The sequence below is a fragment of the Vipera berus genome, assembly GCF_964194415.1.
Source record: "Vipera berus genome assembly, chromosome: 1".
Taxonomy (NCBI): Eukaryota; Metazoa; Chordata; class Lepidosauria; order Squamata; family Viperidae; genus Vipera; species Vipera berus.
The window spans coordinates 136,395,619-136,467,707 of record NC_138202.1 but is presented as its reverse complement, the minus strand read 5'-3'; the positions used below and the strand labels follow the sequence as shown (position 1 = coordinate 136,467,707).

Sequence of the window (72,089 nt, the reverse complement as noted above, 5' to 3'; positions counted from 1 at the left end):
TCAACCCTTCAACTAACCACTAGTCTGGTTCTGCTCCTGCTGTCTTTCAGCACTATCATCTTTGCACCCATACCTCTGAAACACCAAGAACAGACATCCCCAAGTTGCTATAACCACTGCTAATTAGCTGGAGAACCTGACCCAATCACCCACACTGCTACCATCACCACTTGGACAAAAATTGCAGTCCATCCCGTCACCTTTGCCAACCTAGTTGTCTCAAAGCTTTTTATCAGCTATGTGGTGGCACTTCCAATCTCACACACTTCCTTCAGTTGCCATTGTTCTACCACTTGCTTGTTATACCATGTTTCCCTGAAAATAAGTTCCATCCCCCAAATAAATTTGTGTGCATGTGCCTAATATAAGCCCTACCCCCCAAAATAAGCCCTAGTTAAGAGCCTGTGCAGATAGCCACCAGCCCATTCTGTTTGTGGTGCTGCTGCCACAAGGTGAGGCGAGGGTGGGGAGGGGGTGGAGCTGCCCCACATGCTCTGCACCCACTTACCTTAGGGCCCCTGTAGCCATGCCACCCATGTGCCAACACCTCCCAGGTGCCCTCACCTTTCCTGAAGGCCTCTGCTGGCAAAACAGAAGTTGGGGGTAACACGTGTGTCCTCCTGGAGCTCCGTTCTTGGCTGCAGAGGCCTTTCCTGAAGGTCTCTGCCAGTGAAATGGAGGCTGGGGGCAATGCACGTGAGTGGCAATAAGCAGCCAAAGAAGTGGGCCAGCGGCAGCCACACAGGCTCCTGCTGAACGAGGCTGTTGGTGTCACTGCCATGAGACAAGACAGTGGAAAAAATAATACATCCCCTGAAAATAAGACTTAATGCCTCTTTTGGAGGCAAAGAAAAATATAAGACCGGGACTTATTTTCAGGGAAACACAGTATAGTCCAGATGGATGCACAGCTGGGTTCAATCAAACACTGGCCACTAAGTACATCTTTGGTTGCAGTTGCACAAAGACCCCTCTGGAAGCTTCTCCACAACTCTTACAGCCACCACAAACTGCTGCTGCCCTGATTCAACACCAAAAAGTGTCTGAAGATCTTCACTTTCAGGACCTCGCCATCCCTGCAAACAATTCCACATATTTTTTTTCACCACTCAGCCTAATACATCTGTTTGGCCTTGGTATCTTTATACAAGCTTACACTTCTTGCCGTCAATTGATTTCTCAATATCTTTCACTTTGTTTTCAGACTTCCTGATATAGTCATTGCTTGATCTTTCCTGCTCTGGACAGATAAGTGACTTGGCTTCTCTTCCATATTTGTGTGTGTGTGTGAGAGAGAGAGAGAGAGGGAGAGAGACAGAGTGAGAGAAAGAGAGAATAAAATACTCTTACAATTTATACAAGAAAAGTCTTCGTTAATTTGAGATCGTTGATAGATCGGAATTTTTCCATATTAATATACTGTCAGTACTGAAAAAAGAGTAAATTGCTTAAGTTTATAGGCATTAATTCTGGATTACCTGATTGAAGGATATGATACTGTCAATAAATATATATTTTCCCTTTTCTCCCCAGTTAAACGTATCAACCAGCTTTACTATTAATATATTCAATAAGAAATAAGAAAAGGGAAATTGTTTCATAAAAATGTTTTCAAGATGCATTATTTATGAGCTTTTTCATGTCCTTTAAAAACACTGCATTTATTAGAGGTGACCAACTTTAATCTTTCTGTTTTCAAACATGCAATTCCATTATCAGTAAACCAGTCTCCAATATTAAGTAATCAAAGATTTCCACACTACCACATCAAGAAAAGAGAGAAAAGTCAGTTTATAAAAGACTGCCTATAGTGTAAAAACCTATTTATTTTTGCTTTGACAGTAAGCCACTGTTTGCAATATGGAAGCACATGTCACTACCACATCAACCAGTACCCACCCACCCTTCCTTCCTTCCTTCCTTCCTTCCTTCCTTCCTTCCTTCCTTCCTTCCTTCCTTCCTTCCTTCCTTCCTTCCTTCCTTCCTTCCTTCCTTCCTGTAATCAATCAGCCAACCCTACATCTCAAATCTTCTAGTGCCTTACAGTCAGGTGTACCAGTACATCAGGAGCACCAATATAGTGTTTATATTCTTGCTGGTCACACCCTCTTCCCTCCATGCACCAATCAGGAGGCAGGAGAGGCAAATACTGTTACCCAGAGCTACCCCCTTCCTTCTGAATTCTGCCATCTAGTTCTACACATCCTTGCTGTCAGCAAAAGTGTCCAGAATCTCCAGAATCTTCAGGATAATTTGGTGCAGAGCTAGGGTGAAAAGAGGATGAGCTTGAGAAGATCTAGAAGTATAGTAACGCTAAAACTAAGCTCTAATTCTTTTATGAAATCAATGAATAATTTCTCTCACTTTTCTTCCCAGAAAAACTATTAATAAAATGTTTTTTATTAATGCTTTTCCCCTTTAATACCATTTTCCTCTATTTTGTTGTTAGTTGCGAAGTCGTGTCCGACCCATCGCGACCCTATGGACAATGTTCCTCCAGGCCTTCCTGTCCTCTACCATCTTCTGGAGTCCATTTAAGCTCACACCTACTGCTTCAGTGACTCCATCCAGCCACCTCATTCTCTGTCGTCCCCTTCTTCTATTGCCCTCAATCTTTCCCAGCATTAGGCTCTTCTCCAGTGAGTCCTTCCTTCTCATTAGGTGGCCAAAGTATTTGAGTTTTAGCTTCAGGATCTGGCCTTCTAAAGAGCAGTCAGGGTTGATCTCCTCTAGGACTGACCGGTTTGATCGCCTTGCAGCCCAAGGGACTCGCAGGAGTCTTCTCCAGCACCATAGTTAAAAGGCTTCAATTCTTTGGCGCTCAGCCTTTCTTATGGTCCAGCTTTCACTGCCATACATTGCAACTGGGAAGACCATAGCCTTGACTATACGCACTTTTGTTGACAGGGTGATGTCTCTGCTTTTTAGTGTGCTGTCTAGATTTGCCATGGCTTTCCTCCCCAGGAGCAAGCGTCTTTTAATTTCTTGGCTACAGTCCCCATCTGCAGTGATCTTGGAGCCCAGGAAAATAAAATCTGTCACTACCTCCATTTCTTCCCCATCTATTTGCCAGGAATTGAGAGGGCCAGATGCCATGATCTTGGTTTTCTTAATGTTTAGTTTCAACCCAACTTTTGCACTCTCCTTCTTCACTCGCAACAAGAGGCTCTTTAGTTCCTCTTCACTTTCTGCCATTAGAGTGGTATCATCTGCATATCTTAGGTTGTTGATGTTTCTTCCGGCAATCTTAATTCCAACTTTTGATTCATCTAGCCCTGCCTTTCTCATGATGTGCTCTGCATATAAGTTAAATAGGCAAGGCGACAGTATACAGCCTTGCCGGACTCCTTTCCCAATTTAGAACCAATCGGTGGTTCCGTGTCCAGTTCTCATTGTTGCTTCTTGGCCCGCATATAGGTTTCTCAAGAGACAAATAAGATGGTCTGGTATGCCCATCTCTTTAAGGACTTGCCACAGTTTGTTATGATCCACACAATCAAAGGCTTTAGCATAGTCAATGAAGCAGAAGTAGATGTTTTTCTGGAACTCTCTAGCTTTCTCCATGATCCAGCGTATGTTAGCAATTTGATCTCTAGTTCCTCTGCCTCTTCGAAATCCTGCCTGTACTTCTGGTAGTTCTCGATCCACATACTGCTGGAGTCTAGCTTGCAGAATTTTAAGCATAACTTTACTAGCATGAGAAATGAGTGCAATGGTGTGATAGTTTGAACATTCTTTGGCACTGCCTTTCTTTGGAATTGGAATGTAAACTGATCTTTTCCAATCCTGTGGCCACTGTTGAGTTTTCCAAATTTGCTGGCAAATTGAGTGTAGCACTTTTACTGCATCGTCTTTTAAGATTTTGAATAGCTCAGCTGGAATACTGTCACCTCCACTAGCTTTGTTGTTGCTCAGCTTTTCTAAGGCCCACTTCACTTCACATTCTAGGATGTCTGGCTCGAGGTCAGTGACCAACTCATGGTGATTATCAGGGACATTAAGCTCATTCTTGTATAGTTCTTCTGTGTAATTTTGCCACCTCTTCTTAATCTCTTCTGCCTCTGTTAGGTCCCTGCCATTTTGGTCCTTTATCATGCCCATTTTTGCATGAAACGTTCCCTTCATCTCTCCAATTTTCTTGAAAAGATCTCTGGTCCTCCCTATTCTATTGTTTTCTTCTATTTCTTTGCATTGTTCATTTAAGAAGGCATTCTTATCTCTTCTAGCTATTCTTTGGAATTCTGCATTTAATTGGGCATATCTTTCTTTTTCTCCCTTGCCTTTCGCTTCCCTCCTTTCCTCAGCTATTTGCAAAGCTTCCTCAGACAGCCATTTTGCTTTCTTGCATTTCTTTTTCTTTGGGATGGTTTTGGTTGCTACCTGTTGTACAATGTTGCGAACCTCTGCCCATAGTTCTTCAGGCACTCTGTCTATCAGATCTAATTCCTTAAATCTATTTGTCACCTCTACTGTATATTGAACAGGGATATGATTTAATTCATACCTGACTGGCCTAGCGCTTTTCCCTACTTTCTTTAATTTAAGCCTAAACTTTGCAACAAGAAGCTCATGGTCTGAGCCACAGTCAGCTCCTGGTCTTGTTTTTACTGACTGTATAGAGCTTCTCCATCTTTGGCTGCAGAGCATATAGTCAATCTGATTTCTGTGTTGACCGTCTGGTGATGTCCATGTGTAAAGCCGTCTCTTGGGTTGTTGGAAAAGAGTGTTTGCTATCACCATCGTATTCTCTTGACAAAATTCTATCAGCCTGTGCCCTGCTTCATTTTGTACTCCAAGGCCAAACTTGCCTGTTATTCCGGTTATCTTTTGGCTTCCTACTTTAGCATTCCAATCTCCCATGATGATAAGGACATCATTTTTGGGTGTTAGTTCTATAAGGTGCTGTAGGGCTTCATAGAACCGGTCAATTTCATCCTCTTCAGCACCGGTGGTTGGGACATAGACTTGGACTACTGTGATATTGAATGGTTTGCCTTGGATTCGAACTGAGATCATTCTGTCATTTTGAGGATTGTATCCCAGTATTGCTTTTCCTACTTTTTTATTGACTATGAAGGCTACTCCATTTCTTCTGAGGGATTCTTGCCCGCAGTAGTATACCTGATGGTCATCTGAATTAAATTCACCCATTCCTGTCCATTTTAGTTCACTGATACCTAAGATGTCGATGTTTAGTCTTGTCATCTCTTGTTTGACCACGTCCAGCTTGCCTTGATTCATGGATCTTACATTCCAGGTTCCTATGGAGAAAGAATCTTTACAGCATCGGACTTTCCTTTCACCACCAGACATATCCACAGCTGAGCGTCCTTTCGGCTTTGGCCCAGTCGCTTCATTCTTTCTGGCGCTACTAGTACTAGCCCTCTGCTCTTCCCCAGTAGCATATTGGACGCCTTCCGACCTGAGGGGCTCATCTTCCAGCGTCATATCGTTTTGCCTTTTGGTACTGTCCATAGGGTTTTCATGGCAAAGATACTGGAGTGGTTTGCCATTTCCTTCTCCAGTGGATCACGTTTTGTCAGAACTCTCTGCTATGACCTTTCCGTCTTGGGTGGCCCTGCACGGCATAGCTCATAGCTTCATTGAATTACGCAAGCCCCTTCGCCACAACAAGGCAGTAATCCATGAGGGGTTTTCCTCTATAAACAAGATAATTAGAAACAGGTAGAAACAGAATCCTTAGGTGTATTCATTTAACCATAGATATCTTCTCTACTAGATTGCTCAGAAAATCTTTAATTTAAACCTACCCTATAGTGTTTGATAATTTAGTTGCAATTGTTGCTTTCAGGTTTCATATCTAAGATATTTAATTTCTGAAGACTTCATGAAATAACTTGTATTTGCCCTTTGTTTGCCTTTCCATATTTAATCTCATTAATACACCAATTATATTAAACACTGCTTATAAATATGCATCTAAGCATTCTTTAAGTAAACAAATTTCTCTGGGTCCATAAAGGTTATTAGCATATCGTATGCATCCCTAATTACTGTGGAGGATTTCTGATTAATCTGCTCATCTGTAATTGATGCTAATTCTTTCCAAACTACCACCAATGGTATTATGTGACAGTCCTGAAACTTCACCTCAGAATATTTGGGATTGTTTGATATTTCTACCCCAAACAATGTTGTTCTTCTATCCAATTAGCATGCTAAAATCTATACATAGCAGCCCTTCCTCTTCAAATATATTCATACTGAAAGCGGACTCTACTTGTTAGAACTACACCAGAATGAAACTAGCCTCAAATATGCAAGTCTAAATCTTCAAAGAATTGGGCTGAATTGTAATTCCATTCTGAGTTCCTGAATGCTTTTATTCTTGTACCAAATGCTACTTTACAAGGTTACTTCATTTTTTATGAATTGAAGAAAAATTGTAAATGAACTGTTGAAAGAAGGTATAATTTAAATGTCTGATTAAATTCTTGCCAGTGGAAAAATGCATGGCAAAAAACCCACAAAAAAACAGACTCTCCATGGAAGTCCTTAGTTAACACTATAATAAGCAAAAAAACTTCCCTTAAAAATCTGCATTTTTAAAATAATTCTGATATTAGAATGAATAGGTGGACAGCACCTGTTTACCTATTAAAATGTTTCTGATCTCTTGCTTGAACATCCTTTTCCATATATAAGTTCTTCTGGATTAATGTAAAAGGCTCTTAAGTGCTAAAACAGAAACTGTTCTTAAGCAGCAAGCTTTCTATCAACTTAATCAGATGTCACAGAAGCCATATTCCAGATGTGTCTGCTAATTTATTAAACACTGATCTTAATTTCCATTATTTCAAATGAAGTGAACTCCCATAATGACTGTCTCATTATAAGTAAAACTCATTTAAAAATAATCTAAATTCTGAAGTATTCAGCTGAAGGCTTGCTTATAGAACAAGAAATTCAATGCAAATTTCATTGACAGTAGCTATTGGAAGATATGTCTTAAATGATATAAATTTCCCACAGAAAATTCTGTATTAGATTACCAAAGTGTTCCCATTTTATTGCATGCACAACATTAGGCCTGTTTGCCTAAGTCAGGGGTGTCAAACTCAATTTCATTGAGGGCCGCATCAGCATTGCGGTTGTCCTCAAGGGGCCGGGTGGGTGTGGCCTGGGTGGGCGTGACCTACTGGGTGGGCATGGCTAGAGTGCATATGGCCTACTGGGTGGGCGTGGCCAGCTCTCCATTGTTCGCATCGAGGGTGCCTATGGGGGCCTGGGCAGGAGTGGGACAGATCTGAGGGTCTCTGGCGGAAGGAGGGTCTCTGGGCCAGGGCCAAGGCAGTGCAGGCCGTTCCCTCACTGTTTCCAGGATGGCTTCGCAGGCCGCATGAAACCACTTCGCGGGCTGGATCCGGCCCCCGGGCCTTGTGTTTGACATGTCTGGCCTAAGTGATGTTTGAATTGTCCTACAGAGGAACAATATATTCCACGCAATCCTCTGTCACAAAAACCTTTGGCCGTGAAACAAGCTAATTCCTCTCCTTTCACTAGTGTTTGAAATGATATGCTAAGAGATCAGCTGTACATGGAACCGAACAAAAAAAACCCCAATGTATTCCATTTTGCAAATTGCTTTCCATAGAATCAGTGGTGTCACTGTGTGTTTGCTGAGAACTGTTGTAGCCTTTGTGAAAGTCAGAGCAACTCCAATGCTGCTAATTTATTGGAGAGTAAGTGAAGGTGCCATCTCTTCCAAAGATTTCCCACAGGTAACAAATTATCTCGAGTCGCATATCCACCGTTAATAGTTTTGCGATCTAGGATGGCAACTGGAGGGTAGGGTGAAAGAAGGTTCTGCTCTTATGCTTGGGGGAATCTCCAGCTGTTGCAGCTAATTTCAGAGCCCACGGACAGGCGGAAGGAAGCAGCTGTGAAACTAAACCTAGGGCCAGAGTAGGACAAATTCTGATTGAAGCCAGTTTTTCTCACAACCTGCAACTAATTATTTAGTCTTCTCTCACAATCAAGGGCCTTTTTCAAAGGAAAGGAAAACCCACTGCAAATATTCAACTTTCCTTTGCCAAAGTTTGGAAAATATGGCCTCTATCCTTCTACTTTTGCCTTAATTGTTGGTTTGCCCACATACCAGTGTTGTCATTTCCTCACCTGGACACTGCTTATGAATGTCAAGCCCACATTTTGATTGTCTCCACCTACAGCTTACAGGCAAGCAGCCAATTCTTACACACACACACACACACACACACACACACACACACACACACACACACACACACACATATATATATATATATATATATATATATATATATATATATATATATATATATATATATATATATATATATATATATATATATATATATATATTATTTTCTCTTTCTCCTGCTTCTGAGAAAGTCCATGAGTCCAAATAGCTGGAAAATGTACCTGTTTTGAGACTGCAAATTGTTGCTTATCTCCATCGTTGCCACCAGAGGCACATCTGTAATAAAGTCTGTGGTCCGCCTAAGCAGCATTGATACATTAGTTTTGGCAACACCAATGGGAACTTGTTAAAAATTGAGAGAAGCAGAAGGCAACATGCTTGAGAAGTGGGGATGGGGGTGAAGTGAGGAGAGCAGAGCCACAGAATACAAATAAGGGAGGATGGGAGTGAATGCTGTGGCAGAAGGCCTTGTGGAACCCATTTTGACCAGAAAGCCACCACCATACTTCACAAAGGACCGACGAATACATAATAATTGTCAGTTTTGCTTTTCCTCATATACAACACTTCAAGAAAACTGCTGTCCCTATGTCCAAAGTTGTCTCCCTGTTGAGTTGGACAATAATATGTTTCAGGTGCATCATCTAGTCAAAAGTCCATCTGGTATAATTAGAATTCAGGAGAAGCTGATGTCTAAAATACTAGACTTATATACTAATGAGGAAAACTTGCTTCTGACTGTGTAACTTGGAGAGGCTGTTCACTAAAGAGTCAGTATGATGACACAGTTCTGGATTGGTCATCCCATTCCCTGGCATTTTTATACTTCAGTGTCCACATTGCATTGGGACAGTAGCTTACATGTATTATTCTGCATTATTCCTATACTCAAATTCTATTGAACAGATTAAAATATCTTAAATGAATCTGTGAGTGACCACAGAGACCATCACCCCCTACTCTAGTCAGCCTTGTCTTGTCAAATCTAGTACAACCTAGTCTAAATTTTATAATATAGGTAGTCTTCAACTTATGACAATTGAGCGCCAAATTTCTGTTAAGTGAAACAGTTGTTGAGTTTTGCCCCATTTAATGACCTTTCTTGCCACAGTTGTTAAGTGAATCTGGCTTCCCCATTCTCTTTGCTTGTCAGAAGGTTGCAAGAGGGGATCACATGTTCTTGGGACATAGCAACTGTCATAAATATGACAGTTGCCAAGAGTCTGAATTTTGATCGCATTACCATGAGGATGCTCCAATGGTCATATGTGTGAAAAATGGTCATAAGTAATTTTTTCATTGTCATTGTAACTTTGGTCACTAAATAAACTGTTGTAAATTGAGGACTACCTGTATTTTGTTTGTAGTGTGTATAGGCTTTCTATATATTGTAATCTGCCCAGAATTGTCCTAGGGTAAAATGGGACGCCAACAAATTTAATGAATTAAATTCCTTATTTGAGAACCGGCAAAATTGACTGGCATTTTTGTTTGAGCTCAGGATGACATGTGTAATGAAATAAACCATATCAGAACCATTGATTTTTGTTTGCTTTGTCATAGCTATGGCAAAAATATAGCATATCTGGATCATCTCCTTCCTACTTTCTTCCATAGATTTTACAGGTACATAATAGTCTGGTGGCAGGCCACAACAAATTAGATTGAACTGAAGGAGGAAGCAAGTAGTTGATTGCAAACTTTTACAAAGAAACATGACTCTAAAGCTAGAAAAAAATTGCTCAAGCAGAAGGATATAATTCTCAAATGGGAAGTCAAAAAATAGCCTCATATGTGGAACAGTAGAAAACCAGTAACAATAACAGGTCTGAAATGAGATCTTACTAACTGAATTAAAAAGGGTTAAACACCAGGAAAGAAAGTGAAAAGCAGTCCTGTTGCAATTAGCATACTTCTAGCATGGGCCCACTTGGAGGAAATAAATGGATGAAGACTAAATTGATGCAGGCTAGTAGGAAGGAGGTATTTCTGGAGACTGAGAAGCCTAGTTGTTAAAACTGAGTTGCTCCAAGGGGCAGTTTCATAGTATGGTTTACTGGCACACATCAATGATAATTATTTGTATCTTATCAAAGGGATCCCCAGGGTACAACCTTCTGTGAAAGTACTTAATTGTGAGAAGACATTCCCAGAACTTAGAATTGATTGAAAAGGTTGTCTAGAGGATTGGATGACTGACAGTCCCATAGGTATGGTGTGAACGAAGAGCAATTGCATTAAAGCACACTCCCGTTCTGAGTTCAGCAGGATAATTTTCACTTCGTATTGATATGCAAACTCCTGGAGTCTGTCATATAATATCTACCCAAGTTGAAAACAGTTATTGACATTATGGCTCCTCACCCTATATGTTGATGCAAAGGAGCCAAAATATTAATTGGTTTTTGGAACCTCTTCAGATGACAGATACAGTACAGGTCCCATAAGGCTCAAAGAAAATGTGAACACAAGCATTGTGCTGTCCCTCCTACATCACAGTGAGGGATACAAAAAAGACTCATACTGCCTCTCCCATTGCATTTTTAGAGTGGAGGTGATGAAAGAGCCGTAAGTGAAATATCAGGAGGCATTTTATTGTGGCCATTGCTTTATAAAAAAAATAAAAAAGCATTTTTTATTTAGTTTTATTATCTACATTTAAAATGTTAACTTAAGAAGCTTATGGGTTACAACTGGTCTATGAACTCTAGGATAGAGGACACACTGTGAATATTTTAATAATAACCTGACAAATAAAACATGGTAGACCCTCTGACTTTCAAATTTATAGGAATATTCAAAACCATGCATAGAGAAAGACTAGAAAGGTGGTTTGCATATGTGTTTGGCCTTCACCCTTTTTCTTGCTTTAGAAGAATAATGCCCTTTTTTTGGGGGGGAAAGCCATTTTAATGAGTCTCTAGTACTTATTAGATACATTGTGCTACACACACATTATTCATTCGTTCATTAGATCTATACGGCCACCCATCTTACGAAATACAACTCTGGGTGGCTCACAGCAATAATAAAAACCAAATTGTTTAATAATCAATAGCTGTGAATCAGCTGTTAGCAAATTTCAATACGTCTTGATTAAAGCTAGACTATGGGTCTTCCTTGACTGGGGGCTCAATTCAATTTCTCCACTTGCTACTAGGCCACAGAATGGTTTCCTGTGATGCATCAGTGGCAGGACTCAAAAAAATGTCAGTTTGTTGGGTTTTTTTACTACATTTTGAAGTTTTGAGATGGGAGTTTATGGGTGGGAATGGGAGAATTTTCTCTCCCTAAAACTGCCTACCACTCCTAAACATTTGGAACATTATTTTTTATTGAACATTAGCAATTTTGATCCTGGGGTGCTTTGGAGGCTGCAAATCAGGTGTGGGAGATCATATCTAACTACAGGTAGTCGTTGACTTATGATCACAACTGAGCCAAACATTTCTGTTGCTAAGTGAGACAGTTGTTAAGTGAGTGTTGCCCCAATTTACAATTTTTCGTGCCACAGTTGTTAAGTGAATCATTACAATTGTTAAGTTAGTAACACAGCTGTTAAGTGAATCCGGCTCCCCCATTGACTTTGCTTGTCAGAAGGTTGCAAATGGTGATCACATGACCCTGGGGACACTGCAACCGTCATAAATATGAGTCAAAATACACGCTGGTTGCCACATGTCTGAATTTTGATCACATGGTCATGGGGCTGCTGCAATGATTGTAAGTGTGAAAAACAGCCATAGGTCACTTTTTTCAGAGCTGTTTTAACTTCGAATGATCACTAAATGAATGGTTGCATGCAGTTACATACAATGCAGCAGTGCTAAATTATGGCTGAAAAGAACTACTTGTCATTTCATTTCATCAAGTGTAGAACTCCTTGATAGTCATTAAAAAAAATTAAACTAATTCCTTTGCTCCATAATGAATGGAGCCTTGCAAATAAACTCTGAGAAATGGTGCACCTTGGGAGAGGAAGATATAAAAATAACTTTTCTTTTGAGACCTAGAGCTGAGCTTTCTTTGGAATAGAATAGAGCTGGAAGGGACCTTGGAGGTCTTCTAGTCCAGCCCCCTGCTCAAGCAGGAGAACCTATACCATTTCAGACAAATGTCTGTCTAGACTCTAGTCTCTTCTTAAAAACCTCCAGTAATGGAGTGCCCACAATTTCTGAAGGCAAGCTGTTCCACTGGTTAATTGTCCTCACTGTCAGAAAGTTTCTCCTTAATTCCAGGTTGCTTCTCTCTTTGATTCAGCTTCCAATCATTGTTTCTTGTCCTGCCCTCTGGTGCTTTCGAGAATAGTTTGACCCCCTCTTCTTTATGGCACCCCTCAAATACTGGAACACTGCTATCATGTCAGCCCTGTTTCTTCTTTTCTTTAGACTAGCCAAACCCAGGTCCTGCACCTGTTCTTCATATGTTTTAGCCTCCAGGCCTTTGATCATTTTAGTTGCTCTTCTCTGAACTTTTTCCAAAGTCTCAACATCTTTTTTATGATACGGTGACCAAAATTGGATGCAGTATTCCAGGTGTGGTCTCACTAGGTTTTTTTTTTATAAAGCTGTACTAGTACTTTCTTTGAGCAATGGCTTGATATTCCAGCAGAACTTCCACTAGTAAAAAGTTTCCTTTACCATGGTAAAACAATTTTCCTACATTACTTTCTTCATTGTTTACCCTTTGTTTGTGACAATTAAGTTAAATATTCACAAATAATGTGGCATCCACGGGGATGTGAAGAACACGGCTCTTCATCATCAGTTTAAGTAATTAGTCAGTTTTTATGAAAGGGTCACCTTTATGGCCCAGGAAAATAGTTATCCACCAACACTATTGTGGGAATAAAGGAAATGCCACCTATTTTCCTCTAGTTATTTTCTTTAAAAGCTATTTGCAGCTGTCTTTGCAAGACAAATCCCATCTCGTTTTCTGTAATTTGTAGCAGTTCAACAATTCTATGCCATCACAGTGATTTAAATTAATACCAACAATGTGTCCTTTTATACTTTAGGTATTCTGATTCTTGAAATGATGGATCCGTTTTCCCTTCTTTTACGATGAACTGAAAATAGTCCAGAAATAAACCCCCTGTTGTGCAGTGGATCAAGGGGTTATAGGAATGAGATGTTTGGATTTTAAAATTATTATTATTCCAAGGACAATTATAGCATCTGCCTTCTGCATCACCTGTAATATTTCCTTGTTCTTTCTGAGTTTAACAGCAATCCTCCCAATAGTTGTTTTTTTTTTGAGAAGGGGGGGCGAGGGAGGTGGATCTTCGTACAAATATCTTTGTCTCATCTGTTCCTATTGTAATGAAATTTAATTTTAATTGTGAAGGTCTTGATTAATTAATTGAGAATTATTACTACTTCAAGAGTCTTAGTGAAGGCTAAAAGTGCTAGAACTCCTTGAGACCATTTGGGTGGGTGATACTTTCAAGTCAGTCTTGACTCCTGGCAAATGCCTAAACACGTCTGCAGTTTTGTTGTTAAGATTTTTGGAAGTGGCTTTCCACTGCCTGCTGAGAGTGACCGGTCCAAGCTCATCCAACTAGCTTTGTGCCCAAGACAGGACTAGAACTCACAGTCTCCTAGTTTCTAACCTGGTGCCTGAACTTCTACATCAAGCTGGATGAAGTTGAAGATAGTTTATGCTCAAGAGTTTCAGAAACATTCTTTAAAAGCACATGGCGAAAAGATGGATTTTGTAAGAAGATGGCAATGGCTGGATATTGAATGCTCCAATGTTCATAGAAATCAGAAAGTCCACACTACGGTACTAAAGTGAAAGAAATCTAAAATATATGAGACTTTTTGGAGGAGTTATATAAATTCACTAGCACATTTCCAAGACTATGTGCTAATTTCACACCTCTAGCCCATTAATTTCACTGTCATGACCATTCAGGGAGCTATAAGACATAGCCAGTTTCTATTGCTTCCATTTTTTGTGTGTATTCTCAAATAGAATAGAGCTGGAAGGGACCTTGGAGGACTTCTAGTCCAGCCCTCTTCTCAAGCAGGAGAACCTGTACCATCTCAGACAAGTGACTGTCTAGTCTCTTCTTAAAAATGTCCAGTGATGGAGTGCCCACAATTTCTGGGGGTAAGCTGTTCCACTGGTTAATTGTCCTCACTGTCAGGAAGTTTCTCCTTAATTCCAGGTTGCTTCTCTCTTTGATCAGTTTCCAAACATTGTTTCTCTTCCTTCCCTCTGGTGCTTTGGTGAACCACCTGGCCCCCTCTGCCTTGTGGCAGCCCCTCAGATTCTGGAATAGTGCTATCATGTCTCCCCGATTTCTTCTTTTTTTTTAGACCAGTCAAACCCAGGTCCCACAGCTGTTTTTCCTATGTTTTAGTCTCCAGGCCTTTGAGCATCTTAGTTGCTCTTCTCTGATTTTTTTCCCCAAACTCTCAACATCTTTTTTGTGATATGGTGACCAAAACTGGCTGCAGTATTCCAGGTGTGGTCTTATTAGGGTTTTATAAAGTGATCTTGATTCTTTGCCTCTGTTTATACAACCCAGGATTATTATCAGTGTATTAGATGTTATTTAACAGTGACTTAACTTATAACATCACTCATATATTAGATTCTGTGGAAAGAAAGAGCTTTTCCCTGCAGCTTTGCACTCTGATATGGAAGAGAAGGTGCACATGGCCTTCAGTCATTGCATGCCCCTTCCAACCTAGAGACATGGACACCTATAACCAGAAATGAACTTAATACAGAAGAATGGACAAGTTAGCAGAGTGTGCGAGGAACATTCTAATACAAGTAGTCCTCGACTTATGACCACAATTGAACCCAACATTTCTGTTGCAAAGTGAGATAGTCGAGTTTTCCCCCATGTTACGACCTTTCTTGCCACAGTTGTTAAGTGAATCTGGTGTTATTAGTATTATTGTTAGGCGAATCTGACTCACCCATTGACTATGCTTGTCAGAAGGTTGCAAAAGGGGATCACGTGACCCCTGGAGACACCGCTAGCATCGTAAACATGAGCCAGTGGCCAAGCACCTGAATTTTGATCACATCAACGTGGGGATGCTGCAACGGTCATGAGTGTGAAAAACGGTCATAAGTCACTTTTTTCGGTGCCAACATAACTTTGAAGAGTCACTAAACGAAAAGGTTGCAAGTAGAGAACTATCTGTATGCCACTTTTAAAAAGTCATGGGTTTCCTAACCTTGGGAGGCCAAGCTAATGATGTTCAAGGGTGTGTTGTAGTATTCAAGGCTCTAAAAAGAACATCCTGTGGTTTGTGATCTTTGGAAAGACATGGGGGGGCAGTGGTAGGAAGACTTCTCTCATTTCAGTCTGAGATGTAAATTAGCACAATTCTTTCTGTTTCCTATCCTTTTCAACAATCCTCCCCGGAGGCTGCTGTTCAACTAACGGGAAATAAATCACTGCAGCATGCTTCCACAACACTCTTCAACATAAATTTTATTTTCCACTATGCTTGGTCGTATGGACATCTTGTTCTGACAACTGCTTTCTCTTCACAAAACCCTGCAATCTACAAAATAATTGAACAAATCATTTCAGTCATAGTGAACGTGGAGGCGCAATCCCAAGGTTAAGCCACAGTGCTGATTAACTCTAAAACCGCAGTCAAGGACTGATGAAGCAGTTTTTTGAAGACTGGTATTAATTTAAGAAAAGCTGAACAGCAGTAACAGAGACACGTACCTAACTACACTACAGTAGCTCCCTCTGCTGGCCAAATCAAGAGGAAAGCACCTCCTGCAGGAAAATGGGCAATCCTATCTAGATTTAAAATGAGGTCCTATCTCATTTCATGGAGCTGACTTGCCTATTTTTAAGATCTCTCTGGTTTTTATGTTCCCTGAATATTTAATCTGTTATGTGTGTCCAATCAGCCTGGGTAAAAAGTCTCTTACCCCAAACAAAACTGCATTATTTGTTGGTATACCTTTGCATGAAGGGACTTGCCGTATGGGGATTTCTTTAAATCGAACAGAAGTGCCTCGTAAATGGAAAAAGATGGCTTCAGGTTTACTTTCCTATTCTTAAACTTTGAGAAGCTGTTTGGTAGCAAAATATTTCTATTTAATGGTGGTAAAATATTTATATTTCAACGAGGAAGAATACAGGAAGCATAACCAAGAGCTGGAAGGGATCATTTATTTTTTAGTGTTGGCTGCAACTGAAATCCACACATCTTAAAATCACTGAGGTTGAGAAGCATTGAATTTTAGGTTCCTGAGTCCAGTTCCCTGCTCAGTGTAGAAATACAGTTAAAATGGGCCAGACAAATAAATAGTTGTTCAGTTTTGGCTTAAATAGAAGCTGAGTCAATGATGCTATTGCTGACTTGCTGATCTGGACCCCCTGAACTAGAAACTACTTTTTGCAACTTAAGGTCATCCTGAAACAACAGAAAACAGGTCCTGTTTTTCTTCTGTGTAACACTCGCTCAGGTATTTATTTGATTGGCCTTTTTTAAGGGTTATCCGATCCAGTTCTTTTTAATCTTAGCTTACGTTTGAGCTTCCAATCCTGTGATTTGACCACCTTCTCTACGTCACTTCCAATTTCTCCAAATGTTCCTTCAAACATGTATTTGCCATTTTTAAAACCAGCTGAGTGTACAGCAGCACAGAGAACTAATGCAAGTGCCAAATCCAATGACGGACTTGTAAACAATCCAAAACCAGGAATACAAAGCAAGAAGCAAAAATGTTCTTTGAGATATGTATGTATGTCTTTGTCTGCCTGAGAGAGAACAAGAGAGCGAGACAGCCAGAAAAAGTATAAATCTGGTTGTGCATTAAAACAAAACTAAAATAATTAACGTGTCCTTGTTGCTGTGAACCAAAGTATTCTTAGGTTCTTTTCTGAACTCTCCATCAGTTAAAGAAAGGTGGTACCGAGCAATCTTCTCGTGTTAAAGTCAGTGCTATTTTATGATCCAGCTCTTTATTTCAAAGAACCTATATCAAAGGAATGAAATGAACAAAATAGGTTGGGGGTGTGGAGCAAGGAGTGGGAGGATGTAGAGAGAAGGCCAGCGTGGTTCCCAAGGAGACAAGTGCATTTAGTTCCAGATTACAAAATCTATCCTGCTGATTCCTTGTTTCCAAATATTGTTTCATTTGCAGAATACCATGATTAGCATGTTACTCTCTGTATGCACGTCTTCATTAAACTATGGAAATTAGAAAACGACACGACATTTTTCCTGTGGGAATGGTTCGCCAAGCCTTTGCTGACAAGGCTCATATGAATTAGGTTGCATCCTGCATGTGGCGTACAATAATATAAAGATTAGTTTTTTTCAAAGTCCAAATAGCAAAAAGCTACAGATGTGATACCTGGCAGGTGCATGCACTTTTGAACCCTGAATTTAGAAATGAGCCCAATCATTCGTGGACTAAATATATCGATCATCTTGATTCTGCATCTGGTTTGCTTACATTTTTAGACGATATTTTGGTCAAACTGGAACAAGTGTAAAGGTGATAAAGACTGAAAACTCGCACGAGAGATTAAAGGAACTGAATATGTTTAGCCTTGATTAAAGATGGAGTAAGGATAGGAAAAAAAAATCTCAAGTAGCTGAAAGTTTTATTGAATCCTGAAAGGTTTTGAGGCTAAGGTGATATCTCAGATTTCTTATAGATATCTGGTCATTTCTGATAAAGATGGTTTGGTAATAATCCAATTGAATTTTTTTTTGAGCTATTTTCACTATATGGCCGTATATCCAACACTATCTTCTATTTGGATGTGAGGATTACATCAATTCAAGCAAGATCCCAGATTTATGAAACTAATTATTGGTTCAAATCAATCTTTCCTCAGGAATTGCTGGAGCTTTTACCTCTTCTCAATAACTTACAATATGTACAGAAATTTCTAGATGAAGATGATTTAGTTTAATGTAGGTTTTCCAGTCAGCCCTTTCTTAGGTGCGGTTGATAGGTCTAAATCTTGTTTGTGCCATGATTTGGAGCTATAAAAAGATTGCTGTCTGGCTCTTGTTCTCCCCATCCGTCCTTAACTTTACTCAAATTAACTACTGTATAGCAGAATATTTATCTTTAGCCACCTTATTTCTGAAATGTATTTGTGTTGTTGCTGCTTATGGTTTTAGATTTTCCTTCTCTAGGATGAACTTAATCAAATGTTATTTTATCAATGAATCTTTATCAATCCTATGCAGGATAGGAAGCAAAGATTTTGTTTTATAGGGAGGCAGATTCTGTCTCAGTGTTAAGAAAGCTTCCTTAACGACATGGGCAGTTCAAGAGTGGAACTAATTATTAAAGAAGGTGATCAGCTCTCCTTTGATGAAGCTGTCCAGAGAAAAGTTGAACAGTCTTTTGAACCCATTAAAAATGCTTTAATCTGGATTCCTGAACTGAGAAAAGGATAGCATAAATAGCTTCTTCCTACTGGGTTTATGATAAATATAACATTAAACGTAAAACTTTGACTTCATTTCATTGCTCAGAGACATGGCATTGGGCTAGCTGAAACTTTGCAAAATGGATCATACCGGATATTGTAATACTAATGAGGGTTCTGTTATTTTTTTGAATGACTATCTGCCTAATGTGATCATCCCTATTTCAGACATTATTTTGAAGTTTAGTCATACAGTTATGAGGGGTGTTTGTTTATCACCTTGAAGGGTGGGGATTATATGAATGCAAATCTTTCCATCTGACCTTGAGTGCAAAATTATCTTTTTCCAGATCAGCAGTGCAGGAACACTGCTCATTTAATGCAATTAAAATATACAGTAAAATTGTGAGAGATTAGAATTAATAGAGTATATCAGTACCAAGCTGAGAGTTGGATTATGTTTTCAAATTTTCAAAAACATAAAGGATTGGGGAAAATGTCCATTAATATAATGAAATAGACTATAAAAGCCCCGTATTGAGTTGAATGTTTAAGCGCAATGGCAGGTGGCTGGCAATTAATCTTGGGATCATACTCCTGAACCTAATTGATAAACTCATCATATTATATGAGTCCATCCAACCTAACAAATTAAATCTCAAAGTCAGTATTAATGACACATTAGTAGGAAGAAACATTCCATGAATAGAAGCTTTTAACATAGATTTCAATGATCTGAATAAGAAAGTTATATCTATAAAAAAAATCATAACACAGTCCTGTACCCATTTAATAGGAAGCAAATTTAAGTTCTATGGTACTCACACCGGTAAAAATAATGGAACAAAAGTTAATAAAACAAAACCAAATGCTACAAAAGTCTTATCAAAAGCCCTTGACTAGAATGTTTTTACATAAAAAATCCAAAATATATTTTGTAATAAATCAATAAGTATTAATAATTTTCATTCACTTAACCGTGCTTCAGTTAACCCCTATAGTTGTTAAATAGCTTACGAGAACCCACTTTGGAATTGATATCATACACCAATGATTTGTAAATATTCATAGTAATTATTTAACATACTCTTAAGCTTAATAAAATTGTCCTAGGATTGTCTTCACTGACCATCTATCAGTAGATAGAACTTCAAGGAAATGGATTCCATTGATGGATCCTCCAGGTATGTACGGTGTTGGACATGGTGTCTACAAGGGAAAGCAAGCAAGAGTAAAATCCTGTTCTGGGGAGTTAACTCAAACAACATTGCACTGTGCTCAGGACCTGAAGTCTTTACACACTTCCATTTCCTTCTAATGTCAGAAGAATCCCTAATAGAAAGCTGTAATTGGCAGATAAAATATCTGATGAAATGGAGTTTAATTAATTAACATTTATGGCAATATAAATTTGTCCTTAGGATGCTGCAGTATCTCTTACCCTGCTGCACTTTTATGGGAACTGAAAACATTGGGTAATTTCCTTCTATTTAGTGCTACTTCATACTTCCTCTCTTCTTGTCCACGTGTTGACTTTTGCTTGAGGGCTTCTCAGGCCATGGGCCACTCCCTTTGTACTCTGTAAAATTCTGCATGCATGGAGTTGCTGTTAAGAAGAGTGCAACATTTGGCGTATGGTTTACTTGCAGCAAAACTGTATTTCATGTAGAGTGGCATAAAATGGCAAAAACATAGTTTTTTTTCTTTGACCTATTTTGCAAACTTTGCTTTTCAGGTCTATCATCAACATCATCATCATCCCACATTAATCCACTGCAAGTTATGGATCACAATCTACTAGTCCAGTGCAGGCTGGTAGAATGAAATATTTCACCTTCTGAGTCAAGAACTAAGACTGAGTGAAAGGCCCAAAATTACCCAGTAAGCCACAAATAATAATAATAAAGTTGGAAGGGATCTTGGAGGTCATCTAGTCCAACCCCCTGCTCAGGCAGGAAGCTTCAGTGCCTAAGGGAGGATAAGAGCTTGGGCCTCCCCACTCCCAGTATGGCAGCTTAAGAACAACTACTGGGTCTCATATGTATGTATGTATAAATATGTGGACACATGCACACAAACTCTTCCCCACAAAGTGTATTTGTTATAGGTACTGTATATACTGTATATGTGTGGGTGTGTCTCTACCTCTACCTCTACCTCTATCATCTATCTATCTATCTATCTATCTATCTATCTATCTATCTATCTATCTATCTATCATCTATCTATCATCTATCTATCTATCTATCATATATCTTCTAAGCATCCTTTAACTAAGGTCAGTCTTTAATCGTTTTTGAAAGATATCATTGGTTTAAGGAAGAGAGTGAGGAACTGGCCCAAAGTCACATAGCTGGCTTCTGTGTCTATGGGAGGACTAGAATTTGGGTCTCTTACTTCTAGTTAATGGATGATACATCTAATATATATACAGTACATTAGGTATATCAATTCCTTTTTCAAATGATTCCAAGTCATAAAAAAAACAAGGAATCTTCTCTCTTTAGGCTAGCAGTCAAAGGTTGGTATTTGCTCATCTTTATAAATATGTATCTAACTTTTAGTACTTTGTTTTTGTTCATTACCGTATTTTAATATTATATTTACAAATTGATGTTCAGAACAGAACTTCCTATTTTGTTATCTTTATAATTTAAATAATTACTGGCAGAAGGATCCATGGAGAGAGGTCAAAAACAGCAAAGTGATGGATGGAGTGCCGCACTGCAACTTTTGTATATGTAAGTTAATATCATGAATATTCAAAAGGGCAAGCATGCATTGCAGGATTCTGTCTGCTCTTTTGCAGATTTTGATCCTCTCCCCAAAAACACTACTGACTATAGACTGGTAATTATATCTTCTAAATAAAGAAGAATCCTATAGCAACTATTTGCTAAAAAGATTCGACCAATTTTTTTCCTTAAAAAACCCTAAGAAAAGAACAGTACCATTCTGCATACTCAAAGATAACATAGGATTAAAGTACCTGAAATATAATTTTGCTTTGTATTTCTAATCCCACCATTCCTGGCTAAATATGGTATTTGAAGGAACTATTACAGCAGTATTGCTGCTGTCCTGATGCTTATTGTAGCATTCTTGAAAAATTTAGAAAATAAACTTCTTTGTTGGGATAACTTTTGAATTTTTTTTCTATTGGAGGGGAGACAGTTCCGTTCCTTTGCTTTGTACTAATCTGTCAATGTCTTTATTAAATATTGCTTCCCTGAAATGACAAAAAGGTCATTTAGGATTTTTTTTTCTGTAAATACAAAAATTGCACAATGTGAGCACCAGTTTTTCCTAGCCACATTCTCTGAAAATGCCACAAGGTTTTTTCCCCCCTCAAACTGTGCTAGTTTCCAAAGCCTTTCAGCAATTAGGCAATCACACTTAAAAGTTGAGTTTCTCTTTTGATTCCAGTATTGTTGCTAATGCAAATCACAACTGTTTGCCAATCTCTGGCCTGGGAAAAAGCAAGCATCTTAATCAAAAATGCAAACCCAGAGACAGCAGTGTGTATTGTAACCAAGGTTATAGTCTAGGGACACAGTCAAGAGTAAGAAAGCATGAATAAAACAAGGCAAAATACAGATGAAGCAATGCACATGAAATAACCTAGCTAGGAATATTTTTTAAAAGACAGCAGTAATGTGAAATGAATAAACAATTAGAGGAGCAAGCTCATTTATTACCCAGTCAGAGAAAAGAAAAATTAAATTATCTTCTGAAATATGTGGGTCAGGAAATACTAGCTCCAGAACCAACAAGATCACTAAGCTAATTTTCCATAATTTTCAATTCTCATACTCTACTTTTTTTAAAAAGCACTATTTATCCTAAATTTACACTGTGGGATGGACTGACTTATATTAGGATGGGCTATCACCTAAAATGCTAGGCTACACAATGTATTTATTATCTCTTCTCCCCCACTCCCAGTTTAGAAGACTTTGCTAAATTACTTGCTTCTATACTTTATCCAAAATAAGGAAACAAAACTCATTCCTCATTTTCACTCATAGCAGTGTTTCTCAACCCTGGCCATTTTATGACGTGTGGACTCCAACTGCCAGTATTCCTCAGCCAGCAAGACCAGCTGGGGAATTTTCGGAGTTGAAATCCACACATGTTAAAGTTGCCATGGTTGAGAAACATTGATCTGAATATTAATTTCATTGTGCACATCGATTTCAGTTCAAATTGAAGTCTTCTTGTACAAGGGGAAAGACTTTTTTCAGTTGGGTATGGGGTTCTTGGATAAGAGAAAATTGAATGAAGTTCAAGAAGTTGCCAGAAATGTTGACTTTACTTGATGCAAATGGTATAGAAATTGAGGCTAAATATGCTTCAAGATCTTCAATTGTAGCTGCTTCAGATGTGGTGTACCAAAAAAAGCACTATGAATTATTTGAGGAAGTGTACGAATAAGGTTTGTTGAAAGAAAGTGTTGTGTAATCTTTTCCAAGTTTCAATATATTTGCTTGTTGTAAATGGGGAAATAAGAGCTTGAAATGAGATAAGGTTAAGAAGTTGTTTCTGTATGAAAATACAAATGAATCTGTTTGTTGATTTATAGTTTTATATAGTTTCTCTCTGTAATGTATTGGGATCTACTTCAACTGCTTTCACGTGTCTTTTGAAAGCTGCTTAAGGTTGTTCAATTGGTGGATCTGTGTAACGGTCACTGACTCGCCAGACTTCATTATGAAATTACTTTAAATATTAAGTGGGCCTAATTTGATCCTTAACAAAATGTGTAACAAAAAAGCTCCCATGTTAACATTTGACCTGGAAGGCTAAGATATAAAGATTCCTTTTATTCTAAAAAGTTTAGAACAGCTACATCAGATGCAGATCCATATTATTTAACATTAAGTTCAGTTATAAATATACTAACATGTGTTTAAAAATATTTGGGGGAGATTTTTTTTAACTTGGAATGTATTGCTAAAGCATGGTAAAAACAATATTCTGAAAACATATTTTATTGAGCAGATATAGAAAAAATCACAATACGAGTGAAAATCAGACCTGTCAATGCTTAGTCTACTATGTATTGTTTTAGTGTCATTGAGGAAATAAATCAAGCATGTGTTTGAAGCTTTTCCTACCCACAATTCTGCTATGGAAAAGGCACAAAATCATAGAGTTGGAAAGGACCATCACTATGTTTTTATAAAAATAAACAGAATGAGAAAAATAGAATAAGGTTTTACAAAATGTAAAAATTGTATTAAATATCCCAAAATATTAAATGAAACCATTCGTTCCACATGTTGCGCTCTTTTCTTCTATATAACAACTGTTTCAGCATTTGACAAGTGCTATCATATCTTTCCTCAGGTGTCTTTTTTTTAGACTAAACCTACTAGCTATTTCTATCTGTATTTATAGAATTTAGTCTCTCTGATCACATTTGTGCCCTTTTCTGATCCGTTTCAATTTCTGTAATCCTCATTAAAACGTATTGCCCATAATGGACATAGTGTCTGAAGTGGGTTTTGATTAAAACAGAATAGAGTGGAATGATCCTGTGATCAGTCAGTTTTGGAATACATATATTCAGAAGCCAAAAATCAAATTTGCCTTCTTTGCAACCATATTGTGCTGCAGTCAATTTGTAATCAACAACTCTTCCAAAATTGTGATTGTAGGTACTATTACTTAAACCAGGTGCTTAGCAACCTGTAGCTCTGTTTTTAATTTCTGTTCTCTAACTGAATAATTTTGCACTTCTCTATGTTAAACTTCATTTATTTACTTTCAGTCCTTTTATCACAATTGTCATGATTTGTATTTGTCTTATGTGGTATTATTGTCCTATCTTATCCACTTGTTTATTGTCTACGCCAGAGGTCCTCAACCTTTTGGGCACCAGGGACTAGTTATGTGGAAAGAGGTTTTTCTGCGGACCGGAGGGGGTGTGGTTTTGTGTGCTGCTTGCATACCATGGATGGGGCTTTGCTTGTCTCTGCAGCCTGGTTGCTGGCGTGTCACGGCCCCGTACTGCTCCATGGACTGGGGGTTGGGGACCCCTGGTCTACGCATTCACAAAATATTCCCTCCACTTATTAATTCAAAACAGTAAGAAAAATATTGTAGAGAACCTCAGAGAAAGTCTTGTGAGATACCCACTCAAACATCATCAATTTGATGGGGAGCCACCATCAAAGATTTTTCAGCCACCATAATTGGTGTAGCATTGAGCCTATCTTAACTAACTTCTTAAACAGCATTCCCACTGTCTATTAGATACTTACAAATTATCTATTTACTGTATACTCTGTTCTAGGATCTTCCAGTATTGATGTCAAGTCTGTTGCTGGAACTTTGTTTTTCTCATTTTTGAAGGCAACAACATTTACTATGAAGACATAATTTAGTCAGGAGCTATCATTTAACCATGTCTGAGTACCATTCCAAATGAAACAGTAACGTATTAATCATTACTGTGTACTTGTTTTTACTGGATGAGGCATGTGTAATACTGTTGTTTCAACTATAAGGGCAAGTCCCCATAGTTGCATTGCTGGAATTTCCTCCCATGCCAAAGCCAGTAGGATATCAACCCATTCTAAATCTTGCTGCCCTCACAACAGGGTATGTACCTGGAACAGATCTGCATGGTGCTGCTATTCATAGCTTTAGTACATGCTATTCCCAGGACTCAGAAAGGCTATAAAAGCCATAACAATTAGCAGGGCAAACCAGCTGATTATAAATGATCCAAAATCTAAAGTGCTGGTGTTTTCAAGGAAAGCAAAGCAATTTATTTGTTTAATAAATGGAAATAAAATCGAGGTGCTCCTTTTAAATATCTGAGAGTGGTTTTGCATTCGCAGGGAACTTGGAAAACCTGTGACAAATATGTAGCCTCAAAGTCTACCACAGTTATCAAGAAATTGTCTTACTCCAAAGAAGAATTAATGGAATGGAATTAAAACTGTCCAAAGCCAAAATCCTTATCCAAGCTTGATTTGGAGCCCAAATAAGACTCTATATTTTATTTAAAAAGTGAATTTAGGCAAGCAAAAAAATTAGGGTCCTGTCATGCTATGTGGGGATGACCTTGGAGACACAAGGAAGAGCTGTAGGCTAGGCAATGATCAGAGAAGAGAAAGCTAAGCCCATAGAAAGAATGGGAGAGTGACAGATGTCTTAGGATGGACCCTCCCCAGTTTCTTGGATTGTAAAAGTGATGGGGGGACAGATGTACTTTTTGACTTGCAAGATTCTATTGATGTAACTTTACAATAAAGATAGAACTAATACTCCTGAGCCTGCTTCTTGTCTAGACTGACTGGTCTTTAGATGCAGCCCCAAAGAATGCACCCCTCAGGCTTGAAATGGGAATGTCTAAATTAGAAGCAAGGGCATGGAATTTAGTCTTGATAGACTGGAAGATGATTACACTCTTCCTTATTAGTTATGCAAATATGCTTGGATGGCTACCCATCCACATGGTTTTCAGCAGTGAACCAGAAACAGGTTAAGAAAGACAGTTCTCCAAAGATTGAATGGTATCAGGTATCAAAATGAAGGTAGGTAAGGTAGCACCTTCTCCTAGGATATAAGAACTCTGATATGTAAGAGCACTTTGCCAATTGCAAGTTTGTATTCTCCTTCCTCAGACTGAGAATGAAATTTTTTTCAGAACCAGACATAATGTCTATTACTATAGCATTTCTACAGGCAGATTCCAGTGTGGCAAGGATTAGGGCTCTCTCCCGATGCCCGCTTGCACAGGCCTACCCTGTAGAGGCCAGTTCCCTGATCCAACTTCTGCATAGCCAGAGGGGGATGGAAAATGAAATGTCAAGTTTCCTTCAGTTGCCCCAGGTTTCCTTCCAAATTATCTAATGTAATTATTCCCAAATCCAAGTACAAGCATGAATACTATCTCTTCCTACTGGATGAATGGATGGATGGAGATAGACAGAAAGTCAGATGGACGGACGGACGGACAGGCAGATAGATAGAGTGGAACCCCCAATAGCAGCAGCATTGTACCCTGACTGCAAAATGAAACAAGGAAAGGAAAATGCAGAGGAAGCACAACACTTTACACTTTCCATTGTGTGAAGAAGTGGGGCAAGATTGTTAATTTTAGAACCGTGTGGTGTTTATGTGAACAAGCTGTCTGCTTTAACCGAAATGCAATTGCTATAAATGCGGTTTAAAATAGAAAGTGAAAGTACACATAGTCCAGAGTTGCCGAAGGGAAAGGCCCTTTCTCAGAGAGGAAAGTGACAAAAGAAATTGAGAATCTTTGGTCTGCAGGAAGAGCAAATATACCCTAGTAGTTCACAGGGCATATCTAACAGTTATGCAGATACAGTAAGTGCTTTAGTCTGGCAAGATTTCTGTCTATGGGTGAGCAGCAGTAAAGGACTACTCTGAAGTAACTCTTCATGTCATTCTTGGTTGTTTGGGCCTGACATCAAAGGAGCTTGGGATCTCACTCCACAGCCAAAAGAGGAAGACGGAATGGGGGGAAAATGTCCAGGATCAGAAAGACACAATCCACAGAACCAACTGGAGCCACATGATTGACATGGAACACAGCCTTTCAAGTCATTTTTTCAAAATGTGCCAGCATTTACTCTACCTGCAGGGAGAATCTTGAGGCAGGATAATAGGGAAAATACATATCAGATGCACAAGAAACTGTCTTTGAACTGCTCAGTATCGGTTGCCTTTGAAACCCAGGTGGGGCCATGGAATCAGCGGGTGGGTCATGCTTGCGTTGGCTAAGTGAAGTTTGTCCGAGAGCAGGTTGAGCAAATTCATCTTTCTCAAGCAATTTAATCATTTTATTGGAGAAAAATCTGTGCCTGTGAACGGCTGCAGTCTTATCAAGAGGCAATTATAAATCAGTTTGAAAGGAATCAAAGGCACAGCACTTGCCATGAAACCTTCTATCAGTTTTAAACAAAGTAACACCTATTTCTTTTTAAAGCTTGTTTGAAATCTGAAAAAAAATTGTATGAGTAAGACATACACACACACATATTGATTCTGAAAAATAATTGAAATAGAGGAAACAAGATACAATCAAAAGGCTTCTTGAATTAACCTTTACTTGATTTTGGTTTATGCCCAAATGTTTCACTGTAAAGGCATTATCAGTCTCCACCTCAGATATTTTTCCAATAAAACTGCTGGCTTTGATCTTAAAATATCTAGAATAATTCCATCCACAGGAAGATTCCACTGGCAAAAGGATGGGATAATTTTAGATTTCCCCCTTTACCCTAAAATATGTCTAGACTGTGTAATTGCAGTAATTTTTGGACAGTGAAGACAGTACTGACAACTCTGGCAGAAATAATATTTTATTTCTGTTGATAAGTTTATCCAGCAGAGAGGATTCCTTTACACTTGAATCTAACAAATTTTAAGTTAAAGATATCCACTTCTGGTTTCTAAAATATGAAGGGAGACTGTCCTTGTGTCTCCAGCATTAACTCGGTGTAAATAAATTCAGGTAGGGGCCAGAATTTCCATCACTAAGAGATGCAGCCATAAAGCGTGATGTCATGTTACTTATTAGCAATGGCAATCCTGGCACTACTTGTTGTCATTGTTAACCGAATTTCACTGGTTGTTAAATGAGGATCCACCCAGATTCAAGCCATTCTCAGCTTGATACCTCCCAGCCTTGAGCTTCTCTAAGGTAAGTCACTGGCTTCTCTTCAACTCTTCCCCTCTCTGCCCTTTGGCCACTTTGCGCTCCACTGCTTCTGCCAGTCTTACTGCCCTGCGCAGTGGTCGCCAAGTAAATGGTCATAACTTGAGGACTACCTGTAAACGATTCCACAGGATATAGTGAAAGTTCTTCCTGAGAAGGTCAACGTTGTTTTAGCACCGTCCTCTTACATATGTAGAGAATCTTGTGCAGGTGAGCCCTTGACGTTCCACCCCCACCGGGAGCAGAATTTCTGTTGTTAAGTTGTGCTTGTAAGTCAAGTCAGGCCTGTTTTTATGACAATTTTTACAATGGTAATTAATTAATGGCAATTAAGCAAGGTCAGCCTCCCCAATGGGTAATTTTTGCCAGAAATCAGAAATAGAGGTCACAAATGGTAATCACATGACCACAGGATGCTGCAACCAGTCACAAATGTAAGCTGGTTGCCAAGTGCCTGAATTGCAATCCCGTGACCACAGAGGTGGTGTGATGGTCATAAATGCGAGTCATTCCCTCCCCCCCAAGGATGGCATAATTTTGAACCATTGTTTGAAGAAAAGTGGTAGGTTGAGGACTAGCTGTATTCAGAAGTTGACCTACAGTCAGCAGAAGTCATTTAAAAGTTTGATCCCTATGGATGTGATCTTTTGGCAAGTTGGAGGGCTCTTTGGTATCCAAGAGTACTGCTTGGGAATCACAGGAAATCCATAGGTGTGCTTCCATTTCCAGCATTCATTTCCATAATGATATGCAGAATGTTGTGCATCATTGTGTAATGTAAAAGTTATGGCTGATCAAATCAAAACCTCTCCTAACCCAACATATTATTTTTCCAGTTTCTTTTGTATTCAGAATGTAAAGAAAATAGCTCTATTAGGCTTTGTGAACTGCCTTGGTCCGGTTCAATGCAAATATCTGTAATACAGGTAACCCATATTTAGCTGCTTCCTTCTTTAGCAAGGGTTCACTTATGACAGTGATGAAAAAAGTAGTTTTTATGACCATTCCTCGTATTTATGACCCTTGCAAATCTGTAAAATAAAGCAGATTTGCAGTTTCAACTTAGTGACCACTTTGCTTAATGACCATGTTGTCAGTCCCAGTTGTGGTTGCTAAGCGAGAACTACTTTTATGCAGATAAAATTCCATTGACTTTTGCAACATGTTCCAATTGAATAGTCTGTACGTATTTTCCATTTTAAAACAATCACATTTATTCGGGGGGGGGGGGGAAAGCTCCTATAGTTAAGGAATAGTTTTGTTCTTTCCCTGTTTCAATCAGCATGCTATAATAGGGTAATCCTCGAGTTACATCTATTTGTTAAGCAACCATTCAAAATTACAGTGGCACTGAAAAAATGGAATTATGACCAGTCTTCCAAGTTCTGGCCATCACAGGACACCTTAAGTCATGTGAACACAATTTGGGCTGGTTCACATTTGCAACCACCCCTGCTGCCTGCCCCTATTCCAGACATGTCAAATTCACGACATCACGTGACGTCACGCAACGTATCAGAACTTTTTTCCCATTGCTGGCAATGGGGTGGGCGTGGTTTCCTGGTGACGCGTCCGGCCCGTGGGCTGGCAGTTTGGCACCTGTGCCTTATTCCTTCAGCTGCCTTGCCATGTAAGAAGCCCTTGGCTGAGGAGCTGTTAGGAATCACCAACAGGTGTCCTCACCATGCCTGAAGGAAGCCCCATAGAAACATCCCCACCTCGCTGTCCAGTGGAAGGATAGCCCTGGCCAGTAGTGATACATGACACAGAGGACTTGCCGCTTCGGCCACCTCCTTTCTCAGTGGGGCCCCAGCATCCTGCCTGGCCACACTCCTTCGCACCTCCCCGTTGCACTGGCCTGCCTGCCCTCCTTAGTGCACTCCCTTCAGCCCACCTGCCTGGGACTCCCATCTTTTGCCATTTCGTGGTTACATGAATCCCTCACTTTAATGATCGGAACAGTCCTAGGATTGCAATGGCATTTTGGACAGCCAGGACTGCTGTCGTTAAGCAATGCAGTCGTGTGACATTACAATTGATGACTGCATCATGTAGCAATGGAAATTCTGGTTCCATCATAACTCAAGGTCACTACCTGTATTTTCTGTTTTGTTAAACTGTTTCCTAAAAGCAATAAAGCTGATTTACAAACTGCCTCAGTTCAAAATGTTTCTATCATTACATCATGGAATCTTGATATATCCAATGTGTAAGAAAATCAATATGTAAGAACCTGGTTCTAGATTTCACCACTTTGCTTTGAATCACAGAGTTTTCAGCCACACATCATTAGCCCATATTCCACAGGTGCAAAACTGATCTATTTTGCATTCTACCCAAAAATCTTTTGGTTTCAATGGAATGTGGAAAGATTTGATTTGAAAATGTGTAAAAAGTCTATGAAGCAAATAGTAACATATTATGAAGAAATTTTATCTACAAAAGTGAGACAGTACTTGTAACTATCTTTGTACATTTTTTTTTAAATCTTAAATTTATTATGACATAATAGATATCACAAGGCACCCAAATGATTACCAACGCTTTCATATATATGAAGATATGTATAGTATTTGAAAGCCACAATAACTTCTGCAATAATAAAGTTATTCAATAAATTGTTTTTTTTTCATTATTCAAGTAGAGTTTATACATCACAAAATGATAAGTCGTACCTATTACAGGTAAACTGGTGTTTTATCTTTCCATTTGAAATTTTTTACAAAATTATGACTTTTTACAGAAGATGAAAAGTATTTGTAAAAATATCCAGCACTCAACAAAAATATGTTTTCTTTTTTAAAAAAGAAAATCATTAGAACAGCATTCTCTTTGATTTGTCAAGTAGTGTCACCAGCTGAGTTCTATAAGGCAAGCTGGTTTTCGTAAAGGATTGGCATTTCCTCTAACTGGTTAAATACTGGAAACTGAAAAAGAATCTGTAAATTTTTAAGTTTCAAAAGAACTGAAACATTTAAAGATCCAGAAGAGGTACTGAAACATGATTCCATTAGGACTTTCCAAGTGATTGTCTCTTCGCTGAGTTTTCATGACATTTTATGCTATAAAAAAATGGGAAAACATATCATTAATGCTCTTATATCACGGTATACATTTCTTTGATAAGATAGTCTAATCTATAATAATTAAACTTGTTACTAATGATTAACTGATTCCCAGGATGCAAGCTTGTACCATCCTGCTCAGTATTTTAGTCCGTGTCTTGAAAATGGAAGGCACTTTTTCAGTATACGACTTGACTTGCACCATGGAAATTAAAATATTTGGCATGGTTGCTTAGTGTTGTAATAAGCAATTATTTCCTTTTATTTAATTTAATTATAAAGCTATTTTGTAATAAGATTCTCATCAAGATTAAAGATATTGTTTATGAGTCCTCTAAAATGGGGCTGGGAAGGACTGTCCTACACCTAGGCTTGAAATCAAGGGAGGGACTCATTCTAGGTCAATATATTAGCATGTTTCTCTGTTAGCCCAGGATGAAGTTAATTTACAATTACGTACCTGTTGCCTAAGAACAACCACATTCTCCATCTTCTTGGGAAACATTATGAACTGCAATGAGACTTTCACACTGTTCGCTTTCTTCAGATGTTCTATAAGACGTTACAGACTTGTGAGACTTTTAAAATTTATCCGTAATATTATGTTGTAAAGAACACATCTATATCAATGGGATAAATATTACTTTACATCTCCCATAAGAAATTGTTAAGCACAAACAATACTGGATTTAAAATTTTGTAACAATCGGAGTAATACTGAGAGCTTCTCTTATCTGTTATTCAAGTGAGTTCATTTAAACGACTAAAAACAGAACTCTCTAGAGCAGGCATGTCAAACTCGCGACATCACATGACGTCACACGACGTATCGCAACTTTTTCCCTATTGCCGGCAATGGGGTGGGCGTGGTTTCGGCATGACGCATCCGGCCCATGGGCCAGGAGTTTGACATGCCTGCTCTAGAGTATAGAATGATGTCAAGAAAAGAATGTTTCTTATAATAACACATCAAAATACTACTGAAAATAAATTATAATAATAAGATATTCAATCTTCAAATATTTAGGTCAAGGTAGAAGGAAAGCATATCATTCAGAGAGTTTTAAAACCAGATCCTACAAAGGTCAGAAAGATCTTTATAAGTTTCATTTTGAAATGATTTGTGGTAGAAACTAAGATACAGTAAAGACGTAAGTTGAAAAATTAAGGGAAGAAAGATGAACTGGATGAGAAAGAAGCAAATAAATCTCCCTACCTCTGAATACGATGTTTTCGGCAGATAAATACAAAAACTCTTCTAATTCCCACCATTACTGGATCCCAGTTGTTGTAGTGACATAAAAGTGTTGCAATGAAAAAGGAAAAAAATACAGGGATTGCCCCTGCAAAAAATAACCAAGAAAACTGGACCTGAAATTAAAAGGATCAATTTGATATTTTATTAAGAGTAAAAGTAGACAAATATCCCACAGATTTGGGTCAGGATAGACACATTTAGAGGGCAATAGGGAGCTGAAAAGGAAAGGGAACATGAGAGGAATATTTAGCCAGAATCTTAAGTAAATCTTGATTACAGTAATGTCTATCCAATCTGGAGTCTTAAGCTCCATCATGACATCAACCTTGGCTATGGTTGATGCTTGTAGTCACATGCTTCCCACTCCTCATGCCCTACCTTTAAGCAGAGAGTGGAAACATTTTTCATTGTGTGTTTAATTTGAATTCAACCAATAATGGGTTTCTCTCAGCTCTCTGCAGTTGTATCAGAAGAAAGAAAGAGTATAGAAGCATATGGTTCTCTGGGGTGTTTCTCTAATGATGAAATATGGTGTTCATTCAAATGCAATCAAATGCGGAAAAGGATGAGGCTGCTTTCCACAAAAGGGGGTCATACTTCTTTGATGGTTCTTCTAAATTAGTTACAAATTTCAAGTTTCTGAAACAGCTACGCAGATGTTTACAGTAGAAATGTTTGATCTGTTTTGGCAATGGATGAACTTTACAGTTTGGATGGGTAAAGTGGTAGAAATGAATAAAGCCTGCAAGATAAAATAATCTCATACTTGGGATGAGAACCATTTCAGGAAAGGACACCAGATAAAGTGTGAATCCTTTAATTTAAGAGGCAGAACTGTAACTTAGACATCAACCAAGGCTACAGCTGACAGTTAAAACTGACAGCTGCATTAAATGCTAATTTCACACTATCTGTGAAATATCTCACTCTAGAGTGAAAGTGTCACAGTGAGGGCAAATTTTACCAACATTAGAAATAAATATGGAGAACAGATGATATTTCTATTGTTGCTAGTAAGATATTTCAGTGATTCAGTAACTGAGGCTTTTGCTTCTTTGTTTTCCTGGAAATTTCCTGTTGAAATTTTATTTTTAAAAATACATTCCTATCTAATAACTTTTACATGAAAATAACAGTCTAAATTCAGTAAAATCCCTCCTCTCTATAAGTATATTTTAAATTTATGTTCATGATGTAACAATTACTGGCTTAAATGAAAGCCAGGTGAGTGGCTTTGGGCCAATCACACTCTCTCTCAGCCCAACCCACCTCACAGGGTTGTTGTAGGAAAAATAGGAGGGAGGAGGTGTGTTTGATATGCTTGCCACCTTGAGTTATTTATATAAATAATATGTAGGATAAAAATAAAATAAATAGTTAATAAATGAATGAATCAGCACAGCGGTCCCCAACCTTTGCAGCTTGGTGGCCCAGCTGGGGGGGAGGGAGAGGGGAACCGGACCCCATGAGTGGTGTGTTGGCACATGTGAATGTGCAGTTCTACATGAGAGAAGCTTTGAGGTGCCACTCATACAAGTAGGGATGCACATGCACCAGCACACCACTCATGTGGCCCGATTGCTAATAGCCTACAGTATGGTAGTGGCCACAGCCCACAGGTTGGGTATCCCTGAATTAGGACACAACTGACTGCAGGTAGCATTACATCCTGCCTTATTCTGATTCCTGAAGCAAAACACCACAAGGGAGAGATAACACTATTTAGTAAAGTAATTCATTTGGAGAACGTACAATGAACACCATGGGCATCTATCTGAGGCTTTCTGAAAACAGTGGGTTTGTGTTGTAGTGTTTTTGTTGCTTGCAAACACCTGTGCTTTATGAATGGAGAGTCAATTTGGTGTAGTAGTTAATATGCCAGTCTGGAAAATGGGAGACTTCTTTTAAGCATGAAAACTGACAAGGTCACTTCAGGCCAGTCACTCACTCACAGCCCAAATCACTTTACAGGACTATTGCGAGGGAAAATAGGAGGCAGGATTATTAAATATGTTCACTGCCTCAAACTAAATATAAAAAATAGAATAAAATAATAACAAGAACAGCAACAACAGCATTAAAAGCTTTTGATGGGCAAGCAGATCCTATTGTCTACAATTAAATACATTTATTTTTGCAACAGCATTAGAACTCTTTTATTCATGAAGATTCCATTAGGAATTTTTAAGATTTTCTTAAATTTAAAATATAAGAAAGTTAATTTGGTTTTTAATTTTTTAAAAAATTGAATTTTAAAAATTTCTATTGGAATTTTCTGTAATATTTACCACTGCCTTTAATACAATTTGCATTACCTTTTGCATGCATATGTCAGCAATTATGGACAGAGGTATTGTAAGGCTCAGGGCAAGTGTTCCTATCAATGATGAGGTAAGAAAGCAGCCCCTGGAAAAAATGTTAAAATACAAAGACTTTAAAAAAAATAGAGGCACAGAAACAAATTTCACAAGTGTGTACCAGAGTTTTGCAGAATTTTTAAGTACTTCGGCCTAGTTATACTTAGGAAACTAATAATTTTCATCTTAATTTATTGATTAGATCTTTCTAGTCTTACCATGTATTTCTGTTTAATACCTTTATCTGCATATCATATATGCTAATTTGCCACACATGTCAGGGCTTAGAGCAGGGGTCTTCAAACTTGGCCCTTTTATGACTTGTGGACTTCAACTCCCAGAATTCCTCAGCCAGCAAAGCTGGCTGAGGAATTCTGGGAGTTGAAGTCCACAAGTCATAAAAGGGCCAAGTTTGAAGACCCCTGGCTTAGAGCAACCTGTCAAAGAAGTCAAAGGGCAACTACCTCCTCCGCTAAACCTCAAGATTTTCAGATGCAGTTAATGAAGTCTAATGTTACGCATCTAGAATAACTGATTCCAAAAGGTGTACTTGCTATCTGTAACTGCTGCTAACATACACTGACATGTTTCAAAGAGGCATTCCACATTTAGCAACCACAATTGGGACCAGCAACTTAGTTGTTAAGTAAAGTGGAAGTGAAACAGCAACTGTGCTTATGACCTTATTTCAGCTTTCCTTTGATTTACAGATCTGCAAGGGTCATAAATGAGAGGACTGGCCACAAAGTTATTTTTTCAAAACCACGAGTGGTTGCTAAATGAGGCAGTTGTTAAACAAGAACTACATCTGTCTTGTCTCTGTCTGTCTGTCTGTCTATTTCATTTGGCTCTGAAAAAATTCTTCAGATTCAGGCTAAGGTATTATGCCAAGATATATTGTTCTTATCTTTATAGCAATTCATATACCGGTATGAAGATTTTCACCGTTTACTGATTAAATGACAATCTGGTGAAAGACTAAGTTATCTACATACAGAGATAGCAACACTTACACAGCCTTATACTCCAAATGTGAATATCCATAATTTGATTTTAAGGAATCAATTCACACTAATTAGAAAATGTTTGTAAGATATGTCTAGACATAATGGTTCTGTTTAAAAAACATGCACATGCAGATAGAACTTTGCTCTTTTAATTATGGATAAACTTCTCCTTCTCTTCTGTTGCCATTCATCTATGGCCAGCTATCTTCTCCAAGCAAAGAATTGGCAATAAAGTTGCACCTGCTATTATTAAGTTGATGTAATTTGGCTTCATTTGTGGTGTCCCTATAGCTTTAGGTTTGTTGGCAAATGCACAAATTTCAAAATTGTACACTAGCATTCTAGGGTCAATCCCAAACAATCACCTGAAATTAATATCCACTAAGTCTGGACAAGCAGCCACATGTCATATCATGTCTTCTGGTGATGGCTACTGAAACCATTACAATACACATTGTGTTAAGCAGTACATTAATATAATTTGATGTGTTAACTCAGCCTTAATTTCTTGTTAACCAAACTGTGGCCATCATTTGTGGGTCCAACTGTAAAGGCTTTTTCAAACATGATTTACGTACCATGATATGTAAAACCAAATTCTAGCTTTTAATATTTAATAAGCAACATTGGTCTGGGGGGATAGCAACAGAGGATGAAGGGAATGATGCTCTTCAGTAGACAGTATTGTGTCATAATCAATACTTGGTAAAGACAGCAGTCTCCAAAACATACATTATGGGGGAAAAAACAATTTCGTCTGTTGGTCCTACAGTATATATAGATTGTTGTTAAGAAACCTAATAATCAAAGCAGCAAACATACCACAACCAGAGGAATTCAGACAGGACAGTTCCAACAAGGCCATTAATGACTATGCACATTAGGGTTAATTTATTGGGAAATTCAAAGACCTCAAATCCAGTATAATGGAGTAGGAAGAAGCCGGGCCAAAGCAACAGCAAGTTAAACAAGCCAACAAAACCTGCAGGAACAGAATAAACAAACAGATCACATAACAAAGGGTTAGTCTTACATCGCAAAGTATACTTTGCAGAACCTAAATTATCAAGTTCAAGATTCAGTCCTAAATTGAAAAAAGATGTCTTAAAATTCGTTCTTACCAAAAAACATTGGAATATCGAGTTTATCTTCTCTGTCAACTTTTCGTTTTATCATAACTATATAGATTGCATACAGCATAGCTCCCATCAGAGACCAGAGAGATCCTGTAAATAAGAAAGCAAGGCATTGCCACTAGATTAATTAAATGTAATCTATTTGTTTAACAGGCTATTAAAGGTGTTTTTAATTCAAATAAATAATTTATGCAAATTAGAAAAATGGTAGGATCTTGCAGCAAATTATTTCTTTTTTTTAAAAAAAAACATGATTCTTTCAAAATGAATACTCTTCTATATACATTTATTTATTCAGAGGCATTTTTGCCTCTTACTCCTCATAGTGGCATACAAATATCACTATAGATTCAGCTATTAAAATTAACTTTCTACTCTTTATGTATTTTTGTCATTTTTTTGAATAAAAATATAAAGCAACATTCCTCAAGCACTTCAAGTTATTGTGAAGAATTAAAAAAATACCTATTGTATCTCTTCCTGCAGATTTCTCAGATCCAGACAAATTCACAAGAACAACACCTCCAATGCTATTTTAGAAATAAAGCATTATATTCTAGTTAATTTAGTCAAACAGTTTGTATGAAAAGAGTTAACAATAAAGAGTGTTTATAACTGCCTTAATACTACGTATTGTTGTATTTCAATGGCCCTCGAAATTATATACAATTTATATGGATTAAATAGCAAATTTTTTCAAAATTACAGAAAAAAAAGTATCTTAAAGGAAAAAGAACAACATTTCTTTGCAAGTATAATGACCTGGGGAAGTAGAAAGGAAGATTACAGATTAGTAGAAGCCATCCCAAGCGCAGCACATCAAGACAAGAAGAAGAAAAATTGGGGGTGGGGCGGGGGGCTGGCTTATGAGATGAATATTTCCCTATAAATAACAAACTGGACTTGGGAATAGCCACTTCTCAGGGGATGAGTTCATACACCATGTGAAATTAATTATGGCTTATTTGAATAGACCATTAATCCATATACCATCAGTGATAAACCATGGTTTACAAACCAAAATGACTATACATTTAAGAGTTGACGGCTGAGCTTGGTTGCTTTGGTTCTGTTTCCATGTGCCACAGGGGACATGACACTAGTATTTATATTGGGAAAGGTTTTTCCCCCTGGTTTTGGGAAGAATTAAAGTAGAAAATAGAAACCCTACAGAAGCACAATGGGTGCACCTCATTATTAAGGCAATCGCTTTTTTCCATAGCACTCTATAGGAGAAGTCAAGCACACACAAAGCAAACTGTGCAAACTTTTGAGGGAGTGTTTCCCTTCCATGAAGGTCCAAGCACCACACCCCCAACCAGGACCCACTTTACAAATCAATGTGCCCCTAAAAGGCAAGTTAAAAAAAACACTACCATGTCGCTTCCCTCTGCTAGGCTTTACGGATTTGCCTCACTGTAGTATTTGCAGAGGTGACTCCTCTAGCTTTGATCAGCCTTTGCAAAGCTGCAAGAGTCATATTGCAAAGAGGAAAACACCCAGGTCACACAAAGTGCCTCACTGAAGCAAATGGCACAGACATTTTGCTTCCATGAAGAGAATCACATCACCTGCATGGCAGGAAGCTCTTCACAGAACTTTGCCCAGCGTGATCCAGAATAAAAGGTAGCAGATATATCTTTTCCCTCACCACTTCTGATAGGTGCCCATCAGGAGGTTTAGTGCAAATATGGGTGAAACGGAGTAAGGTGGAGCATTCACGTTTGCAAAGTTTCAAATTCCTGTACGATTTCAGCTCTTTTGATTTGCTAGAGATTACTGCCCACAATAAATGAATGGCCTGGGATGATTTGTGGGAGGGGATTACATTAAGCAATGTGAACGTGTATGCTGCGCAAACAAGCCTAGGATTAAGAACTTTGCTCTTCTACATTCCTCTTCTGGTGAGATCACATCACTTTTGCTCCCTGGGACTGCATTCACAGCCCATTTTAAATCAATCCCATGATTTAACACAGCTTAGTTGTACAGAGTAAATCAATGTATTACATGATTAAATGTAATCATTACATTAAATCAATGTAGCCCTCCACTTACAAATACAACTATGACCAACATTTCCACTGTTAAGCAAGGCAGTTGTTAAGTGAGCTTTGCCCCATTTTAGGTCCTTCTTTGCCACAGTTGTTAAGTGAACCACTGCAGTTGGTAAGTGAATCATGTGGTCGTTAAGCTTCCTCCATTTGCTTTGCTTGTCAGAAGCCAGCTGGAAAGGTTGCAAATGGCGATCACATGACTCTGGCATGCTGCAACCATCGTAAACACATGCCGGTTGCCAAGGACCTGAATTCTGATCACATGACCAGGGGATGTTGCAACAGTTGTATGCGTGAGAACCAGTCATGAGTCACTATTTCAGTGCTGTTGTAACTTCAAACAATCAATAAATAAATGGTTCTAAGTGGAGGTCTACCTCTATATTTATCATTGTTGAAATTAGGTCACTGTTGTTTGTCCAACAAGTCACAGTTTTTTTCATTTTAAACCAAAATTGATGAGCAAGATGTGAGATCCTAGCCCAGGGTAGGCAACCTTGGCTCTTTTATGACTCGTGGACTTCAACTCCCAGAATTCCTGAGCCAGCTATGCTACCTACCCCTACCCCTGTCCTAGCCAGTATAGCTAGCTTAAAATAAACCATGCTTAAGAGTGATGTGCATGAATATGATTCCAACCAACAAAAACATTACATAGGTATCCAAATCATGGCCTTGTTTGCATAGGATGGTTTACAGATAGTCCTTGCTTACTGTTCACTCATTCAATGACTATTCAAAGTTATGACAGCACTGAAAAAGATTTATAACAGGTCCTTGAAGTTGTGGCAAATCACAGTATCCCCATAATTACAAGACTCCAAGTCAGGCCCTTGGCAATGGGTGTGCATTTACAACTATCAGTCTCCCATGGTCATATATCACCATTGGTAGCCTTCAAGGCCAGCATCTGACAAGCAAAATCAGTGGGGAAGACGGTAGGAAGTCACAAGTCATGGTCATGTGACATCATTCTGTGGGTGACTTGCTTAACAGCCACAGCTGGAGCTAACATAAATTGGCATGGTCACTTGATCTTTCACTTTGCATCCATGTTGCTTAGCAACAGAGTTGTCCGTCACAATTGCAGTTAGTAAGTGAAGACTACTTGTATTTGGTTTTAATTTGTGTATGGTATGAATCCAGCCACCAGTTTATTCCATAAAACATGGTTAGTAAATGTGAAACCACAGTTTAATATCACATGCGAACTTAATCTTCACAAAATTATCTGCTTTAAGAAGCTCACTTGGCGATGTTAAACAAAACTCAGATGGTTCATAATGCAGCTGAGACACAGCCCCTTTAGCAGGGCAGTGGCAACACAGAAGCAGTATTTCTAGCACATTCTGTAAATTACTTTCAATAATTTTTCATGTAGCTGTATACAACTAGCTGCATCTAAATCTAAAAATAGTAACAAAATCTCCACTAGTAAATCCAACTATCTAGAAGAATATAAGAAAACTCAAGTCTGTTGGGAAGAAAAAAATTGAAGATTAAGGAGTCTATATTCCTACCTTAAAATGACAGCTAACAATTTTGAGAGGGTAAATCTATCTCCACTATTACTTGGAAACACTGCAGCAAAGATTAAGGTAAATAATCCTGCGAAAACAACAAAAGAATACTGTGTGCATGATCAAATAAAAACGTAAGACTGAAACATAATAATCAAAAGATAATAGTTAGATCCACATTAAGTTAATCTTGGGCCTAAACAAAATTACAATGTAAAATCCGTTACAACAAACATATTATATTGGATTTAGACATTTTATTTTATTAAAACAAAATACTGGTAACATTTCTTTAAGTAAAGTTAAAATAATAATCCTTTTTTAAAAATAGAATGTCTTCGATTCATATATATTTGTTGCAGAAAGAAATGAAATGAAGTTAACTTTTATTTAACAAAGCTTTTATTATTATTTTTATTTATCTCATTTACAAATGGATGGTGTTGGCTTTTGGAAAAGTATGAAGATTTTTACAATACTTTTTGGAGACTGAGTGACACCTGGAACTGGATTTGATTTGTTAATTGTTTAACTACTAACTCTGAACACTTTAATTGTTAATTATTTAAATGCTTCCTATTTACTTACTTTATTTTGATCTGCTGATTTTGTACAGCTTTGGCTTTATTTTTTTGTATACCACCAGGAGGTGATTACAGTTTAGCAGCATATAAATCTTACACTGTGGTAAGATGGGCAGCCAATAAGTTTGATAAACAAACAAACAAGATACTAATACATTCAAATTTATGCAAAAATGTTTTCTTAGTACTGTATGTTGCCCTGTTCATTTTTCTCATGTCCCAATGCTTATTCAGCAAAAGCAAATATTGCAGAAATTGTAATAATCACATAGACACACACTTTTATCATTGCTGCCGTCACAATGTGGGAATCACTGCTCAGTAATAATCAGTGTGGCTTTTAAACAATACCACTGATGAGCTGCTGAAAAAACCTCTAGACCAGGAGTGTCAAACTCACAACGTCACATGACATGTTGCAACATATTGCAACTTTTTTTTTTCAATTGCCGGCAATGGGGTGGGCACGGTTTCGGCATGACACATCCAGCCCGCGGGCCAGCAGTTTGACACCCATGCTCTACAGGGCTGCTTGTTGAACCTGAACTCTAAACGATGACATGGGCTACCTCACTCCATGGCTGCCTTTTTTCAAAAAAAAAAAAAACACCCTTCAACATCATTCTCTCTCTCTCTCTCTCTCTCTCTCTCTTTCACTCTCTCTCTCATTAGAAGTGATGCAGAACAGATAACTGTATTTTTCTTAAATATGCAAAGAGGCCATTTGAATGAAGGATGACAACCGTTTTAGAATATATCTTCATTTCTTACCAGAGGTTGATGACAGAATGTTAACTATTGCCACTTGAGTGTCTGAAAGTGCTTCTTGATAAGAGAAATTTGCCAAGAACCACTAGAACATGAAACAGTAGATGTTAGCATAACATTCAATTTCTTGTTTGAGTAACTGCTTTGAAAGTCGGGGAAAAAAAGCCTTGTAAAACATTAAAAAAAGACTGCTTAAATGGTCTACATTCAGAGCATAGCAAGAGCTTACACACAATAAAACTGACCTGCATTAAGGAAAAGGAGAAGCTGAATTTACTGTAAACTACTCTTCTGATCCCAGAATAAAACCCTACAGACAGGTTAAGTCTACCTATTCTGATAGGAGTTCTTCCTGTTCCAAGAAGGAAACCCTCCTTCACTGACTTTAAAGCACTAGCTTCAATTGTTTGTAATAAAACTTTTTTTTTAAAAAAAAACTACATAATCCTTGCAAGTGCTTGCGACTGACCAGAGGAATGTAGAAATGTAGGGAAGGGCCCTATCCATCAGTTATCACTTACTGATAGTAAACAGTAGACTGAGGAATCTGACTTCCATTTGCTTATACTGATTCCTGTCCCTGATTGCAAGGTGGGAAGGCTGAATCCATCTTTTAGGAATCTGAAGAATAATTTGCAGTGAAGCTCCACAACACTTTCCTCACCAAAAAACGGAGTGGAGAACAAAAGTATATACTGCAGCAGTATTCTTAGGGAGGGAGAGTAAAAATTAAAGCACCTTCTTTAAAGCAATGTGACCCAAAGTAGCATTTGCTGAGGCAAACCGGTCTGTCTGGTAATGTCTAATGAATGTAGACAATTTCATGCATGCAGTTTGCTTACAGATGTCTATTAGCAGGACTACTTTGATGTATAGTTGCAATGCTAGAAGAAAGCTGTTTCGTACTGTCAGAATATTTCAACATAATGCATTCAACTAACCCCTTCAGTTGACAGTGAATTGCGCAATTCTCAAATTCTCTCTTTTGTAAGAAAGGAAAAGATTACTGGCCTCCTGAACCACACGGGAGCATTTCAAATATATTATTAGGACTCTTGACTGATCATGTGCTATCAAGTTGTGTCAATTTATAGTGACTGCATTGGTTAGGTTTTCTACAAGAAATGTTCTCAACATTTTGGGACTCTTGATAATCAAGTCCATCACTTTGCTGCTGTCATCCTCTTCTTCTCTTTTCTTCCAATTTCTCCAGCATTACAGACTTATCAAAAGAAACAATAACAATTCCCATAAACATCCCAATAGAGCAAGGTTGTAAAACTGCAGGCCCAGACCAAAACTGTGCCCACCCCATTGCCGGCAATGGGAAAAAAGTCACGATACGTCGCCACACGTCACGTGACGTCACGAGTTTGACACCTGTGCAATAGAGGATAAACACAGGGTAGGCTTGGATCTCTGAAGAAGTGGGGTATCTGAATGTGGCAAGACAGAGATGTCATTTGCTGAACAGAACATAAGGCAAATTACTTGTCTACACCAGAGGCCCCCAACCTTTTGGGCACCAGGGACCGGTTCCGTGGAGAGAGGGTTTTTTGTGGACCAAAGGGGCCGTGGTTTTGTGTGCTGCCTGCATCCCGTGGATGAGGCTTTGCTTGCTTGTGCAGACTGGTTGCTGGCATGGCGTGGCCCGGTACTGATCCATGGACCGGGGGTTGGGGACCCTTGGTCTATACAATACATTTGTACCTTTCTGCTAGAAACTCCAGAATCTCATCATTAGTATCCAGATGCCTGAGCATCTGGATATTAAGATGGATTCCACTGCCAAACCTGAAAAGCTGGAGCTCAGATCTTCCCACTCAATTTCCAGGTATAAAATCCAGATAATGAATTGGGCCTTGACACATCTGGCATCCTTTGTATTTCTAAGAAAAGATCTGTCATCCATATATCCAGTCCTTTGCTTTCTTTTAATGTTGTGTACTTTCTGTGTTCTGTAGAATCCATGAGTGCTTCATTTTCCTCTTGGGAAAAGAATAATAGAAAACATTTGATGATCTTGTGGAATTCAGGTTGCCAAGCTTCCCTTTCTTCCAGCTTCTCTGAAGAGATGTCATGAGCATATTTAGTGCTGTGTAAAATTCATGAAAATTACCCTTGGGAATGTTGGTGTTGGCCATTTCTACATAGATATATTGGACCCAACAGAAATCTGTCTTCAGGGTCCTAAGCATTACTGACCCTAAAAACTGGTTTGTTTCTCCTTTGATCTATCAGGGTTTACTTCCTATTCCTCTGACACACTGTCTAAAGATTCTCAATTCTTCTGTCGCTATCTTAACAATGTTACAAGGAATATTGAATCAAGTGTTTTTACTGCTGCTGCCAGCTTTTCTTGGTGTTATGAGGCTTCTAGGTACCATCGAGGTCACTGCTGCTGGTACCTAGTCCAGGTCCATCTGCCAAAAAAAAATCATCTTTGTAAGTGTCTTCTGGTGACATTTAAAAATGCTGCAATTGATGCTGCCCAATTCCTTGTTTGATGGAAGAGGGTCACTGCAATTGGTGTTATCTGGTTCTTCAGGCTGTGCTTACTTCTGCTCCTCTTTGTTCACAATGCTGCAGGAGTTTGGAGAGGGGCTGAAAACCTCTTTGCTTCTTTCATTTTCCTAAGTATTCAAGGCCTGCCTGTTGTTTGCCTTAAAGAACATGGGAGAGATCTTTCACATCACCCCAGAGCTCTGTATTTTCCTGGATGCCATCACTACTGGTATGCTTCCTGCACTTAGCTAGCAGGCCAATTAGGTACCCGCATGATTATACTGCCATGCACTCAGTTGCAGTGATCCTCACCACCTCTTATAGCAGCTTCAAAGACTGCCTTCCTTTCTTCCTCTTCCCCCCCCCCCCCACAGATTGAAACTGAGAGGAAAAGGCATTTGCTTCTTCTAAGCCAGGGATCTTCAGACTTGGCCCTTTTAGGACTTGTGGACTTCAACTCCCAGAATTCCTCAGCCAGCGTACCTGGCTGAGGAATTCTGGGAGTTGAAGTCCACAGGTCGTAAAAAGGCCAAGTTTGAAGACCCCTGTTCTAAGCATTTGCTAGAAAAATGAAAAGGGGTTCTTTTATGGGTTTTTTTTAACTAGAAAAGTTAGAATAAAGCCTTTTTGATCAACTGCCTCTTCAATGACTTAGAAGGAAAGGATTAGGCAATTATAACACAAACAGAAATATCTGGCTAAGCTTCCTTGCCTCGAGTATATCTATTGACACCAGTCTTGGAACCTCTAGTCTCTCTTCCCTTTTGTAACTTGCTTTGAAATACATTTTTTTAGTAAAAAATAATAATAATAGGAAACTAGCACGTGATTAGCAAAACACCAGTCTCCAACATCATATCCACTTGCATGTATACTTATTAGCCCTAAAGGGTCCTGAGAAAATAGCCATCCTTTGAAAATAATAATAAGTAGCTGGCTACAGCCCATTGTTTTATTCGCTAGTGTGCTGACCTGCTCAGAAAAAAATGACAAAGAGAAGAACTAGCAATAAAAGAGAATATATGTAGCTCAGGAAGTAATCCTGAGCTTAAGGGTTCCTTGGTGCTGAGTTTGGTTGTTTGCTTGGAGCTACTAGGTAACATCATCAGTGCTAGTAAATGAGGGTTTGCTCCATATATATATGGAGCCCAAGAAGTAAAAACCAGGACTCATCTACAACATACAGTATAATGATTGTAACAGCCACTATGTAGGATAGTTAGGCAGAAAACTAACAGAACAGAGCCATGAACCCCAACTAGAAGCCAGAAGATATGATGAAAACGCCTTAATCTCCCAACCCATGGATAGATTCAACTGTACTTTCAACTTGGAAACTGTGAGCATCCTAGACCAAGATAAATTCATAAATATTACAGAATCCCTGGAAACTTGGCATCAAACAAATCAACCAACAACAGACACATAGAGGTAAACCACGTTTATACATCATCAAAAACAGAGAATAAAAAAGCTAAGAAGAAACCGCTCCAGCAACCAACACCCAAGGAGGGATTAAATCGGACAAACAATCATGCAGAAAACAATACCCTAGTCAAGGAAATACCAAGAAGTAAACAACACCCTCACCAACGTTGACAGGGCAAGCTACTGTATATGAACAGGGAGAAAATCCCATATTCACTAACACCAATAATGTCATTAGTCTACAAGCAAACAACCAAACTCAGAGAACATTACGGAAAGGTGATAATTAGGAGGTACAGAAGCTAGAAGTGGGTGGCAAGTAGCTTTATGCTACATCACTATGTTATTTTTTTCCTCATTTGTGAATGGGGAAAACTTCCTCCTGCCTCCCGATAGTTTATGAAAATACTAACAATATGTATTATACATGGCTGTGAATGCCTGCTGAGAAATAATAGTAATTGTAAATATACATCTAGATTAGACAGCTATTTTTTGTGAAATGCTCTGAATGATAGCAATCATAAACTGACTGGAACATGAAAATACCAACATGTTGACTTCAAATCAGACAAAGTTAATTACATATTCATACAACTGTTCAGTTAAATGGAGTTCAAACCTTTATAACAAATAGGACAAGTTAATCATGGCTAATTTGATAGAAATTAACTTGTTTCCTGGAGTAAAGCCACTAAAAGAGGAAATGTAACTGCTGGAAAGCTTAATTTTTCAAGAACTGGGGAAAAAACACATTTCCTTTTTCTAAATTGCTGAACAAATTTTCTGACATCAGACTGAATTTACAGGCAACTTAAATTTGCAGATATATATCTCAATGCTAGAATATAATTATATACATTTTGTGACGACTGAAATTAATGGAATGTACGTACATATCAATAACAAATACATTCTAAGATCTATAAATGCACTACTTCCCAACTCAAAATGCCATGTGAGGATTAATGAATCTAGATCAGTTTCAGAAAATTAATCATGGAATTTTGTCACTTTTATACTAATGGAGGCAAGGAAAATATATCTCCAAGTTTTGATGTCTGATGGATGATAGGAAATTTGAAGCAACATAATTACAAGTAAATAACAAATAAATACTCATTAGTTAAAGTGTTGGTTTGAGGGAATTACTGCAAGAGGAGTGAAAACATAAAATATAGATATCTTTTCCCACAATGAATAGAAGCTTTTGCTCATTAAAATTGTCTGATCCATTGTCTTTAAATCAATTAGGGGATAACTCAAAATTATGCAGTTCCCTTAATGATATGAACAAGGTTAAACAGTTGATACCCCAAATGATTTATCTTCTATTAAGGAAATATACCAGAGTTAAAAGACTCAATAATTTATACCCTGCAATAATTAAAAATAGATGACGTACCACAAAGCAAAAGAAAAAGCTGATTTTGGCTACTTGAGGTGCAGTAAGCTTTCCTACAGCTTTTAATATTGAATCCTGCTCTTTAACTGTTGGGTAAGACATACGAGACAGCTTTGCTTCCAGTGCATGATTTGCTGGGAGTTGTCGAATCTCCATAATGTTACTGAATCTTACACGTGGTTTTTTGGGAGCTTTAGGTAGGGAAAAAAATGGTGCAGGTCATTTTGTGTATTAGACTGGAACAGAAAAACAATCAGCAAGATAAGGTTCCTCCCCATGTTAAAGGTTTACATCAGCAGCATGAATTATTATACAGAAAAGAGAAGCTGGGACTGCAGATTTTACTCTAAGAGATTTTAAATGATTTATACCAATTGTATTTATTTAAAGAACAAGTCAGAATTCCTCAATTTAGAATAACTGATTTGCTTTCAACAAGAATGTATTTTTCATGAATTTGGTATTTAAAATCTGATTCATGCATTTAAGATTATACCTTTGGTTTTAAGCATGGCATGGTTTTTACACCATCTTGTGGTTAATTCAACCAAAGACCTACAAAACTCACTAAGTATACCAAATGTGAAAAATGCTGTTTCTAGTTCTAGATTCTTATTTTCTAAAGAAATAGGAATAGGACAACTAAGCATCTTTTAATTTCATGTACAGTATATATTCAAATTTAATTCCTCTAAGACAGATAAATAAAAATAACACCAAAGGTGTCTAATCCATATTGCACATGTGCTGTTATTTAATGGCGCTAATGTGTTATGTTTGCATAAACAAAGTATTATTTGTGTAATAAATACAAATTGAATTGTATAAATCTATAGCTTGCTTTTCCATCGAAAGTATTTTGAATGGCTAGCATTGTAAGATAGTAAACAATGGTATTCTCAGTGCTAAGTCATTTTATGCAAAATATTCTGAATTCAAACCATTTCAAATTAGAAATGTTTCATTTGAAATCAAAATACGTTGTCTTGCGTAGGAGGCCATCATTTGCAACAGGCACTGCAGATTATTCTAGAAATAAATACTTAATATTTAAATACTTTAAATCTTGTATCCTGTATTCTTATTTTTGTTGCCCTGTACACCGCCCTGAGTCCTTCGGGAGAAGGGCGGTATATAAATCAAATAAATAAATAAATAAATAAATAAATAAATAAATAAATAAATAAAATGTTTCAACCTCAGAATAATTGCTTTGTATTCAAAATAATTTGTGAAGGCAAACATTGCCAAAATGTTGAAAATTTCTCATTTGACCTTTAACCTGAAATGGATTATTTCAATTCAACATGGTTTGATTTTAAATCTTTTATATACTCTAGTCCTAAACAACTTCAGAATTACTGTTTCTTCTTACGATTTCACTAACATTTCATTGAAACTTAAGATGTTCCATTTAGGAATTATTTTGCATATTTCCTATTTCATGAATGGGATTATCAATCACAATTTCATCATTTGCCTTGTGCAAAAATTAATGTGATTTGACTGTTTCATTAATACATCTATTTTTGGTTAAAGCCATCATTTTATTTTTGAATTTATAAAAGCTTTTTAAGTTTACATTTACTACACGCACACATACACACACACACACACAAATATTTATCTAAAAGACAAAAGCCATCAACTCTGAATTTTCATATTTCTAGCATTACATGGACATGGGTGATATAAAACATTTTGAAATATGTACTTACTTTTTTCAGCATCACTGTTAATGCTGCTACTTTTTTCACTTGGCAAATCATGAAACTTTACAGGAACGTACAAAGGTTCACTCTGAAATGCAACATAACCAATTCCCAGTCATGTAACACAGTTATCAAAACAAAATCAAGAGCTCTGGGCAATGCGATGAACAAAAAGGTACTCAACACTATACAGAACTAAATAGAATTAAAATCCCACTGCTTAGACCAGCTGTATATTTGGCATACCCAGAATTTCAAGCACAACCTTCTCATTTCTATAGGAGGCCCCTAGGCAATCCTCCTCCAAGCAAAAATATAACCTCATGTTCTTCATGTAAATTGATAAACTTCCCGGCATGCACAATTCCATTTTATGACCGCGCAACTGACTATTTAATCCTGACATGAATTTATATTTTTAGAAATAAGAGAAATTTATTTTGGTACAATAACAAATTGGTCCTTAATTATAAAGACTGTAGTCACATGTGCATAGGCCACCTAGTATACAATGTGTCCCTCAGTTTCCAATTGGCTTTGCATCCCTGCAAATATATCCCCTTTCTGGATTTTTCAGACATATTTCCACAAGAATGTGATAATTAGCATGGATTTCAGTGCACAACAATCCAAAAACAAACTAACAAAAAAGAAAACAAAACCCTCCCTATTAAATTAATTTTCACTTTGATGGTGTTGGTTGAGAGAGGAACAGCTAACTATATAAAAACTTCTACTTTGCATTATAAGATGGCACTTCAGCCCATCACATTTTTTCTGCCATTCAGTAAAAGGCCCTGTAATCTTCCCAGCCAAGTTTTTCAGAAGTGGTTTGGCATTGCCTCCTTCCTAGAGCCGAGACAAAATGACTGGCCCAAGGTCACCCCGCTGACTTTGTGCCCCAGGTGGAAATAGAACTCACAAAGTCTTGGTTTCTGGCCTGATGTCTTAACCACTACACAACCAAAATAGCTTTATGCAAACAAATAACTGAGGAAATCTTGAACTATTAAGACTTATTTCCCAAAGTCAAATATAAAATACCTTTACAAATCAGACATATTTATTACTATGGTTCTATTTATCATGTTTAATCAGCTTTTGTTCAAACCTACAAAATATATTTTTGGGATCTATTTTTATTTTAGTATTAATTTGAAAAAATATGAATAAATATTGCCATACTGCAATACAATGCTTAAATGAGAAAACTTACCAAAGCACTATTCACAGTATTGTCAGTTGTACAAGTGGCAAAATAACTTTCAGCATCTGCAAACTAAGCAGAAATTTGACACCTCAGATTCTGTTAATATATACCTAGTGCTCTGATTTTAAAAAGTATGTTTAAGTTAGAGAATATTATTATCATAAATAGTTTTGACTGAGATACAGATTGAGGAAAAATGGCCCATTGACAGCCACATTCTGATTCTTCCTCCATCTTGATCCTGAACTGACATGTTTCAAAGCCAAAACTTACCATGGCATAAAAAGCTATTCCAAGAGAAGAATAAGAGATGATAAACAGTGTCACTGCAATAAAACCAAATGTGATCAGGGGCATATGGCAAGCTGACTATAAAGTTTGGATGTTTTTCCCAATTATCTAGTTGTTAGTAAGTAAGCTGAACACTAGTCTAGAAGCCAGTCAAAAATAAACAAAAAGCAGGCTATGATGTATTGTTCATAACACATTTTATCGAATAGTTTAACATTTTTTTTCTTCCATAAGAAATCATATAAATGGTTTTCAAATCAACATTTACTAACCCTGAATTCCCACATCTGGCTTGCAAGTTTCATTAGCAATAATCACTGCCTCTGCCATTTGGGCATTATAATTGTTGTCCATTCTCCAGCTAGAAACTTAAGTTAAAAATGCTTATCTAAGCATTCAACCTTCCATATTATCATTTGCAAGTAACCACAGATCTCAAAAGGGACATTTGGTAACTATAAACAAGAGCTCAGAATCATTTTTAAGCCCTTATTAAGCTATAAAATATTCTATTATTTGGGCTGTTTGGTGCTTGGATTCTAATCTTAAAAAAAAGCACCTCTTTAAGGCATCTACACTTCTTCTCAGGATCATGCAGCCTCTGCAGAGGGCACTTTTGTGATTCCAGCAAAAGCCATGGCTGCTTTAAAGAGATAGAGACAAAGGCCCATGCATGCTCCAAAGTACCACTAGGAACCAATTTTTAGTTTTGTATAGCCTTCTTGCTTATCTCCAGCTATTTGGATGCCAGGACACTTCATGGCAAATGATAATCTGAATAAAATAAACATGTATTTAAGATGCAAAATAAAGAGACTAAGAAGGAAGTGAAATTGCCATAAAATTCTATGTAATACGCTGAAATCTAACTAGTCTTCTGATTGAGTTCATGAGCTAATAGTTAATTCACCAGCCTAGAAGCCAGGAGACAGTGAGTTCTAGTTCCGTTTTAGGCATGAAAACCAGCTAGGTAATTGTGGTCCAGTCACTCTTTCTCAACCCACCTGTTACAGTTGTTACTATGGGAAAAATAGGAGGAGAAAAGAATAGTGTGTGTGTTCACCACCTTAAATTATTTATAAAAATAATAAAGGTGAGATATAAATAAACAAATAGATGAATATAATTATAGAGCCCTTCATTTTCATATATAGCAAGATGTGTCAAGAATCTAGCTATGAGAGTTCAGAGGGGAAAAAAACTGAATTAGCTCTCATTTTCTCATGGGATATTGTAAGTAGCACAATGACTGGGTTTATTGCATTTTATCAATAGAAAAACTACAGATATCTTAATAAAGAAATAAACTTTCACAAAACAATTTTTCTTAAGACAACATTTAGTGTGACATCTTTGCAATGGACTAATATCACTTCAGCTAGAGGCAGAGTATCAGAAGCAATATAAACCACATGCTAACTACTGATTCCAAAGACAAGCTAGATGTTCATATTAATTTCCCTAAGTAGCATTACTGTTTTTGTTTATGCAAAGATTCATTTTGAAATGCTAGACTTATGAAAGTATTATTGTACAGACTGAATATTTGGAAATGACTTTATGTGGATTTTTGTCTCTATTTTACACTTTGATCTTGCGCATAAATCCCCCACAATATTGATAAAAATCAATAAATAGAACAACACTTACAAAAGCTGCATGCCTTCCACGAAACCCACGTGTGCACTGTTGCCTCCATGGTTTCCAGATGATGAATCCCAAGAGGTAAAGAACAAACATGGATGTTTTCGCAAACGTACTGAAGAATGGTTTTTTATACATAGTGAAAACATACTGCAGAGAAAAGGAGAAAAAGGCCATCACTCATAAACTCATTAAGATACATGGACCTTCAAACATGGAAAAGTGATTTTAGAAATACAGCATTCCTAGATTCGTATTCAATCTCAGTCAAGAGCAGGATTTGTATTAGGTTACTGTTCTCCATACCATAAATTATTAGCATATTTCTTGGCTAGCAAAAATAAATGTACTGATTTATTAAATATTCTAACATATGATGGTATGCAATTTTGCTACTTGCAAATCCTTTGCAAGGTTATCTGTTGCAGCTGAAATTCCAAGAGAATGGACAAGCCTGATGGATCACATTTTAGGGTAATTTCTTGAAGTAAACATTTTACAGGACAACTGATGGGACACCAAATTCCTAGTACATGGATTTGAGAAGGAATGATTGTGGATAACCCGCTTATCTATGTGGTCACTCAGAGTTGACAGTGACTTGAGGGCACGTAATCAATCAATCAAGAGGTAAATAGGGAAAAAAAAATGCAGCTAGATATCAAAATGTGATATATCTATGCAGTCCTCAACTTACAACCACATTTGATCCCAACATTTCTGTTGCTAAACAAGAGAGTTCTTAAGTGAATTTTGCCCCATTTTATGATCTTTGTTGGCATAGTTAAGTGAATCACTGCAGTTGTTAAGTTAGTAATGTGGTTGTTAAGTGAATCTGGCTTTCCCATCGATTTGTCAGAAAGTCACAAAAGGTGATCAGATGACCCCGGGACATTGTCACTGTCATAAATATAAACCAACTGCCACAAATCTGAATTTTGATCACATGACCTTGGGATGCTGCAGTGGTCATTAGTCACTTTTATCAGTGCGGTTGTAACTTCGAATGGTCACTAAATGAATGCTTGTAAGTCAAGGATTACCTGAATATTACAATCACTTGGAAGTGGTAAGCAGTTTTTTTTTTGGGGGGGGGGGAAGGGGGCAGAAGGAACTTACAAAACTTACCATCTCTCTAAAGGTGGGTTGCATTAGCATGAAAATCAATTTTACTTCAAAAATAGCCACAGTTTTAGTTTTATTCAAAGGAAACTGGCACAACAATTACTTATCTAGTATTGTGAATTGGGTCCAGTCTTTGACTTGTCCATTTCAGAACCATTGAATTATAAAATGATCTACAAAATGTAATTAGTGCATGATATTTGTTGTATGTACATGTTTCAATCAGTTGAAACATTTCAATGGGGTGCATTTGCTTTTTCACATGACTGTATAATCTAAAGCTTGTTCTAAAAAACCTTACAAGGTTTGATTAATTAGTTTAGCAAATAGTGGCTAACAGTGAGATGGGCAGTATTCCCTGTAGTCAAATACTACTAGTTTCACTTAGGTAAAAATAAATAAATAATTAAGATCACAATATTGTTGCATTATAGCAAGATTCTTACCGATGTGAGTTCGGAAGAAGCAACCCATATGACATCAACCAGAAGAAGAATGACAATGCCAAGAGCCATTCGCCTACGCTGAGTCAGAGAACTGCTTTGTGGGTTCATCCGATTCATGATAAAAATCCAAACCATTTGTAACTTATCAAACAACAGCAGTGAAAAGTGAGTTTTTTAAATGAACTGAAACAGGCTTTATCCTCCAGGAACTGGGTGGGACAGGCATTCAAATGTTAAAAGTACAGCAAAAAATGTAAACCAATGATCAATCTGCATGGTATGAAACAAAATTGGAAACAATTTATCTTATTTCATAAGCAAAATATTAAAATTCCTTTCCCCCCCCCAACTACTATCTATACTGGCAGAGAAATCCCTGAAATATTGTTTGTATTGACATTGCTACCATCAGCATCCAGTGTTGTTCTCTTGCCCACTCTGTTGCAGGCAATCCATTTTGATGGCCCTGATCTCTCTGAACATTGGTTGTACTGCATAAAGATAATGTTTGGTCTGCTAGTATGAGCTAGGAAAATATGGCTGCCCAACGGAGGAGAGGAAGTGGAGTTGGGTGAGAAAGAGACTACACATCTGGATGCTTAGTTGTCAGGATTTCTCTACCATGTAAAAACAATAAATCACATATTTCCACTAGGCAAAAGAATTAACGAGACAGAACAGTAATGAGAAAAGGAAAGGAAAATTTCTTCGCTTGGTAAGAAGAGAAAAAAATAAAAAGGATTTGGTCAGCTCTTGTTGGTAGGGGTTTCTTAGAGTATCGTAGATATGATCATGAAAAAAAATATTAGACTCTAATTCAGTAATAAAGCCAATCATTGCATTTTTGTTAATGGAAAACCTATCCAGCTATGCAGCCTTAGTGAAATGGTTGTTTTGCAGATGTTTCACAAGATTCTGTGTTTTGTAATAAAAAAAATAGCTAATACATTTGAGGGTCCATTGTGATGTTTTTCACCTCCCACTCAGTATAAACCACTGTGCCACCGTATTAAAATATTTCAGTGCTTCAGACCTTAGGTTAATAAATAGTCTTCATGGGGTTATTATGAGGTGGCCTTTGTGATAGTCTGAATTTGAGAACTTTAGATTAAAGCACGGGCAATTCAAGTAAAATATGATTTCACCAAAAAAAAGTCTCTTCCCCCCACCCCCACCGCCCACACTTGACAAAAAATGAAACTGAGAGAAAGCACTCCTAAAATACAAACTGCTGCTTTAAAAACCTATTCCCTTTATCTCTGGCAAGTATCTTGTCATGATAGGCTTTAATTTGTTCCTCTTCATTCAAATAAAGCTAGAACTGAGACCAGTAGTGGTCTGATGATTGAAATATGAAAGCAAAAGAGAAATTGGAGTGCCATCTGCATGTTGATGGCACCAGTATCTCTTGATATGGATATGACAAACTTTATTTGATGCCTCATCAGAACAAAATACAAATACAAGCCATTTATGAGCCTCCATGCTAGACAACTGCTAGCACATTTAAGTCTGTGAAACTGAAACACCCTTACAATGTTTAGGCTTGCAGCCCAAAAACATTTGTCTTTTTAAATAGCTGACAAGCAAATTAAATATGAATAGCGGAAATGTGAACAGTAAAAGGCTTAAACAGATTATCCTGAATTTAATTGGGGAAAAGGTTAAATACCACACTACTTATGTCCAGATTAAAATAAAAGCATAGAAAATAAAAGAAATACACTGCATGCACATTTTGAACTGCATCTATTTTCATCTAAATAAATCAATCCTTTTTTACTTATACTTTATTCCAGGGGTCTCTAAACATGTCAACTTTAAGACTTGTGGACTTCAACTCCTAGAATACACCACAGCCAACATGGCTGGTTGAGGAATTATTGGAACTGAAGTCCACAAGTCTTAAAGCTGCCAAATTTGGAGACTTCTGCTTTATTCTAATAGCCTTGTATTTTGGATAAGCAAACTGTAGAATGCCAGTTATTTCACAGGATTTTCATACCTGTTCTGTAACCTTTTAAGAATAAAATGATGACTGGACTTCAATGAGCTTCATGGCATCATGTAAAGATGAAGAGTATTTTCTAAAAAAAAAGTAATAAAGGGCGTCAATTGCCTACGGGATAGTAGGCTTTTCCAACTTTCCATCAGATCTTAAATCTGCCATTTCACCTATTTTGCAATCCAAGAGTCCCACTTTGAAAACACAGATGTGATATGCACAATGCATATGCATACATAGGACGTGGGGGTGTAATTGACAAAGCCTGTGTTGTGACATCTTAATGCAATTCTGCCTATTATGTATTTGCATGCAATGTTGTGATACAGGAAGGGAAGAGATTGCACTCTGAAGGTTTCTTTATTTTGGCAAACTTTAGTTAGCTGTGAATGCCTATAGTTATGTACGATAGTAATATAATAACAGCCTCCTCCCCAGCTGAATTTGGGTATTAATCAAAAACTAGAGTTTAGATAAAGCAGGAGAATAAATATCAACATTAAATATGTGATTTCAGAGATATACTGTATCAGAGTATCAACTACAGACACCCAGTATGCAGTAATTATTAGAAGACATACAATATTTTTTTAATTTTTCCACAAAAGCATGCCAAAATGAACATGCTTTCCATGGAAATATGCCAAATCTATATGGTCAGACTCATAGGAAAAACAAAAGTAACATGGCAGAATTCAAGCTGGCTTAAAATTATCTTGTTAATAAAGTATGCCTATGAACTATGTATAAAGCAGTAGCCTGCATTAATGCAACCAAACAAAAACATATAAGCTTATTAAATTATACTCAGCTACAATTTGATTATTCTCAGCAGTTTAAAGTCTATATACAATATGATTACAATCAAAATATCTCTCATCTCCCAGAGCTCAAGCAGTTTCTCCCTGTAGCATGACAGGACACTTCTGGTTACAGCAGGTAGTCCTGCATGTATTTCAGAACCCAGCCATGAAGGTTTTTTTAAGTCAATATAAACAACATAAATTGTAGTTGGAAACCAATTAACAACCAGTGCAGGGCTCACAGAATTAATAATTCATGCCCCCAGGAAATATGAAGGCTGGCTGGCACATTCTGGACTAGTTGTGGTTTTCAAGAGATCTTTAAACACATTGCATTAATCCAATTAGTGCATTAATTACTACATCCAGATCCTCTTGTACCAATTGGTGGAACAGCCCAAGCCAGGCAAAAGCTCTTCTTGAGTGGAATCTCTGCAAAACAGAGCTGCCAAAACCAAGTCCCATGAGTCCAGTAAGATACCACAGATGATGGTATCAAAACCACGGAATTCAAAAGTATGAGGAAGAGTTCACTACTTCCATCCAGGTCTTGACTCATGCCATCATAAGAGACCAATGCTACTATTGTCCCATCTCCTGGCAAGAAACCCAAATGAAAAGGGTCCAGATAATCCATTTCTTCTGCCATCACTGTCTCAACAATCTTCTCTGAAAAGGGAGGCTGGACATCAGACAGTAGAATAGTTTCTTCAGAAGTGAAAATACCATAACCTACTTCAAGACTGCGGATAATTCCTCCTCCAGCTAGGAGACATTAACAATCACCAAGACCAGGTAGTGACTTCTGCATCCAAAGTACATGATCCTCATTATATTTTTCCAAATGATCTGTACATTCTGATAATCATATTGGGTTTGTTTTCAGTGGCAGGCTTCATAAGCATGGCATATCACCAAACACAACTTCTAGAGACCTCCAAAAGCAGTAACTAAATTGCCATTTCTGATGTGACCCAGGGTAAAATTATTAAATATATGACTGGGCAGTAATCTTTCTTTTGTTCCTTTCTTTTCAACTGCTTTTTAGACTGCTGACACTGGCATGCCAACTGTGATCCTTAGTCAAAAGAAAGATGTGTTACGTGCCATATATGGACATTATTTGATTAGTTGTATGAGATAATAACCCTTTAGACAATGTAGGAAGGAGAAGCCCTAAGCTGGCTAGAATTAGAAGCATTGCTTTGAATAATGGTTTTATTTTTAACAGAGCCCACAAATTATATCTGCAAGCGAAATACTGTTTTCATAGTTCCTAGAAGTGGCAAAGAGAATAAAGGATCTCCTTCCTCTTGTCATCCCTTATTCTGCTATAAAATAATTACTCAATATCATTAACAATTGCATTCATCAGCAACATATTACATAAATTTAAACAGCTGTGAACCAATAATATAATTCTTTATAAAAATTATGTAGTTTCCTCATGCTAGTTATACAAAATGCTTTTTTGGAGACAGAATTAATTTTATATGATAGAATTTAATGAAGCATGCAAAACAGGACTAACTGGCTATGTGTGTTTTCTAAAATATTATCAGCTACAGTTCTAACTACGCTACCCAAATAAATCAGTTTGTTCAGTTTCAGTAAAAAAAAAAGGCACATCAAGCTAAATGATTTCTTGGTCAAAAAAGCACATTATAGGTAACTGATGAACATTTGCAAGACTCCCAAGTAAAATTGGAAAAAATAATAGTTATTTGGATGAAGAGAAACCAATTACTATATGCTCTATTATTTTAATTGTAGTTTTACAATTTAATTATTCGAGAAATATAAAGCAGATTTATATTTATTTTGTTATTTATATTAGATATACATGGTATGATAGAGTTTTCCTTACCTTCTAGATTTTTATAAGTATGACACAGACGTATCCCATGGAACATTTTTTATCTATATTCTTGAGCATTTTCTGCAAAAATTCAAGAAGAAATAAACCCTTAGCATTTTCCACCACTTATCAATGGTAATTGTTCTGTCTTTTATTACAGTGAATCAGATAGAGTAGATAAATTCTATATAGACACACATATGGCTTTCATATACTTACTCAAACATACGAATGTATTTCAGTTGATGACAGTTCCATTTTACATTTAAAAATATATTATTCAAACAATATCACTTTAAAATGAAAATTTTTAACTTCTGCAGATTTTTCTTTACCTTCTTCTGATTAATGTCATAAATCACACTCACCATAAATTAAGCACTACTAAATACTAAATTTTTAATCCTATTCCACAAATTCAGAATTTTACAGAATTGAAATGACACCTTAGGTTTTAACAACTAAAGATAGATGTTAACCTCAAATATTGATAGAGATGGCCCACAATCTTGAGATTGTGCAGAAATGGACTCAAATTTGCCATCAATCCCTAGTGATATCAAAGAATGGAATGTACACAAGTCACTTCCATAGCAACTGGTCAAAATGTCTGAAGCTTAAAGAAACCCTTAATGCACGGGTGTCAAACTGCCGGCCTGCGGACCAGATGCAGTACGTAGAAGCCACGCCCACCCCATTGCTGGCAATGGCAAAATTGTCCTGATACATTGCACAACATCACATGACATCGTGAGTTTGACATGTCTGCCTTAATGTATATCTGGCAAACTAGGCCAACTTGAGACATTATAACTTGTTTTTCACAAGTTATAATGTCTCAAGTTTAAGAATGAAAGCCAATTTTATCTTTTAATGAGAAATCCCAGAAAATAAATTTTGTTCAAAGATAAGAATTTGAAAGATTAACCTGAAGAACTAAGTAATAGCATTCTATTGTATTGTAGAATAATCAGTGGCAATTCTGTCTTTTTTCCTACTGACAATGGCATTTATAACTGATGATTATCTTTCTAATTAAAAGACACACAACTATACAAAGGCATCACTTTTAGAACACAAACCTTTCATCTGCATTTTATTAAAAGTTCTAAAAATTCTCAGAGCTGTAAATCTTGTTACAATTGCCCAGATTAAAAATCAGAAAACACAGTACATTGATTAAAAATATGCATCTTTAAAAATCACTAATTCATGCTTACCAAGATATTTTGTTGCCATGGTGGTGGCAGGTTTGCAGTATTCTTTGGTGTAGTTATTTTCAAATGTCTATTTTTAAAAAAAGAAGATAAAAGTCTTGATATTATTTCTGAAATTATCAACACTCAAATTTAACTTCACATTTCTTTAATTTTTAATACCTATTACATGCCTCAATTATCTTATAGTTGAATTACCATATAGTTAAATAAAATAAGGTCTTTATAGTATAAATCATCACAAGCTTCTATATACACTTGATCAAAGGTAATTCAGAGGATGGCATGTTAAGCTGAAGAGCAACAAGAAAGTTTTTACTTACTGCCCAACTTGTAATTATGGTGACATCTCATTCTCCCAAAGTGCAACATTCAAAATCCAGCAGGTAAATAAGCTACTGCTGAATCAGAATGTTCACTTTTGTAAGCTAGGCCTAGTCCCAGGGCTTGTAGTTGTTTATGACGATATGAATATTAAATAGTAGTTTTATTTCTTCTACACTTTGAGATAGCTTAGAAGATGTGTTTTCAAACCTGATACAAAATTTCTACAACCTAAAACATCATGCTGTTGTGACATACTACTACCATTTTACAGAGGAATGAAACTATTCAATTATACAGAAGAAAGCAACATATTTTATTAGACACCTCATAGCATGTGACACCCCTTAGTATGTAGCTTGGAAATTAAGCAAGAACTGATGTAGTAGTAACTTGGAAGAATTTGAAAAACTTAAGGGGCACACACTAGGCTTGGGAATTGGAAAAAAAGATCATCCTGGAATAAGGCAATGGCAAACTACAGCTGCAAAGAAAACTATATGGATGCATCTATATAATCAACAAAAAAGTCAAGCTTAATTTGAAGAGGACTTTATTTTTAGAGTTATAGAGACAGCTGGGGTTAGAACTAAGCTTAAAAATTGCAGTCAATAAACATCCAAACTATTGTATATCTATTGTCTCATTCTGGAATTTAACAAATATGAACTCAAGTTTTGGAAACTGGCTTTGTTTCCAATACCAATAAATAATATATACATTCTGAAGCAGAGAACAATTATAATAGGTAGACAGTATGTTTGAATTCCCAGGGAGTGGATTATATTTTAAGGCTGAATTGCCTGCAATCCATGTTACTTTTGATACATCATTAGGATTTCCAATTTACAAACTGTTTAACAGCTGCAAAAACAAATGTAAGAAAAAATTCCTTTCCATGACTGAAATTCTTTGTTATTTCCAATTATTCAAATTGTAGTTTTTAACACATCTGGAAGCATTAGCTGAGACTAAATTGGCCCAGATCTTGGTGTAATTCTGTTAGCCAGTTCAATGTCAGGTAAAAATTCCAGATCCACAATAACTTTGGACTCTTTATCAGGGTCATACTAACCCATATTCTTCCAGTCTTGTGAGTTGGCAGAAAAGTATGTTGACATAACTACAGTATACTGCCCTAACACTTCAGTAATAAGTGACACTGACACACAATAGTGTCTTTGAAGCTTTGATGTGGGATAAGCTAAGAAAAGCAATTGGTGGATTATCCAGGTAGCTTTTTTCCGCCTTTCCCATTATCACCGAAACATGTGAAAATAAATCACTAATAATTTTCCTTACTATATGGTGAAGTGGGGTTGAGTGAATAAGTGAATTGGGGTTGAGCGATGGAGGTTTATCATTTTCAAATGACAGGTTAATAGACTAGAAGTACTCTGCATTGGTACTTGTCAGCGGGTTTATTTCTGAACAAATGTCTAATGGTCTCCTGGAAGAATGCTAGACACTTTTGTTTAAACACATGCCTACCACTTTTCTGGAATAGAACTATTATTTGCGTTAAAAAAATATTTGGTTTATATTTAACAGAAAGATTCTACAGAACATTCGAATAACTTTCTTCCACTTTAATCCCTCCCTTGGCAACACCCATTACCTATCATTTGAGTAAAAGAGAGAACAGGCAAACCTCTTGTCAATTCAACCCCCATCTCATATATTCCAAATCAATAAGGGCTACAAGAAATGGCAATATCAGAAATGAGCAGCCAAGCCCCACAGTGCCTGAAAATACAGGTAATCCTCACTTAATGATGGTAATTGAGACCAGCAACTTAGTCACAGTCATAAAGTATGAAATCAGCTGACTGCACTGACTTCCGAGGGTAGTAGCTGCAATCATTAGGTGAACTCAGGTTGACTCAGCCTTCCATCCTTCCGAGGTAGGTAAAATGAGGACCCAGATTGTTGGGGGCAATAAGCTGACTTTGTAATAATGCCGCTTGGGGTGTGTGTGAAAGCCCTAATAAGCAGGCATATACATAGAATGAAGGCTACTGCTAAGCTTGTAAGCCGCCCTGAGTCTTCGGAGAAGGGCGGGATATAAATGGAATTTAAAAAAAAACACCTTTGTGGTCCCAGTCAGGTGATCACCATTTGTGACTTCTTCTAGGCTTCTCTATTGACTTTGCTGGTTAGAACTGGCAGTGAAGGTCACAAATGACAATTGTATGACTGCAAAATGCTGCAACATAATTGTGAATTGGTAGCTAAAATTGTGAATACGTGAATGTGGGGAAACTATAATAACTGTTAATACAAGTAATGGTAGTAAATCCCCTTGTTCAGCACTGACAAATGAGGTCTACCTGCATGTAAAATGGCAATGGACCTGGCCATGTGAAGCTTATATTTTTTGTAGAAGCAGCAGAAAACCTGTGTATACCAATAAAAATCATTTGGCAGAAATAGCATCTCTTAAAGACAGATCTCACACTCTTCTTAATGACTGCTGAACAAGGGCTTTACGGAAACAGTTTCCATGTTCTTGCAGACCATCACATCTATTTTAGTAAGGAGCCCATTCAACATATAACAAACGCTTTGAAATTGGCACTAGGCATAACACTGAAGCTAGATGCCTGATCTATCTTTCAGCCCAAGCTAAAAAATAGCCATTGAATGCAATGTCAAGCTCCCAGAAAGAATTGAGCTATTGCAGATCATTCACACAACAAGAGTACATAACTGTAATATCAGAACTATAACTGCTTCTGCCTCTGGTGATGGGATAAAAGTGACATGTCTTTTTAAAATGGCTAGCAAAATATTTTCATTCTGTAGTCAACAAGATGCAAGTTTTTAGATGTATCAAAGTGTCACCTCCTTTCCCATCCTCTTGTGCTTGTCTTCACCATCCTCATCATGGTGGGAAGTATTCTTGGGAGGGGTAGACAAATAAATTGGCAGGCATCTGCCAAGAGTATATTTTTCCAGCAGGGTCACACAAGGTGTGAGGTTATCCCAGCTGTTCTGCTAAATCAAATGTGCATCTATATTGGGCAACAATGATACAGGAAGATGCTGGAGGTAGATGATCACTTTAGTACCAAAGGCATCAATTCACTCTGCATGGGAAAAGCAATAGTAAGCCAGCCTTTTACTTTTAGCAAGAAAACCACATTTTTAGTGGTTTTCCTGCTAAAAGATATAAAATAGCTTTGGATGTTGGGCCCCTCAGGTCAGATGACACTACTGAGGAAGAGCTGAGTTCTAATGGTGTTTGTGGTGTGTCTAAATTAAAGTCTTTGGGATGTCTATTTGCTGAAGTTGTCATACAGGAAAAGAAAATACCAGGCTGCAAAGCCAGAATTACACTGAGCACACAAAACATAAAACAAACCCAGTAAAGTTAAACACAATAAATTAGAAATAAAACAACTACAGATTGATATCTAAGGCATCAATGAACTGAGATTGGACAATTTCAGTCAGAAGTTTACCCTGTTTTTTTTGCTTAGGATACAAAACAAAAAGAAGGAACAGCACTGTTTTTATAGTTAGGAAGGGTGTAGCAAGAAAAATATTTGGCTACAATGCGAACAGTGACTGAATAATATCAGAGTTCACGGACAATATGAATTTCCCATGCTAGCAAAATAATGCATAGGATCATCCAAAACAGATTAGAGCCTTACATGGAAAAGATGCCAGATGTTCAAGCTGGCTTTAGAAAGGCTGAAGAAAATAAGACATTATTGCTGATGTACCCTGGATAACTCAGAAAGCTAAAAAAATTCCAAGGAACCACTATAGGCTTCATGACATATAGAAAGGTGTTAGATGGTGTCAATCACATCAAGCTGTAGAATGTGCTTAGAAAAACAGAAACTTCACAACAGCTTGTTTTCCTCATGCAAAACCTATATACTACACAGATTGGGGAGCCAAAGTATAGTTATATAACACGGTGAAACAGACTAACTTCAAGTTGGCAAATGAGAGAAGGCTGTTCACTCTCCCCTCATATACTCAACCTATATGCTCAATACATATTAAGAAAAGATGTATTGGAAGAAAAGCAGTATGGTTTTAAAACTGAAGGAAAAAACATCAACAACCAGTTTGCTGATGATACTATTGTATTCTGACAGACAAAAAAAGCAAAGGATGTGCAAACTCGAGTAATAAAGGAGCAAAGTGAAAAAAGTGGGATTCAAATTAAACATAAAGAAGATTAAACTAATGACAATGGGTACAACAGCAAGCTTTAGAGCTACCAATGAAGCTATGGAAATGGGAAATATCTTCTATAGAATCAACCACCAGCAGTAAAGGAACGAGCAGCCAAGAAATACACCATAGACTACCGTGTGGTAGATTAGCCATGAAGGCTTTGGAAAAGACATTTGGATGCTGTGAAGTGTCTATACCTACAAAGACCAGAACTGTGGAAGACATGGTATTCCCTGTAAAACTCTATGGAAGCCAAAGTTGGACTTTGAAAAAGCAGGATAGAAAAAGTATTGATGCTTCTGAAATCTGATATTGAACAATGTTCTTAATACTCTGGATGGCCAAGAAAACAAGCTAATTGAACATGTCAACCCAGAGTTCTCATTCAGAATACAAATGACCAGGTTCAAATGATCCAACGTTGAGTTAAATTTTCGCAAGATGTTGCTTAGAATATCTTAGAACGGCACCATAAAGGGTTTTAAAGTTTGAAGCAGTCTGATCTGGGCCTAGAAGCCCCATGGAATAATTTCAAAATAAGCATCATTGTAGCTTGCCAGGATAGTCCATCAGGAGTCTAAGCAACTATAGATTCTCCAAAGGTGAGAAAGAGATGGATTACCATCACCAAGACAGCCAATAAAAACTGTACCAGCCAGTTTTGAGCAAAGGCTGCCTGATTTCCACTTACTTTAAGCAGGAACCAAGAAGCCAGACAAACTCCCCCAAATTAAAACCAGCTCCTTCAAGAGTTTTCTATATCACTCGGTTAATGCTTGAATGGTCAACCCAGATTTTTGTAGCCTAGATAAGGAGGCTCTATTCAGAGGAACCAAACTTCCAAACATGTGGCTCTTTTCCTTCAACCAACGTTTTGTCATTATGTTTTCTTACGCTGCCTTGACTTTCCAAGTTAGCAGATTTTGAGCCTGTCATTCTTTTTTTTTCTTTTTTCTTTAAAATCCAGCTTGCCAAAAGTCTGCTGTCCACCTCTGCTTTGACATATTGAACAGGAAGAAAGTTCTCCCACCCATACGCTCTTCGCGGCCAAAGAGGAAGTACAGATAGACTTTACACGCACCCTAAACACACACACACACACACACACACACACACACGTCAAACCAAGGTAATCTCTGACCCCTCTGCGGGACGGCTTGAAATTTGCAAGAGAAATCCAGACCAAGTGCGCTGGGGCATGCATTATTGTTTGACAGGACGCGGAGAATAGTGGGTGCACCCGTGGTCGCAGATAGGGGGGGACGACGACTGGTGGTGTTATTTAAAAAAAAAAGTTCGTTTGCTCAGCTCCCGAGGTCCGCGGAGCTTGTCCCGCCGCCTTTCCTAACTGTCCCTTTCCACCCTTTTGCTTCAGCCCGGCTGCCACAGGCGCAGCAACCCCAAAGAGAGGAAGCGGCGAGGCGCTTCCGAGATGGGCGGCTTTCCTGCCAAAACCCTGCCGGGAGCTTGACAGGAAAGAGGCTGGAGAGACTCCAGCGTCCTTCACCTGACGCTCCGGGGATCCCACCGAAATGCACAGCCCAAGTTTGACCCAGCGGAGTACCTGCGTCCTGTGTGTTGGCTTCCTCCCTCGCTCGCTCGCCCGCTCACCCGCCCGCAAGAGCGCGACCGGAGCCCCGTTTCCCAAAAATGGTGGCCACCCCTCTCCTCTGCCCCGCTCTCGCCGTCCCAACTGACTCGGCCGAGGACTCGGCTTGTTGCCTGGGCCGAAGCGAATCGACGGCCGAAAGGAGGAGCCACTCGCTCCGGCTGTCATCGATTCGCTCGGAGCTCCATTGGCGGCCCTGAATTGGCTGCCTCCGCCCCCTCGGCCTTCTCGCGCTCTTCGGCGCGCGCTCCCGCGTTGCTTGCCTCGCCCGTGGAGAGTAGCGAGTAGAGCGTTGAGGATGGGGAGAGGCGAGAGAGAGAGAGAGAGAAGGAGGGAGAGAGAGAGAGAGAGAGAGAGAGGGAGGGAGGGAGGGAGAGAGAGAGAGAAGTAGGAGACACGGGAGGGTCGTAAGGAAGGGAAGGAGCTGTCTTTTGGAGGACTGCATTTTTTAAAAAAATAGGAATGACGGGAGTGGGGGGAAAATGAGAGCTACTATACCTAGGCTGCAAAAATCCGGATTAAAACACTAGGTGGCAGCAGAGACGCCCAGGAAGTTCTGTGTTTTTTTTGTTGTTGTTTTTGCTGCTGCTGCTGTCTGTATTTTTGCTGGACAGGTATAGTAGTCCTGCACTAAATAACTTGGCGCTTTGATCTTATACGGACTACAGTATTGGGAATCCCTTCGTTGGAACGGATTGGCTCATCAGATCAGCGAGCATACACAGGATCTGGGCTGGATTCACACGAAACACTGCGCTACAGTGGGGTTGGCTGCTTAGTGGTGTTTCGCACGCAGTCATTGGAAGGCATTTGTATTCACTGCAATTTACGAAATTTAAAGGAGCCTTTAGGGAGGCTTCACAAAGCTTCAGAAGGATGCGTTGCTTCAATAATATCTTGAATTAACAATGCCCCTTAATATGCTAAAGAACAAAGTACAACTGCCAGGTTGTTTTGCTTACTGTCAAATATATTGCTGTATGCTATTGTATATCCACTGTATTTCCACGACCAATTAAACTGTTTATGCTGTCACAAAAAGGAAATGGGGTGGTTTTGGCAAGGTTTATCCTGGACAATCCCATGCTGATTCTTGCCAGGCAGTGATTTCCCCCCCCCCCCCAAGTTATCACAAACATTGCTTAATCGTTTGTTGCCTTCGACTATTATCCTTTTTTAAAATTGCTTGTAATTGAGATTTTGATATCTTCTTTTTAGAAGACTATTAGAATCTTTCCCATTTTGTTTCTCCTGCATGGAATCCCACACTGCTTTTCAAAGTACATATTTGACTACACTTGTCTTTAGTTTCCTTTAAAATCAATTAATACAAAATTTGAACTATATCCACCATCTACTAAGGCTTACCTGGTTGGAATAAAGTCAGGATCTTCCTGTGCCTTCCTGTACCACCATCTACCCCCTGAAGGAGAAAATTATCAGCAAGGCAAGTAAATCCTGGAGGAACCACACTTGACAAATGTTGGCTTCCAACAGATGTTAAGGAAATAAGTTAGTCTAATAATATTTTCTTAAAAAGTGTCTTCCTGTATTACGCAATGAAATAAGATACAATTTGCTGCCACTGGTACACCTCCAATGTAAAAATACATTTTACATGAGTTGTTGCCTACATACTTAATTTGAAAGAATAAAACAATCCCGCAGTAGTCTTTCAAAAATTACCAGAATTTTTAAAATATTGCTAGTGGGTTGTACTCTTATCTCAAACATTAGAAATTATCGGTCATGGAATTCAATAGCAATAAAATGAAAAATGTCAGAAAAAATGCAAACCTTGTGTTTATAAACCTGTGAAGCAATAAGAAATACAATCTATTTTGTTTATCATTACTAGAGCTGTCAATTGAGTATGATGAACATAGAAAATAGTTTAATGAAGAGAAGGATGAGGGGTGACATGATAGCAGTGTTCCAATATCTCAGGGGCTGTCGCAAAGAAGAAGGAGTCAAGCTATTTTCTAAAGCAGAAGCAAGAAGCAACGGATGGAAACTAACCAAGGAGATAAGCAACCTAGAACTAAGGAGAAACTTCCTTACAGTTAGAACAATTAATCAGTGGAACAACCTGCCTCCAGAAGCTGTGAATGCTCCAACACTGGAAGTTTTTAAGAAGAGGTTGGACAGCCATTTGTCTGAAATGGTATAGGGTTTCCTGCCTGAGCAGGGGGTTGGACTAAATGAGAATAGAAAGCCACTTATAGCCTACAATAGAGTAACAGAATCAAGTAGTGTAATTTTAAACATTTTTGAGTGAGTTTTCCAAGCCATACCAATCAAAAGTAGTTCTTGTCAGACTCAAATATTTCTCTTTATTTTCTACTTGGTTTATCCTGCATTGATTGATTGATTCGGTCCATTCAAGGCAGCTTACATTCCTAATGCTCCCACTCCTATTTTCTCTACAACAACCCTATAAGATTTGATGTTCTAATCTAGGACATTTTATGAAATATGCATTGCAGTCTAGATTGGCCGAAGAATATCATGGCTAAAAAGAGGGAGGGAGAGAGAAGATGGCACTTGGAATGTCAGGGATCAGGTGACAAATGCTGGTGAGACACCCAGAATCATAAAATGAGTGGGTGGGATATGCCATGCCTATAACTATCAGTCTTAAAGGAGGCATACACCAGCCTTGCCCTACTAGCTCCATAAAATTTCTTTTGAGTTTTTTCAGATATTGTTTTATCTGAAGCTCAAAGTACTGAAGCATTTTATCTTTTGTTCCAGGTTTGAAACAAAGTGCATTCTTTGTTTTGTGTGTACTCCAAGCTTTGGGGTTAATCTTAAAACTTCTGTTAAGATGTAAACAAAAGCGGTACTTCTCATAAATGTTGAATTCATCTGCACTATGGGCTTGAAAATACAGATCAGAATACGTTTTTGAGAAAGTAGTGGAGAAGAAGTTGAATGTAAATGGAGATTTAGTGATACGGCTTTTTAAAATGAGAGTTTGACCACACTGCTAGGGTTTCTGCTCTTTTCCAGAGGCTAAAGTGAGTCACTGAACAGTTGCATATGTGAGAAGCCAAGATTCAGTAGCCAGTTAAGCAGCAAAGAGAGGCAGAACACATGACTCACCGTCCCATGATTCTTTTCATTAGTAGCTTGTGTTTTCCCAGTTTCTAACAGATGACAGACTTTGTTCCCAGTTGAAATTGGAGGCAGATGTCATCCTTACCTCCAAAAGATTGTAAATTAAAATAAAATTAGATGGAGCTTAAAGTTGGGCAATTTACCTCTATTGTTGCATATTTTTTCTAGGCTAAAGGTCACACTGCTTTTAAATACCATGCCGCTCCCGAAACTGGGTGGGCCAGAATCAAAACTGGTTTAAAATTTCATTTCACTTTGATTGCAGTATAATTAGTCAGAGTTAATATGGTTGATATCAACCATGCATTTAATGATTTCCCCCTTCTATTTCGTTACAATTTGGTGAGAACTTCTGGAACACCCCTGGGGGCATAGGCATGTAAAATTCATGGGGTGGGTGGTGAGAAAACTCCTACATGCTTACATTTGAACCCAGAAGCAAAACCAGTAGTGGGTCATCTCAAAATAAGATAACATCACTCTGATGTGTTAAAATGTTGTTTTTATTGCTATATTTAATGGATGTTACTTTTTTTTAAAAGGAGGTTTAAAGATTCTTTAAACAAAACGTAAACGTACAGATTAGGTGAAAGGCAAGAATGCACTGTGAACTGATGGGGGGAGTCAAGAAGGCCACATTTGTGTTGCAACATCACCCTACCAATGATGTGATGATGATGATGATGATGATACCATCTACTATTCACTCTGTCATCTATTCTTGCAAGTCTATGGGCCAGGTCTCTCGGTATCTTCCAATCTTGCACTACTTCATTGAATTTTTCTATGCTCTGGCTGGTGTCAGCTTTGATAGTGTCCAGTCACCATGTTCTTTGACGACTTCGTTTCCTACCAATGACAGCATAATACAATTATATTATTGGATCATTGATATGATCAATGATACATTATCATTATGACATCATTGTGATTTGTTGCTGATGCCTCTCTAGCCTGAAACAGTTTGCAGCCCTTGGACTTCTAAAAAAATGTGCTGCTCAAGTGTTGCTCTTGGGTACTAAGAGATTACCCACTACTTTTACTACTTTCACAAACCAGAGCAGATAGATTTACACAGCGCTCTAACCAAAACATATTATGACTGATTTTGCCTTATGTGCCGGGACAGAAGTCAGATGAAGTAACCAACATTTGCTTTTTGTTAATTTGCTGGATGTGGATTTTGGATGAGCTGTCAGTCATCCCCAACAGCAGGAAATTATTTTTTTCACAATAATTTGACATCCTGCAAACTGGAGATAATCATGCTATAGTGCCCAATTTACATCTTCCCTAGAATGAGATATTAGCATGTGATTATGGTGTCTGAAGGAAATGGCTCAGTGAAATAATAACCTTAAGTGGATGGTTTTAGAAGAAACATCCTACAAAGTATAAGATTTGAACTGCCTTTTGGGGCTATGTTGACCTCTGCTTTCTACCAAACATGATACCTAACTTTGTATCAGGGTGATCTCAGATCAGATTTGCAGTAAAATATATTCCTCACATTTGGAAATATATATATAAGGAAGACTGCAGTTTCAGAAATATAGTACAGATAGTCCTTGATTTACAACTGAGGCCAAAATTTATGTTGCTAAGTGAGACAGTTGTTAAGTGAATTTTGCACCATTTTATGACTGCCAAATGAATCACTGTAGTTGTTAAGTGAGTGACATGGTTGTTAAGTAAATCTGGCTTCCCCATTGACTGTCAGAAGGTCACAAAAGGTGATCATATGACCCCAGGACACTGCAACTGTCATAAATACGTGCCAGATGGCAAAGATCCGAATTTTGATCATATGATCATGAGGATATTGCAACAATCTTAAGTGTGAATAATAAAATACTACTACTACTACTACTACTACTACTACTACTACTAATAATAATAATAATAATAATAATAATAATAATAATAGAGTTGGAAGGGACCTTGGAGGTCTTCTAGTCCAACACCCTGTTCAGGCAGGAAACCCTATACCATTTCAGACTAATGGTTGTCTAGTCTCTTCTTAAAAACTTCCAGTGTTGGAGCATTCACCACTTCTGGAGGCAGGTTGTTCCACTGATTAATTGTTCTCACTGTCAGGAAATTTTTCCTTAGTTCTAGGTTGCTTCTCTCTTTGATTAGTTTCCATCCGTTGCTTCTTGTCCTGCCTTCAGGGGCTTTGGAGAATAGCTTGACTCCCTCTTCTTTGTGGCAAATCCTGAGATGATCATAACTCAGTTGTTTCAATGCTGGTGTAACTTCGAATGCCATTAAATGAATTCTTGTAAGTTGAGGAGAGCCTGTACAGACCATAGCACTATGTTTCTGAAATTAAATAAAATTATCAGTATGGGTCATGAATTTATATTAGAAAAAGTTCCATTGGAATGCAAAGAACAAACAAGACAATGGATACTGGTCACATTTCTTTATTACCAAGATTCCTGAAAGAAATATAGAGCACTTGTGACCTATTGTAGGTCTTTGGAGAGAATGTGTGTGTGTGTGTGTGTGTGTGTGTGTATATATATATATATATATATATATATATATATATATATGATGTATATATGGATATATGGATATATGGATATGTGTGTGTGTATATATAATATAGAAAACATGGTAAGTATTCATCAAAGCACAATTCTTTCATGTTTTTAGCTTACTGTAAGAAGTATGATGTAAGGCAGTAATAAAATGTTTAATTTCCAAAATAAGAGGTTAAGGTTAGATTTTTTTTCTCTTTCAAAGGCCAGCCATTTAGTAAAAAAAAAAATAGAATAGATGAACTGCTGGTGCTATCCTTGAAAAATCAAGGTGTGGTTATTGCTTAATATTTCAGAACAGTAGGGATTGAGGACCTAATCTAGTTTGTCTGGCTTTGAGTTATCTTAGAGAAAATTAGTTCTCATCATGAATCTTTTCTGAGAATTGTGTGAACCTCCTTCTCTTAGTCTATCAACACACTTTGGAGTGCAGCATGACCTGTAGCAACCAGTCCTTTTGTATGTTTACTCAAAAGGTAAGTCAAGGTGTGTTCAGCTGCAGTGACTGCACCCTATGAACAACTCTCTCTGATCCCAGATGGTCTTTTGAGAAATCATGCTGTGTCATGTCCTAAAGTTGCAAATATGTACACACTTATAACAAT

General features: G+C 37.7%; 1 protein-coding gene across 1 annotated transcript; it reads right to left on the bottom strand.

The window, feature by feature from the left end:
• Positions 1-30,699: 30,699 nt before the first annotated feature.
• Positions 30,700-54,971, bottom strand: SLC35F5 (solute carrier family 35 member F5). The gene is given in 15 exon segments (XM_081333279.1): positions 30,700-31,349; positions 31,813-31,904; positions 32,569-32,723; positions 34,926-35,016; positions 36,797-36,956; positions 37,096-37,200; positions 37,576-37,640; positions 40,688-40,775; positions 42,043-42,124; positions 47,378-47,568; positions 49,096-49,177; positions 50,306-50,368; positions 52,241-52,384; positions 53,806-53,967; positions 53,969-54,971. Coding segments are annotated over 14 exon segments (1,536 nt in total). The 5' UTR covers positions 54,032-54,971; the 3' UTR covers positions 30,700-31,349; positions 31,813-31,819.
• Between the last annotated feature and the right edge of the window lie 17,118 nt (positions 54,972-72,089).